At 44.4% G+C, this 72,089-nt stretch overlaps 1 protein-coding gene across 1 annotated transcript; it reads right to left on the bottom strand.

Annotated features, from left to right (window-relative positions):
- Positions 1 to 23,137: 23,137 nt before the first annotated feature.
- Positions 23,138 to 49,960, bottom strand: LOC311099345 (putative global transcription activator SNF2L2; the record flags this gene model as incomplete). The annotated part of the gene is made up of 6 exons (XM_084140063.1): positions 23,138 to 23,274; positions 23,607 to 23,718; positions 23,841 to 23,942; positions 26,925 to 27,030; positions 29,630 to 29,865; positions 49,838 to 49,960. 6 exons carry the CDS (start codon positions 49,958 to 49,960, stop codon positions 23,138 to 23,140), a joined length of 816 nt encoding a protein of 271 aa, XP_083996189.1.
- Positions 49,961 to 72,089: the final 22,129 nt, after the last annotated feature.

Genomic DNA, 72,089 nt, shown 5'->3' with positions numbered 1-72,089 from the left:
GGCGGATAAATGAGGTATCGTACCGGCTGCTCATTCCCCCTCACTTTTCATGTGTCTGTCCTCAGGCTGGTGGTTCCTGGTCCTCTGGCGGATGCCGTCCCCTGGGGTATGCCCCCTCCGCCCCTGGACATTGACAGGAGTGCGGCGTATGCGGTGAGGGACCTGCTGGACTCCAGGTTCCGTGGGGGACGGCTCCGTTACCTGGTGGACTGGGAGGGGTATGGTCCTGAGGAGAGCAGCTGGGTTCCGACTGGGGACGTTCTGGACCCCAACCTAATTTTGGACTTCCACCATCGCCGCCCTGACCGGCCCGCTCCTCGTCCTCGGGGTCATCCTCCTGGCCGGCGACGTCCTGCGGCGGGAGGGTACTGTCATGTCTCCTCCCGTTGCTCCCCTCCGGCGCTCTGATTTGCCGGTCTACTGAGCCACCGGTCTGAGCGCACCACCTCGGCAACACCGGAATGGAAACCCAATGCACCCTAATCACCTCCAGCGCACCTGGACCTCATCATCTCATCACAACCCCTATATAGCCCTGGACTGTTCAGTGTTGTGTTGTGTTTGATTGTTAGTGTCTTGTCGTGTACTCAATCTTTGTTGTTCTCTTGCTCAGTGTTAGGTAAACCTTTACATTGTTGATTCCTGCGTCTGCGTCCTTTCTCTTCGTATCCTCAGTACTCTTCACAATATGGAATCATGTAGTAACCAAAAAACGGTTAAACAAATCAGAATATATTTGATATTTGAGATTCTTCAAATAGCCACCCTTTGCCTTGATGACAGCTTTGCACACTGTTGGCATCCTCTTAACCAGCTTCATGAGATTGTCACCTAGAATGCATTTCAATTATCAGGTGTGCCTTCTTAAAAGTTAATTTGTGGATTTTCTTTCCTTCTTAATGCATTTGAGCCAATCAGTTGTGTTGTGACAAGGTAGAGGGGCATACAGAAGATAGCCCTGTTTGGTAAAATACCAAATCAAATTTTATTTTTTCACATGCGCCGAATACAACAGGTGTAGACCTTACAGTGAAAAGCTTTGTCGTGACGTGACTTTCATTATTGTGATGACTATAATTTTTCGAATAATTGCGTACTATGTTTAATTGTTACTAGATTAAATTAATCATGTAACAATTAACTCATTTGGAATTTGGGGCACCACGGGAATAGTTGTTTAGTAAGTTATTATTTCCCGAATTAACTCTAAAGATATCTAGATATCTCTAATCATTTAACAGTCATTTATTAATAATTTACCTCATATCAGTCTCATTCTGAAAGTCGTAGGCTTTTTAAGTCTGCACGAACCCGGGTCTTATTGATCATTCCATACCACACAAATTGATTTAATGATTTATTTACTAGCTAATTAAAATGATAACACAAGATACAAACATATAGACGTATAGGTTAAGGATTAGAACTTAATACAATGAAAACGGGTCCCTAACGGACTAACACAATATGACACTTGCTACAACAGATGTCGAGTTAAAGAGAGAGCGAGAGAGAGAGAGAAAACACTTGGACACACATGGAACTACTCTCACAGTAATCCTAATACCTTGCCCCGAACTGGCGCCCATTTGGTAAGAAGTAATGCATGTATTTACGTGTTGGAGGTCTTCGTAGTGTATCTCTGTTGGACCCAGGCCTTCGTGGAAAGGGGTCGATTGGGCCTTCTCTTTCGGATGGGCCTTAGATGTGAGGCTCTGATTGTCCACAAGAGGTCACAATGTCCTTCTTCTTAGTTGTCTGTTTACTTTCACTCGTTCTGGAAGTGGTCTTCTGAGGACGGCTAATCAGCCGTGTCGATGATCCCCTGTTGGGTGATGAGAGTTAACTCATCAGAGTTAGATTGTAGTTAGGTATTGTAGGTAGTTATCGTGGGTTATTGTATGTAATTATTGTAGGTAAGTATTGTATTCGGCTGAGCCCGGTGAAGCACGAGGCTAGCTAACCCACTACCTGGACTAGCTAGCGTGTAGCTACTGGTAACTATTAGCAACTGTGGATAGTTGTTTCACGCTTGAGAGTGCCTGTAATTACGCCAGCCAGCTGCCTACAATAATTACATACAATAATGCCTACCATTCAGCTGTTTTTCTAACCTCATTGTCTGAAGTGTTAACGTTAGGTAGTAAGTAGCTACTGTGCTCGAAATGTAGCTAGCTTGTTACTACCTGGATAGCTAACTAAACAATAGCTGGAACGACCTAGCGAACAGAAGCGAACTGGCTGAGTCGATTCAGTGGCTAGCTTTGCACTTGGCTAGCTAACAGTAGCTGCTAGGGGTAAGTTATAACCTACATTTGTGTTTTGTTTTTACATACTGGTAGCCAGAGTCGTTCAAGGGAATTCGGGACATGGGTGACTAGTTAACGTTAGCTTGGCTCTCTCTGTGTGTTCGTGCCGTGGGAGGAGGGTTTTTTTCGTTGGCAGAAAGCAATGGCTAGCTAGTATGCTAACAATTCTAGCTAACTAACTGGCTGAATAAGTTGACGACGGACTCGCTCAAGCTGTCGGGACTAACCCACAACGTTAGACAAGGACACGTACGATCTGCTTGGCGTGTTGACACACTGGTGGTTTGTTGTGGCCGAGTATTGGTGTTAAACCGTGTTGTTGGAGGCTGGCATGCTAGTTGGCTGTGGCGTCATAGGACTAGGTGCCCTGGACGGTTTTCATGGAAGAATACTGTACCAAGTTAGCTAGCTGAATAAACTAAGTTAGTCTATTCCTAGAAAACATTGAACCGCTGTAGTTTACAACAATTATAGTTTCTGAGGTGGAAGTTGGGAGAGTTATATTTGGGTGTTTCAGTGAAACGTAAGTGAGGGAGGCCCCGCTCTCTCGCTTTCCCAAATGTTTAGTTCATTTCATTCCGATCTCCTTTGCTTTATTGTAGCCATTTTCTGTAGCCTGTCAACTATGCGTCTGTCTATCCCTGTTCTCTCCTCTCCACACAGGCTATACAAACGCCTCACACCGCGTGGCTGCTGCCACTCTAACTTGGTGGTCCCTGCGCGCACAACCCATGTGGAGTTCCAGGTCTCCGGCAGCCTCTGGGACTGCCGTTCTGCGGCCAACAAGGCAGAGTTCATCTCAGCCTATGCTACCCTCAAGTCCCTCGACTTCTTGGCGCTGACGGAAACATGGATTACCACTGAAAACACTGCTACTCCTACTGCTCTCTCCTCGTCTGACCATGTGTTCTCGCATACCCCGAGAGCATCTGGTCAGCAGGGTGGTGGCACAGGAATCCTCATCTCTCCCAAGTGGACATTCTCTCTTTTTCCCCTGACCCATCTGTCTATCTCCTCATTTGAATTCCATGCTGTCACAGTCACTAGCCCATTCAAGCTTAACATCCTTATCATTTATCGCCCTCCAGGTTCCCTTGGAGAGTTCATCAATGAGCTTGACACCTTGATAAGTTCCTTTCCTGAGGATGGCTCACCCCTCACAGTTCTGGGTGACGTTAACCTCCCTACGTCTACCTTTGACTCATTTCTCTCTGTCTCCTTCTTTCCACTCCTCTCCTCTTTTGACCTCACCCTCTCACCGTCCCCCGTCCCCCCCCCCCTACTCACAAGGCAGGCAATACGCTTGACCTCATCTTTACTAGATGCTGTTCTTCTACTAATCTCACTGCAACTCCCCTCCATGTCTCCGACCACTACTTTGTATCCTTTTCTCTCTCGCTCTCCTCCAACACTACTCACTCTGCCCCTACTTAGATGGTAATGCGCCATCGCAACCTTCGCTCTCTCTCTCCTGCTACTCTCTCCTCTTCCATCCTATAATCTCTTCCCTCTGCTAAATCCTTCTCCCTCCAATCTCCTGATTCTGCCTCCTCAACCCTCCTCTCCTCCCTTTCTGCATCCTTTGACTCTCTATGTCCCCTATCCTCCCGGCCGGCTTGGTCCTCCCCTCCTTCTCCGTGGCTTGACGACTCATTGCGAGCTCACAGAACAGGGCTCCGGGCAGCCGAGCGAAAATGGAGGAAAACTAGTCTCCCTGCGGTCCTGACATCTTTTCACTCCCTCCTCTCTAAATTTTCTTCCTCTGTTTCTGCTGCTAAAGCCACTTTCTACCACTCTAAATTCCAAGCATCTGCCTCTAACCCTAAGAAGCTCTTTGCCACCTTCTCCTCCCTGCTGAATCCTCCTTCCCTCCCCCCCCTCCCTCTCTGTGGATGACTTCGTCAACCATTTTGAAAAGAAGGTTGATGACATCCGATCCTCGTTTGTTAAGTCAAATGACACTGCTGGTCCTGCTCACACTGCCCTACCCTATGCTTTGACTTCTTTCTCCCCTCTCTCTCCAGATGAAATCTTGCGACTTGTGACGGCCGGCCGCCCAACAATCTGCCCGCTTGACCCTATCCCCTCCTCTCTTCTCTAGACCATCTCCGGTGACCTTCTCCCATACCTCACCTCGCTCATCAACTCATCCTTGACCGCTGGCTATGTCCCTTCCGTCTTCAAGAGAGCGAGAGTTGCACCCCTTCTCAAAAACCTACACTCGATCCCTCCGATGTCAACAACTACAGACCAGTATCCCTTCTTTCTTTTCCCTCCAAAACTCTTGAGCGTGGCGTCTTTAGCCAGCTCTCTTGCTATCTCTCTCAGAATTACCTTCTTCATCCAAACCAGTCAGGTTTCAAGACTGGTCATTCAACTGAGACTGCTCTTCTCTGTGTCACGGAGGCTCTCCGCACTGCTAAAGCTAACTCTCTCTCCTCTGCTCTTGTCCTTCTAGACCTGTCTGTTGCCTTTGATACTGTGAACCATCAGATCCTCCTCTCCACCCTCTCTGAATTGGGCATCTCCGGCGCGGCTCACTCTTGGATTGCGTCCTACCTGACCGGTCGCTCCTACCAAGTGGCGTGGCGAGAATCTGTCTCCGCACCACGTGCTCTCACCACTGGTGTCCCCCAGGGCTCAGTTCTAGGCCCTCTCCTATTCTCGCTATACACCAAGTCACTTGGCTCTGTCATATCCTCACATGGCCTCTCCTATCATTGCTACGCTGACAACACACAACTAATCTTCTCCTTTCCCCCTTCTGATAACCAGGTGGCGAATCGCATCTCTGCATGTCTGGCAGACATATCAGTGTGGATGACGGATCGCCACCTCAAGCTGAACCTCGGCAAGACGGACTGCCCGTTCCATGATCTCGCCATCACAGTTGACAACTCCATTGTGTCCTCCTCCCAGAGTGCAAAGAGCCTTGGCGTGACCCTGGACAACACCCTGTCGTTCTCTGCTAACATCAAGGCGTGAACCGATCCTGTAGGTTCATGCTCTACAACATTCGGAGAGTACGACCCTGCCTTACACAGGAAGCGGCACAGGTCCTAATCCAGGCACTTGTCATCTCCCGTCTGGATTACTGCAACTCGCTGTTGGCTGGGCTCCCTGCCTGTGCCATTAAACCCCTACAACTCATCCAGAATGCCGCAGCCCGTCTGGTGTTCAACCTTCCCAAGTTCTCTCACGTCACCCGGCTCCTCCGCACACTCCAATGGCTTCCAGTTGAAGATCGCATCTGCTACAAGACCATGGTGCTTGCCTACGGAGCTGTGAGGGGAACGGCACCTCCATACCTTCAGGCTCTGATCAGTTCCTACACCCAAACGAGGGCATTGCGTTCATCCACCTCTGGCCTGCTGGCCCCCCTACCTCTGCGGAAGCACAGTTCCCGCTCAGCCCAGTCAAAACTGTTCAGCCCAGTCAATCCTGGACTTCCTGACGGGCCGCCCCCACGTGTTGAGGATGAGCGTGGAGGATGTGTTCTTACCCAGTGGCGGCTCCTGAAAAAATTCTCAGGAGGGGCAATTTTTCTGATGATTTAGGTGACCTACACACATTTAAAAAAAGATATGTCCAGCAACAACATGAAGACAGGGGCAGCATATAAGTCAATACCAGAAGCATTTATTGACTGATCTGGGGAGATGGATTCCAGTTTCTGTGACAGATTATAAATAATCTCTGATGCCTTTGTTATATTAGCTTTTGGTTGAATGTACTGTCATAGTAAATATATAATGTTATAGCTTGGTCTGACTAAAATCTTGTGCATGACCCATTTTGTGTTGGGCCTTTGTATTCAATACAATGAACAAGAGTCCTATCTTGTCAGCCTTGTCAGCAGGTGGCTAAGGATAACACCCACGCCATAGGTCTCTCAGTTCTTCCAACTCACGAGTTCTTGCCCTGAGGACACACACACACACACCCACACACACACACACACACACACACACACACACACACACACATCATCACTGATAAACACACACACACACACACACACACACACACACACACACATCATCACTGATAACAAACACACACACACACACACACACACACACACTGATAACAAACACACACACACACACACACACACAAATCCTCTTCTCTTAGGCTGAACATCTGAAGACAGAGAACCCGACTCAGAGCCAATGCAACAGTGACACTAGCCTGGAGGTGACCTCGCCCAACTCATCAGGACCAATCAGAAGATCAGAACTACTAGATTCAACCTACTTCATTTTATTGTATAAAATGTCAGCACACAATGTTTAGGGGCTCTTCTGATAAACTCCCTACGAGTTTGACGAACGGGTCCGTGCACGCGATTCCAGATATCTTTACCTCTGAATAAACTGCCTTATATTATACAATTATCCACCTTGTCCAAAAGTCTCTACTTGGTCTCCGTTCTCCAGTAAACTTGTTTTATCAACAATAGTAAGGTTCAATGACACAGAAAGCAGTTCAATGTCGGGGTACAGAGTCGCTCTCTTACCAGGATCGCGGTCCGCTCTGACCAGGGTGAAGCCGGCCGGCTCCACCTCTCTGTCCGGGACTCTGTCATCCAGCCAAGTCTCCCAGCTGTATTGGGATTCCGCTGCCAGCAGCGTTTTCATTATTTAGTCCGTTCGTAGCGGGTATGTACACGATCAACAAGATCAGTCCAAAACCGAAGATCAGTCCAAAGCAGAATGTTTGCAGAATGTTTGTAAACTAAGTCTACAAATTAAAAACATAAAATAACGCCACACTGCAGGTCGCAACATAGACGCTGCTAGCCGCCATTGTCTTAGTTACGTTCAACGTTACGTCACGTATGACGAAAGCGCGTAAGTGCATGCCCACAGACACCCATAGAGAATGTATTGAAAGCTTTGAAATGTGAAAAAAATAGATTTTACATGACAGGCTATGAGAGACTTCTGGGCGATTTTCAACCTGACTGAAATCGCCCAAAAAACGGGCGGGCCATTTGAAGCACGACTTTAGCCTGATTTGACATTTAGTGGCTGGCAGATCAGACGTGAACACTGATAACTGCTGTTGCCGTGATATAATTGATTAGGAAAAAAATCCCTTCCTTTTCCCGTTTGGCAGTGCGTCGCCCATATCGCCCTATTGAACAAGCCGTCCCTGTTCTTACCTACCCTTACCACCTGGGGGCGGCCCGTCAGGAAGTCCAGGATCCAGTTATAGAGGGAGGTGTTTTATTCCCAGGGTCCTTAGTGATGAGTTTTGAGGGCACTATGGTGTTGAACGCTGAGCTGTAGTCAATGAATAGCATTCTCACATAGGTGTTCCTTTTGTCCAGGTGTGAAAGGGCAGTGTGGAGCGCTATAGAGATTGCAACATCTGTGGATCTGTTGGGGCGGTATGCAAATGGAGTAGGTCTAGGGTTTCTGGGATAATGGTGTTGATGTGAGCCATGACCAGCCTTTCAAAGCACTTCATGGCTACAGACGTGAGTGCTACGGGTCGGTAGTCATTTAGGCAGGTTACCTTAGTGTTCTTGGGCACAGGGACTATGGTGGTCTGCTTGAAACATGTTGGTATTACAGACTCGGACAGGGACATGTTGAAAATGTCAGTGAGGACACTTGCCAGTTGGTCAGCGCATGCTCTGAATACATGTCCTGGTAATCCGTCTGGCCCTGTGGCCTTGTGAATGTTGACCTGTTTATAAAGGTCTTACTCACATTGGCAACGGAGAGCATGATCACACAGTCGTCTGGAACAGCTGATGCTCTCATGCTTGTTTCAGTGTTACTTGCCTCGAAGCAAGCATAGGAATGATTTAGCTCATCTGGTAGGCTCGTGCCACTGGGCAGCTCACAGCTGTGCTTCCCTTTGTAGCCTGTAGTAGTTTACAAGCCCTGCCACATCTGACGAGGGTCGGAGCCGGTGTAGTATATTTTCGATCTTAGTCCTTTATTGACGATTTGCCTGTTCGATGGTACGTCGGAGGGCATAGCGGGATTTCTTATAAGCTTCCGGGTTAGAGTCCCGCTGCTTGAAAGCGGCAACTCTACCCTTTAGCTCAGTGTGGATGTTGCCTGTAATCCATGGGTTCTGGTTGGGGTATGTACGTACAGTCACTGTTGGGACAATGTCATCGATGCACTTATTGATGAAGTGACTGATGTGGTGTACTCTTCAATGCCATTGGAAGAATCACGGAACATATTCCAATCTATGCTAGCAAAACAGTTCTGTAGTTTAGCATCTGCTTCATCTGACCACTTTTCTATTGACCAAGTCACTGGTGCTTCCTGCTTTAGTTTTTGCTTGTAAGCAGGAATCAGGAGGATAGAATTATGGTCAGATTTGCCAAATGGAGGACGAGGGAGAGCTTTGTACGTGTCTGTGTGTGGAGTAAAGGTGGTCTAGAGTTTTTTTTCCCCTCTGGTTGCACATGTAATATGCTGGTAGACATGAGGTCAAACAGATTTAAGTTTCCCTGCATTAAAGTCCCCGGCCACTAGGAGCGCTGCCTCAGGATGAGCATTTTCCTGTTTGCTTATGGCCGTATACAGTTCATTGAGTGCGATCTTAGTGCCAGCATCGATTTGTGTTGGTAAATGGACAGCTACGGAGAATATAGATGAAAACTCTCTTGGAAGATAGTGTGGTCTACAGCTTATCATAAGATACTCTACTTTAGGCGAGCAAACCCTTGAGACTTCCTTAGATATAATGCACCAGCTGTTGTTTACAAATATAGAAAGAAAGAATGCCATTTAGCAGACGCTTTTATCCAAAGCGACTTACAGTCATGCGTGCATACATTTTTGTGTATGGGTGGTCCATGGGATCGAACCCACTACCTTGGCGTTACAAGCGCCGTGCTCTACCAGCTGAGCTACAGAGGACCACGACCATATACATAGACTGCCACCCCTTGTCTTACCAGAGGCTGCTGTTCTATCCTGCCGATACAGTCTATAACCCGCCAGCTGTATGTTATTAATGTCGTCGTTCAGTCACGACTCTGTGAAACATAAGATATTACCGTTTTTAATGTCCCGTTGGTAGGATATTCGGGCCTGTAGGTGCGTAATCCCTGTTTTGATGTCCAGAAGCTCTTTTCAGTCATAAGAGACAGTAGCAGCAACATTATGTACAAAATAAATTACAAACAATGCGAAAAATTTACATGTACTCCGAGCATGTGCTGACCAACTGGCAAGTGTCTTCACTGACATTTTCAACATGTCCCTGACTGAGTCTGTAATACCAACATGTTTCAAGCAGACCACCATAGTCCCCGTGCCCAAGAACTCTAAGATAACCTGCCTAAATGACTACCGACCCGTAGCACTGACATCTGTAGCCATGAAGTGCTTTGAAAGACTGGTCATGGCTCACATCAACAGCATAATCCCAGAAACCCTAGACCCACTCCAATTTGCATACCGCCCCAACAGATCCACAGATGATGCAATCTCTATCGCACTCCACACTGCCCTTTCCCACCTGGACAAGAGGAACACCTACGTGAGAATGCTATTCATTGACTACAGCTCAGCATTCAACACCATAGTGCCCTCTAAGCTCATCACTAAGCTAAGGATCCTGGGACTAAACACCTCCCTCTGCAACTGGATCCTGGACTTCCTGACGGGCCGCCCCCAGGTGGTAAGGGTAGGTAACAACACATCTGCCACACTGATCCTCAACACGGGGGCCCCTCGGGGGTGCATGCTCAGTCCCCTCCTGTACTCTCTGTTCACCCATGACTGCATGGCCAGGCACGACTCCAACACCATCATTAAGTTTGCCGACGACACAACAGTGGTAGGCCTGATCACCGACAACGATGAGACAGCCTATAGGGAGGAGGTCAGAGATCTGGCCGTGTGGTGCCAGGACAACAACCTCTCCCTCAACGTGACCAAGACAAAGGAGATGATTGTGGACTACAGGAAAAAAAGAGGACTGAGCACGCCCCCATTCTCATCGACGGGGCTGTAGTGGAACAGGTTGAGAGCTTCAAGTTCCTTGGTGTCCACATCACCAACGAACTATCATGGTCCAAACACACCAAGACAGTCGTGAAGAGGGCACGACAAAGCCTATTCCCCCTCAGGAGACTAAAAAGATTTGGCATGGGTCCTCAGATCCTCAAAAAATTCTACAGCTGCACCATCGAGAGCATCCTGACTGGTTACATCACCGCCTGGTATGGCAGCCCAGTACATCACTGGGGCAAAGCTTCCTGCCATCCAGGACCTCTATACCAGGCGGTGTCAGAGGAAGGCCCTCAAAATTGTCAAAGACTCCAGCCACCCTAGTCATAGACTGTTCTCTCTGCTACCGCACGGCAAGCGGTACCGGAGTGCCAAGTCTAGGTCCAAAAGACTTCTCAACAGCTTCTACCCCCAAGCCATAAGACTCCTGAACAGCTAATCATGGCTACCCGGACTATTTGCACTGCCCCCCCACCCCATCCTTTTTACGCTGCTGCTACTCTGTTAAGTATTTATGCATAGTCACTTTAACTCTACCCACATGTACATATTACCTCAACTACCTCAACTAGCCGGTGCCCCCGCACATTGACTCTGCAACGGTACCCCCCTGTATATATAGCCTCCCTACTGTCACTTTATTTTACTTCTGCTCTTTTTTTCTCAACACTTTTTTTGTTGTTGTTTTATTCTTACTTTTTTGTTTAAAATAAATGCACTGTTGGTTAAGGGCTGTAAGTAAGCATTTCACTGTAATGTCTGCACCTGTTGTATTCGGCGCATGTGACCAATAAAATTTGATTTGATTTGATTTGATTTGAAAAAACAAACAAAATAGCACGGATGGTTAAGAGCCCATAAAATGGCAGCCATCCCCTCCGGCGCCATTATCACAATACCAAGTCCATATTATGGCATGAACAGCTCAAATAAGCAAAGAGAAACAACAGTCCATCATTACTTTATGACATGAAGGTCAGTCAATACGGAACATTTCAAGAACTTTAAAAGTTTCTTCAAGTGTAGTCGCAAAAACCATCAAGCGCTATGATGAAACTGGCTCTCATGAGGACCGCCACAGAAAAGGATGACCCAGAGTTACCTCTGCTGCAGAGGATAAGTTTATTAGAGTTACCAGCCTCAGAAATTGCACTCCAAATGAATGCTTCACAGAGTTCAAGTAACAGACACATCTCAACATCAACTGTTCAGAGGAGACTGTTTGAATCAGGCCTCCATGGTCGAATTGCTGCAAAGAAACCACTACTAAAGGACACCAATAAGAAGAAGACACTTGCTTGGGTCAAGAAACACAAGCAATGGACATTAGACCGGTGGAAATGTGTCTTTGGTCTGGAGTCCAAATTGGAGAATTTTGGTTCCAACCGCCGTGTCTTTGTGAGACGCGGTTTGGATGAACGGATGATCTCCGCATGTATATTTCACCCCCCTCTAGGGGCATCACCTGGCGTCCTACCTGGGTGCATACCTGGTTGACCGGGGTGCCAGCGTTGAAACTCAGCGATGAGGCCTGGGTCCAAGATGTCCCTAGTGCAGACCCAGCACCTCTCCTCCGGGCCATAACCCTCCCAGTCAACCAGGTACTGGAATCCCCTGCCCAGAGGTTGAACCTTCAGGAGACGCCTCACCGTGTATGCTGGTTGGCCGTTGATGAAACGGGGGAGAGTGGAGGGCCTGGAAACAGGAGACAAAGGGCTGTGACATGGGTTTGATCCTAGACACATGAAAAATGGGATGTAAGGGTATGGAGGGTACGGGGCAACAGAAGACGAACAGCAGAGGGCTAATGATCTTGGAGATGGGGAAAGGGCCGATAAACTGGTGGGAAAGTTTTCGGGACTCCACCCGGAGGGGCAGATCTCGGGTGGACAGCCATAACTTCTGCCCAAGGCGATACCGGGGAGCCGGGGTCCGGTGGCGGTCCGCTTGTCGTCGATACCTGGAAGTGGTCTTGAGAAGAGCCGACCGGGCTCTCCTCCAGGTACGACGACAGCGGCGGACAAACATCTGGCCCGAGGGTATGTTGACCTCTTCCTCTTGCTCTGGGAAGAGCGGGGGCTGATAACCCAGGGAACACTCAAAGGGCGAAAGACCCGTGGCAGAGCAGGGAAGGGTGTTGCGGGCGTATTCGACCAACACTAGTTGCTGGCTCCAGGTGGTGGGGTTGGCGGAGACCAAGCCGTTGGACTGAGGGTGGAAACTGGAGGACAGACTGGCCGATGACCCAATGAGCGTGCAGAACGCCTTCCAGAACCGGGACGAGAACTGACGACCCCGGTCGGAGACCATGTCCACTGGGAGTCTGTGGATCCAGAAGACATGCTGCACCATGAGCTGGGCCGTCTCTTTGGCGGAGGGTAGCTTGGGGAGAGGAATGAAGTGGGCGGCTTTGGAAAACCGATCCACAACTGTCAGGATGGCGGTGTTGCCATCAGATGGGGGAAGACCCGTGACAAAGTCCAGGGATATGTCAGACCAGGGACGGTGAGGAACAGGCACAGGTTGGAGGAGACCAGCTGGAGCTTGCCGAAAAGTTTTGTTCCGTACACAGATCGTGCAGGCGGCAACAAACGCGGAGACATCAGGAACCATGGTAGGCCACCAAAAGCATTGTCGCACAAAGGCCAGGGTCTGACGGGAGCCCGGGTGGCAGGCAAGCCTGGAGGAGTGGGCCCACTTCAGGACCGAGGAGCGGACAGCGTCAGGAACAGACCTCCTGTTATCTGGGGTCCCCCCGGGGTTCAGCTGGGAATACTGCGCCTCCCGGACCTGCTTCCCTATACCCCAACTGTGTTCCGTCGCCAAGCACGAGGTGGGAAGGATGGTCTCGGATTCCGGGGGTGTAGCCGCGGGGCTATAGCGGCATGACTTGACATTCTTGGATCCCGGTCGGTATGAGAGGGAGAAGTTGAACCGGGTGAAAAGCAGAGCCCACCTAGCTTGCCTGGAATTGAGACGCTTGTCGGTGCAGAGATATTCCAAGTTCTTGTGGTCTGTCCACACAATCAACGGATGTTCTGCCCCCTCCAGTCAGTTCCTCCACTCCTCCAATGCCATCTTCACCGCGAGAAGCTCACGATTCCCTACATCGTAATTCCTCTCCGTGGTGTTGAGGCGATGGGAGAAGAAGGCGCAGGGATGTAACTTGAGGTCCAGGGTCGAACGCTGGGACAGGACCGCCCCCACTCGGACATCCGAAGCGTCGGCCTCCACCACGAACTGGCGGGACGGGTCAGGATGAACCAAGATGGGAGCAGTGGTGAAATGGTGTTTGAGGTCCTGGAATGCCGGTCAGCAACTGGGGACCATGTGAACGAACCTTGGGAGAGGTGAGTGAAGACAGGGGGGAAGCCAGGGTGCTGCACCCCGGATAAAGCGGCGATAAAAGTTGGCGAATCCCAGGAAACGGTGCAGCTGCCCTCTGGACGTAGGCTGGGGACAATCCACCACCGCTCTCACCTTCCCGGGATCCATCTGTACACCTGCCGCGATGATGTAGCCCAGGAAGGGGATGGTGAAGCGATGGAATTCGCATCTCCCGCTATCACAAAAAGAGGCGTTGGAGGACCTCTCGGACGTGGAGCATGTGTTCTTGGGCGGAGCGGGAGAAGATGAGGATGTCGTCGAGGTAGACGAAGACGTACCGGTTCAACATGTTGGGGAGAACATCATTAACCAGGGCCTGGAACACAGCTGGAACATTGGTAAGGCCAAATGGCATGACCAGATACTCATCGTGACCGCTGGCCGTGTTGAAGGCAGTCTTCCACTCATCCCCCTCCTATATCTGCACCAGGGGGTAGGCGTTCCATAGGTCCAGCTTCGAGAACACGTTGGCCCCCTGGAGCGCCTCGAAGGCCGAGGAGATGAGTGGTAGCGGGTAGCGGTAGTCGATGCACGGGTGCAGGGTTTTGTCCTTCTTCTCCACCAAGAAGAACCCTGCGGGGGAGGCAGAAGGACGGATGAACCCAGCAGCTAGGGAGTCCTCAATGTAGGTCTCCATAGCCATGGTCTCCGGACCAGACAGTGAGTACAGTCATCCCCGGGGCGGAGTGGTGCCTGAGAGAAGGTCAATTTCGCAGTCATAGGATCGGTGCGACGGAAGCGAAGTGGCCTGGGCCTTACTGAACACCTCCTGGAGGCTGTGGTACTCCGCGGGAATGGCGGAGAGGTCCGAGGCAACTTCCAAGCCCCTTGGAAGACGTCCCTGGGCAGGCTGCGCTGACTTCAGGCAATGAGCATGGCAGAATGGGCTCCAGCCCATGATGGCACCAGTAGACCAGTCAATGAAAGGGTTTTGTCACTGGAGCCAAGAGAAACCCAATACCACAGGAACCTGAGGAGACTTAATTAGCAGGAATTGGATCGTCTCGCTGTGGTTCCCTGATACTCGTAAGTTGATGGGGTGGTATTGTGGGTGACACGGCCTTTAGACCGCCCTTCCAGCGCACTAACGTCCATGGGAATGGAGAGGGGCTGAGTGGGGATGCGTCCATAAAGCTATCATCGGCCCCAGAGTCGCTGAGTACCCGGAGAGATTTCGACTGTAAGGGGAGAGGAAAAGTTATCCGTATGGCCCACCAGAGTACTCGCTCCTACCGGTGAGCCTGGTCTTTTAGTGGACATGTGGACACAAAATGACCAGTAGTCCAGCAATACAGGCAACTCTTCGTGTGAAGCCTGTATTGCCGTTCGGCTGGAGACAGCCTAGCTCTGCCTAGTTGCATCGGCTCAGGAAGCGGTGGATCGGCAGACTTTGGAGACTCTCGGGGGAACTCGGGTAGCCTTGGGTTCTCTCGGCAACGGAGCTGTCGGGGACTTCCAGGATGCCTCTGAGATGAGGTGGAATCCTTGGGCGGGCAAGAGGTATCGAACTTCCTCTCACCCATCGATCCGAATGGTCAAGGCGATGAGCGAGTCGATATCCGTCGGTAGTTCCTGGGCTGCAAGCTCGTCCTTTACTTCCTCCGGAACTCCATGCAGGAACGTGTCGAACAGTGCTTCTGGGTTCCAGGCACACTCAGCTGCCAACTTGCGGAAATCCACTGCATAGTCTGCCACACTGCGGGATTCATGCCGAAGCTGGAGTAACTTCCGGGCAGCCTGTCTCCCAGACAATGGAGCATCAACAACCTTCTTTACCTCCTGCATGAACTCCTCCAGACTGAAGCATACGGCCAACAGTTGTTCCCACACTGCCATAGCCCAGATGAGAGCCCTCCCGGACATCAGTGTGATGAGGTACGCTATCTTAGAGCAGTCCGAGGGGAAGAGGAGGGCTGCAGGTCGATGATGAGGGAACACTGAGCGAGTAATGCCCGACAGATTCCCGACTCTCCAGCGAAGCGTTCCGGGGGAGGTAAGCGGGGTTCTCGGGAATCCGGGGTGGCTGGGGAGGCCGCGTTGCTAACAGCCGGGTTACTGGGGGTCTGGGAGTTTAACGTCGTGGTAGGCTGCCTAACAGACAACCCGCGGAATTGCTCCAGCAATGTGTTAAATGCTCGGTCATGTCATTCGACCAAGGTCTGGAACCAAGGTAATGGCGTAAATGTAATGGACATGAGGTTATTCTGTGACTTCTACAACACTGTCACCGAGAGGGTCACCCTGAAGGACAGATGAATGGAATTAATTTACAAGTGAAGGTAGGCCTAAATGCATTTCCCTTTACAACTGTAAGTAATGTACTGTTAAACCAAAGTTTCTTAAGAATTTATGGTTACATACTATACCTTTTTTTATCAGTAATTTACAGGTAACAGGCTGCCAGTAAGTTACCATAAAAACAACAGGACTTTTTTTATAGTGTACTGTTGAATTAAAATGAGAATTACGTGTGTGTGTGTGTGTGTGTGTGTGTGATTGTGTGTGTGTGTGTGTGTGTGTGTGTGTGTGTGTGTTTGTGCGCACCGTGTACGGTGCATTGGAAGAATTGTAAATCCATTGTGAAAGACTATTGAGTTTGCATTGCAAACTATTCAGATGAAATGTGTAAATATTTAGGTATTTTAGTCAAATCAAATCAAATGTTATTTGTCAAATGTTTACTTACGGGTCCATTTTCAACAATACAGAGTTAAAGATAGAATAAAAAATATATGAAGATTATTGAAATAGTGACACAATAAATAAATACACAGTGAATAACTAATACAAATAATGAGTAAAAATAACATGGCTATGTATATATATAAGGAGTAGAAAACAACATGGCTATATACAGGGAGTACCAGTACAGAGTCGATGTGCAGGGGTATGAGGTAATTAAGGTAGCTATGTACTATATATATACAGTAGGTAAGGGGAAAGTGACTAGGCAACAGGATAGATAATAGACAGTAGCAGCAGCGTATGTGGTGAGTTTGAAAATGTGTGTGTGTGTGTGTGTGTGTGTGTGTGTGTGTGTGTGTGTGTTGGGGTGTCAGTGTAAGTATGTGTGAGTGTGTCGGTATAGTCCAGTGTGTGTGCATAGAGTCCGTTGAAAGAGAGGTAGTGCAAAAAAGGGTAAATGCAGGTAGTCCAGGTAGCCATTTTATTAGCTATTTAGCAGTCTTGTTTAGAAGTCTTATGGCTAGGGGGTAGAAGCTGTTCAGGGTCTTGTTGGTGCATTGGTACCGCTTGCCGTGTGGTAGCAGAGAGAACAGTCTGTGGCTTGTTTGGCTGGTATAGCCTGGTATAGAGGTCCTGGGCCGTACTCACTACCCTCTGTAGTGTCTTGCGGTCGGATGCCAAGCAGTTGCCATACCAAGCGGTGATGCAGCCAGTCAAGATGCTCTCGATGGTGCAGCTGTATAACTTTTTGAGGATCTGAGGGCCCATGCCAAATCTTTTCAGCTTCCTGAGGAAGAAGAGGCATTGTCGTGCCCTCTTCACAACTGTGTTGGTGTGTTTGGACACCAAGGAACCTGAAGCTCTCGACCCACTCCACTACAGCCCTGTCGATGTGAATGGGGAGTGCTCGGCCCTCCGTTTCCTGTAGTCCACGATCAGTTCCTTTGTAATACTGATGTTGAGGGAGAGGTTGTTGTACTGGCACCACATTGCCAGGTCTCTGACCTCCCTATAGGCTGTCTCATTGTCATTGGTGATCAAGTCTAGCACCATCGTGTCATCTGCAAACTTAATGATGGTGTTGGAGTCGTGCGCGGCCACGCAGTCGTGGGTGTTCAGTCCCAGGGACCTTAGCTTAGTGATGAGATTCAAGGGCACTATGCCACCTATTGGTTGTAACTGTGAATGCGACATTGGTCTATGGCTGAGCGGAGTTGTGCAGTGTGTCATTGTGTCGTATGATATGAAATATGCCGCCATAGGAGTATCTTTGCAACATTGGTATTTACATTTGGTGAAAACCTTTGTCAATTTCGGTTAATATCCTTTGTCACTCTGGTGTTGTTGAAGCTATGGTGAACTTGGGCTTGATCAAGGTTTATTTATGAGTAAATCTGGCTTTGATAATAGACTGTGCCTACCCAGCTACTGACTTTGTTGCAAATCATTTTAGCATATTGAAACAAAAACACTATCTCAAATGAAATGGATTTCGAATAAATACATTTTTGAATGAATATGTTCTAGTTTGCTTCTGATTGATTTCATGTGTATTGAGTTCTGCATGAAAGAGGAAGGGTGGGTCGTAAGCAAACCATACCATGTCAAAATCTACTCCTTGCATAATGCATTCAACGTTGTTTCAATGTTGACAGAGAGAAAGAGAGATGCAAGAGATTCAGACACATTTTACATATAATATAAATCACATCATATACTTGCCTCAGAGAGAGTGACATATAATAGCCCAAATACAGTTTATTTGCCTTTCTCACCTCTCCTGGCTGAGACAATACAAGTTTAGCGGATGGCTAAGTGCATTGCTACAGCATAATCCGACATACAAAAAGAGTGATAAGCATAAGATGGGTACAATGCTGTCTTTCACATTGTGTCTCAGCAAACCTTACCTGCATTTTAAACAATATAAACATATTAATATAATCAGTCCTTGGGCTATAGAATATGTTTCTGCTGGCTCCACTGATGTCCGCTCAGCCCAGTCAAAGCTATTCGCTGCTCTGGCACCCCAATGGTGGAACAAGCTCCCCCACGCTCCCCCACGACGCCAGGACAGCGGAGTCACTGACCACCTTCCGGAGACACTTGAAACCCTACCTCTTTAAGGAATACCTGGAATAGTATAAAAGTAATCCTTCTACCCCCCCCCCCCCCCCCCCCCCGATTTGTAAGTCGCTCTGGATAAGAGCGTCTGCTAAATGACGTAAATGTAATGTCTTGCCTTTCTTTTTACACAAAGCAGGATTAGTACAGAAGAACTGTAGCAACTGGTACACAAACTTCTTCTTGCCAGAATCGGGGTCCAAGTGGGTTGTTCTGTCTTGACAAAAAAAGAGAGAGAAACAAAAAAAGACAACACAAATCCCTACTGTCTCCTGCTGGGAAATCTATTTGTTCTCTTTCTTGTTTGTCACCTGGGACTTGTTAGTTGCCACTCTAAATCCAACTCAAAAAGAAGCAAAATAACACAAAAAGCCTATGAGTATACAGTATAAAAAGTACACCTGAAGCGATACAACTTTATCTGTTTATAACTGCTAATGAAGTATGAAATCAATGTTGGTGGTCAGGTCGTTCAGAATACACAATATTGTTCAAATACACTTCTCCTATTTGGAGTTTTATTACAGAATCATTTTCATTTTAAATCCACACATTTTGAGATTTGAAACAATCCAGTAAAGTCCATCCTGGTCATACTGAGGAACTGATCAACCATGTTCTGCCATCTCCAATACAGTGAGTGAAAAAAGTATTTGATCCCCTGCTGATTTTGTACGTTTGCCCACTGACAAAGAAATGATCAGTCTATAATTTTAATGGTAGGTTTATTTACAGTTTACAGTTTAGTCATTTAGCAGAAGCTCTTATCCAGAGCGACTTCCAATTAGTGAGTGCATACATTTTTCATACTGCCCCCCGTGAACAGTGAGAGACAGAATAACAACAAAAAAATCCAGAAAAACACGTGTCAAAAATGTTATAAATTGATTTGTATTTTAATGAGGGAAATATGTATTTGACCCCCTCTCAATCAGAAAGATTTCTGGCTCCCGGGTGTCTTTTATACAGGTAACGAGCTGAGATTAGGAGCACACTCTTAAAGGGAGTGCTCCTAATCTCAGCTTGTTACCTGTAAAAAAGACACCTGTCCACAGAAGCAATCAATCAATCAATTTCCAAACTCTCCACCATGGCCAAGACCAAAGAGCTCTCCAAGGATGTCAGGGACAAGATTATAGACCTACACAAGGCTGGAATGGGCTACAAGACCATCGCCAAGCAGCTTGGTGAGAAGGTGACAACAGTTGGTGCGATTATTCGCAAATGGAAGAAACACAAAAGAACTGTCAAGCTCGAGCTCTTTGGCATCAACTCAACTCGCCGTGTTTGGAGGAGGAGGAATGCTGCCTATGACCCAAAGAACCTCATCCCCACCGTCAAACATGGAGGTGGAAACATTATGCTTTGGGGGTGTTTTTCTGCTAAGGGGACAGGACAACTTCACCACATCAAAGGGACGATGGATGGGGCCATGTACTGTCAAATCTTGGGTGAGAACCTCCTTCCCTCAGCCAGGGCATTGAAAATGGGTCGTGGATGGGTATTCTAGCATGACAATTACCCAAAATACACGGCCAAGGCAACAAAGGAGTGGCTCAAGAAGAAGCACATTAAGGTCCTGGAGTGGCCTAGCCAGTCTCCAGACCTTAATCCCATAGAAAATCTGTGGAGGGAGCTGAAGGTTCGAGTTGCCAAACGTCAGCCTCGAAACCTTAACGACTTGGAGAAGATCTGCAAAGAGGAGTGGGACAAAATCGCTCCTGAGATGTGTGCAAACCTGGTGGCCAACTACAAGAAACGTCTGACCTCGGTGATTGCCAACAAGGGTTTTGCCACCAAGTACTAAGTAATGTTTTGCAGAGGGGTCAAATACTTATTTTCCTCATTAAAATGCAAATCAATTTATAACATATTTGACATGTGTTTTTCTGGATTTTTTTGTTGTTGTTCTGTCTCTCACTGTTCAAATAAACCTACCATTAAAATTATAGACTTAGAGTGGGGAAAACAAGTATTTAGTCAGCCACCAATTGTGCAAGTTCTCCCACTTAAAAAGATGAGAGAGGCCTGTAATATTCATCATAGGTACACGTCAACTATGACAGACAAATTAAGAAAAAAAATCCAGAAAATCACATTTTAGGATTTTTAATGATTTTATTTGCAAATTATGGTGGAAAATAAGTATTTGGTCACCTACAAACAAGCAAGATTTCTGGCTCTCACAGACCTGTAACTTCTTCTTTAAGAGGCTCCTCTGTCCTCCACTCGTTACCTGTATTAATGGCACCTGTTTGAACTTGGACCTCTATACCAGGCGGTGTCAGAGGAAGGCCCTCAAAATTGTCAAAGACTCCAGCCACCCTAGTCATAGACTGTTCTCTCTGCTACCGCACGGCAAGCGGTACCGGAGTGCCAAGTCTAGGTCCAAAAGACTTCTCAACAGCTTCTACCCCCAAGCCATAAGACTCCTGAACAGCTAATCATGGCTACCCGGACTATTTGCACTGCCCCCCCACCCCATCCTTTTTACGCTGCTGCTACTCTGTTAATTATTTATGCATAGTCACTTTAACTCTACCCACATGTACATATTACCTCAACTACCTCAACTAGCCGGTGCCCCCGCACATTGACTCTGCAACGGTACCCCCCTGTATATATAGCCTCCCTACTGTCACTTTATTTTACTTCTGCTCTTTTTTCTCTCAACACTTTTTTTGTTGTTGTTTTATTTTTACTTTTTTTTTGTTAAAAATAAATGCACTGTTGGTTAAGGGCTGTAAGTAAGCATTTCACTGTAATGTCTGCACCTGTTGTATTCTGCGCATGTGACCAATAAAATTTGATTTGATTTGTTATCAGTATAAAAGACACCTGTACACAACCTCAAACAGTCACACTCCAAACTCCACTATGGCCAAGACCAAAGAGCTGTCAAAGGACACCAGAAACAAAATTGTAGACCTGCACCAGGCTGGGAAGACTGAATTTGCAATAGGTAAGCAGCTTGGTTTGAAGAAATCAACTGTGGGAGCAATTATTAGGAAATGGAAGACATACAAGACCACTGATAATCTCCCTCGATCTGGGGCTCCACGCAAGATCTCACCCCGTGGGGTCAAAATGATCACAAGAACGGTGAGCAAAAATCCCAGAACCACACGGGGGGACCTAGTGAATGACCTGCAGAGAGCTGGGACCAAAGTAACAAAGCCTACCATAAGTAACACACTATGCCGCCAGGGACTCAAATCCTGCAGTGCCAGACGTGTCCCCCTGCTTAAGCCAGTACATGTCCAGGCCCGTCTGAAGTTTGCTAGAGTGCATTTGGATAATCCAGAAGAGGATTGGGAGAATGTCATATGGTCAGATGAAACCAAAATAGAACTTTTGGGTAAAAACTCAACTCGTCGTGTTTGGAGGACAAAGAATGCAGAGTTGCATCCAAAGAACACCATACCTACTGTGAAGCATGGGGGTGGAAACATCATGCTTTGGGGCTGTTTTTCTGCAAAGGGACCAGGACGACTGATCCATGTAAAGGAAAGAATAAATGGGGCCATGTATCGTGAGATTTTGAGTGAAAACCTCCTTCCATCAGCAAGGGCATTGAAGATGAAACGTGGCTGGGTCTTTCAGCATGTCAATGATCCCAAATACACCGCCCAGGCAACGAAGGAGTGGCTTCGTAAGAAGCATTTCAAGGTCCTGGAGTGGCCTAGCCAGTCTCCAGATCTCAACCCCATAGAAAATCTTTGGAGGGAGTTGAAAGTCTGTGTTGCCCAGCGACAGCCCCAAAACATCACTGCTCTAGAGGAGATCTGCATGGAGGAATGGGCCAAAATACCAGCAACAGTGTGTGAAAACCTTGTGAAGACTTACAGAAAACGTTTGACCTGTGTCATTGCCAACAAAGGGTATATAACAAAGTATTGAGAAACTTTTGTTATTGACCAAATACTTATTTTCCACCATAATTTGCAAATAAATTCATAAAAAATCCTACAATGTGATTTTCTGGATTAATTTTTTTCATTTTGTCTGTCATAGTTGACGTGTACCTATGATGAATATTACAGGCCTCTCTCATCTTTTTAAGTGGGAGAACTTGCACAATTGGTGGCTGACTAAGTACTTGTTTTCCCCACTGTATCATTTATTTGTCAGTGGGCAAACATACAAAATCAGCAGGGGATCAAATACTTTTTTCCCTCACTGTACCTATACACAACATATAGGGATGTTATCAACAGGCGCCACTCTCTGAGGGTGGTCTCCGTCTTAGCAGAAATACATAATTTCACACATAAAGTAATAACACTTTCAAATAAAAAAACAACTCATGGAAAAAGAGTGGAGAGATATCCTCTGGTAAAGCATTAAGGATACACACAGCAGCTTTCATATGAAGACCGAGGGAAGAACATCATTAAAAAACGTTTAAAAAACGTAAAGGCAAAATAATAGTAAAAAGACATGAACGTTTAAGGCTGCATGAATTACTTGAGGACCAACATCATTAAGTACGTACATTCCTTTGAGTAGCTTTCTTGACTTGAGATGAGACAAACCTTTTTGCAAGGTGAGCAAATTAATAAGCTGCAATGCAAAAACAGTGATAGTGGAGAGAAAGAAAGAGGATAAGGAGGGTAATTGAACTAGCGTTGGTCCTCCAGGTCAACCCTCATCTTTAGCTGTATTGTCCTCCAGATCCTCATCGCTGTCTACATCACTGTTGACGGTCTTCTTGACCTTCATCTTTCTGCTCCTCTCCTCCTTCATCCTCTGTGTCGCCTGCGTTGCCGCCGTTTTCACTGAAAAGAGAGGATTAAGAAAGGAACAAAAGAGAGTTGAAGGCACTAGTTTTCATTTACTCTATATAATGACAACCAGATATTAGTTTGTCCTGTCATTGATCTTTGAGAAAATAAATCATTTCAAGCTATTCAAAATCTAAATAATAATGCTTGATAACTCACAATCGTTCGGGTGAGTGAAAGTGAAAATGTGCTTCTCATTGTCAACTGAACTGCGTGATCTTGATTTTCCCATTCTGTTTTTAAAAGAAGGTAATCTTCACAGAGTTTGTTTTGAGATCACAACGGCCGGGTCTCACCTGCTCATGAAACCAACTGATTGTCTCGACCTCCATCATCATTACGGATGGCAGTGCTGTCCTGTTTCTCCTCATCATCACTGACAATCCTCTGTCGTGCACTCTCAAACACAGACTTGAGAACAATCGAGTCCTCAAATATCTATGGCAAACACACACATAACATAAACCAAATTAGCCTCTCACAGTCATGAGCTGGGGGCATCATGGTATGTGGATTTCATGTAGAACCGGAGGCAGTGGTATGAATTCCAGCAGCCACACCTGAGATCCCTCCAGGTTGAAGGTCTGTGCGTTGTGACACAGCAGTATGATGTCTTTCTCCAGATCCCCCACACTCCTGTACTTGTGATTGCGCACACGCTCCTACAAAAAAACAACACATGGTCAGAAAACATGTACGCTCACATAAATACAGTGCATATTACTACCTGAATCCAACATCATAGAAAAGTTGGCTCGGATGATGATGGAATATGCTGAAAGGATAGCACTGCATCTGTGACTTTGTTAACATGCCTATGGCCAGTTGGTATGTGGGACGATTTGTGGGTAGATCTGGTGGGTCAGTGTTGAGATTTGGTGAGTTAGTGTTGAGATTTGGTTCTGCGCTGAATTGGTGTGGGGAAGATTTGGGTGGGTTGGTGCTGTGCTGAGTCTATAGATTGCAGTGTAGAGCAGGGATTCCCAATCTAGGGGGTGCGCCCCCGGCGCCAATGTTTCCTGTTGTGGCGTGAGGCCTGACTTAATTTCAGGGGGATGGGGGGCGCACAAAAGAGCCCCTTTTCTTTCCAACTGGATGAAACCACCGTAGTGGAAGGCGAGGCTGCGCTCATTGTGTATGTGCAGTACATTGATGAAACAGACTTCTGTAACTCTGACCACAACCACACGAGGAGAAGATATTTGTTGTGCAGTTGATAGGCTATGTACTTTACAAAACACAACCTTTCCTATGAGAATTGAGTTGCATGCTGTACTGATGGGGCTGCATCACTAATGGGAAAGACCAAGGGCCTCAAAAGCTGCTTGAAGGAAAAGGCTCCCAATTGTGCATTGTTTCACTGCATGATACACAGACAAGTCCTGACGAGCAAACACCTGTCCAAGGAGCTCAACGAAACACTGAAGACTGTAGTTATAATAGTTAACCCCTGTAGGTCTAAGCCCATATTTGGCACTATCTACTAAGCTAAAATATGGAATTGTTTTAAGATGGTCATAAAATGGATCATTTAGCTATTTGAGTTGGAATTTTAGGACCCCTGTAGGTATAAAACATGTATGTATTTAAAAATGATTTGATAAAATATTGAGTTTGGCATGTACTGCTATAGACCATAGATACACATTGAATAACACATTTGTACAGTACATGGCAAAACAGACAGTCCAAAAATGTATAATATGGAATAAGCTTTTGAAGTGTATGTCCTATATCTCTGAAAGATATCAGAAAACTCAGAAGATAAAACATTTCACCCATGTTAGGTCACTTTACTCATTGCACTTTTTACCCCCATTCGCTTTATTTATGTAACTTTAGTTGTGATACAAATTGTGATACAAATGTTGGGCTATATGTTTAGATTTTTTAGATATTCTAAGGCTGTATCTTCTAATGAGGATTTGAAAAAAGTCACATGAAAGGCATGAGCTCTGGTTTGTTTTTTTGCGCAGGCTGTACACAGTTCATCAGTCTCTCATTCACAATTTGACAAGCAATTGGATAATGGCTTGAATTTCCAGGCTGCATCCCCTTTGTGTGGCCATAATGCTCCCTAAAGAAATCCATGCCTTTTGCGGCCAGTGGCCATTGTGCCCTTAGGCTGAATATAATAATTATAATTTCCTTCTCCCGACTGCAGGGCCGAAGCACCTCTCACGGGTCTTTCTCACAGGCTACAAGTGAAGACAAACACAACAGGGACGCTTCCTTATCCAATTCCGAGGAAGCATATTGAAGATATTGGAAGAACTGTCCACAGCCAACCAGATGAGTAGGCCTACCAAACAACAAAAGCACTAGCCTATGTCAATCTACTATTCCCCATTGTACAAAAGTTGACCTATTCTATTCTGTGTGAGAAATAAAAATTCCAAACATAGTCTGGGACATTTGTGGAATGATAGATCCCAAATTAATACAACCACTAGCATAAAAAAAACTGTTTTAGGCAATGAGCCTGATGCAACAGATAATAAGGTTTAGTTTAAAATGTTGATCGACTATTAGACTATTTCTTCACATTATAAGCGCAATTGCATAGCCTATAGAAATGTTGTGCAACATGAGCTCATGGGCTCTCATTAAGTGTTTGATTCAATTTTCGATACATTTGCATTGATGTCAGAGTGATTAGAGGGACAATATAGAGCTGAGTACCAGGCAGTTAGCAAGTTTGGTAGGCTACTAATGACCATCAGCAGCATCAGAGCTTGGAGAAGCCTAAATAACTAAATGGTCACGTGGAATTTGACTGCCGTCATGACTCGTGACAGCCTGTGTGGCGGTAATATGGTCACCGTAACAGCCCTACGTGTGACGCGCGTCAATCAACTCCAGGGTTAAAAGCTCGCCCAACGAACAAATGACTCTTTGCGGAGTTATGTGAAGATGAGGCGCACCAAACTCTCCCGCTGCACACAGTCACAGAGGTGTTCTACCTCTCACACGGCCAAGTGCTGGTGCATTTCATACCTGTCAGAGACTGCATTCAGCGCGCTGGTTACAATCAAAACAAAAGCACGCAAAAAGTTGAAAGTGCACAATGACTTTCGTCTGGCTGTCACCAGCATCACACCTGACATCCTATCCCTGGCTTTGCAAATACGGGCCCAGGGCCCCAATTAAAGATGAAACGGCAGGTAATAAATTATTGTGTGTGACTCTGTCACCAATCGACCACTTGTAATAAATATACAGTATGATAAATAAATAATTAAATAGATACATGTATGTACAAATATAAATTCAGGTGCATAATAATAAATAATAATTTATTGTGATGCTGATATAGGTTATATAAAATGCAATATGAACAGAAAATGGTGTGTTCCCAAATCCCTGCATATAATTGAAAAGCCTTTTTAAGATGGCCACCTGTTTTACACAAACAGTCAGTTAGGCTATTTGCAGTAAAATAGCCTACTGTTTTTGTGGAGGCCTACAAGTGCACTGTATTGCAATTCATTGTGATGCTGTTATGAACTATGAAATGTTATATAAAATGCAATTTGAAAATGTAAAATGCCATGTATTTGTGTCTAAATGTATCAAATGTAAAATAGGGGACCCTGTGGGAAAAGGGTTGGGAATCCCTGGTGTAGAGGGTCCACTGAGCCTACCCTGATCCTCCTGAAGTCCACAGGCTTTCGGATCAACTCGTAGTACTCTGGCACCTCCTTCCTAGAAGGCAGCTGGATGAAGCCTTTGCTGATCTGACGGCCCAACCTGGAAGAATTTAGCACAGGCTCTGTTACGGACCAAGAAGACACAGACCTCTCCAGACAATAGTATGTGTTTTGTTTCAAATACTTTAAGCATTTGTTTGAGCCTGCTTGGAGTTGAAGATTGGCCAGATTTAGTTCCATTGTGCCAGGCAAGGCCAATCAAGTGCAGCTGAAGTATTTGAAAGAAAACCTTCTATTTGATGTCAGGTCCAATCATAGAAATAGATAGAGGACTCTAATGCCCAAAAGCTTGTTTTAGCATGGGCAGCACCATTGAGGACTTTCACCATTTTGAATTAGTCAACTGGGTGGGACTTCCTATGGGTTAAGGAAGGATCACATAATTCCATCCAGGTCACCAGGAGGGCTCAGCCAATGAATTATACTTGTGAGGAAACATTCCATAAATGAAGGTGGCAGTAAATCGCCAACCTTGGCGTCATACCTGTTCAAACAACACACTCTAGGTGGCAGTGTACACCCTTTCAGTTTGTTTGCCAACTCATAGAAGTAGTAGAAGAAGGTATATATACACTACCAGTCAAAAGTTTGGACACACCTATTCATTCAAATTTTTTTCTTTTTTTCTTTATTTTTTACATTGTAGAATAATAGTGAAGACAACAAAACTATGAAATAACACATATGGAATCATGTAGTAACCAAAAAAGTGTTAAACAAATCAAAATATATGTTATATTTGAGATTCTTCAAATAGCCACCCTTTGACTTGATGACAGCTTTGCACACTCTTGGCATTCTCTCAACCAGCTTCATGAGATAGTCACCTGGAATGCATTTCAATTAACAGGTGTGCCTTCTTAAAAGTGAATTTGTGGAATTTCTTTCCTTCTTAATGCGTTTGAGCCAATCAGTTGTGTTGTGACAAGGTATACAGAAGATAGCCCTATTTGGTAAAAGACCAAGTCCATATTATGGCAAGAACAGCTCAAATAAGCAAAGAGAAAAGACAGTCCATCATTACTTTAAGACCTGACGGTAAGTCAATACGGAACATTTTAAAGAACTGAAAGTTTCTTCAAGTGCAGTCCCAAAAACCATAGAGTGCTATGATGAAACTGGCTCTCATGAGGAACGCCACAGGAAAGGAAGACCCAGAGTTACCTCTGCTGCAGAGGATAAGTTCATTAGAGTTACCAGCCTCAGAAATTGCAGCCTAAGTAAATGCTTAACAGAGTTCAAGTAACAGACACATCTCAACATCAACTGTTCAGAGGGGACTGTGTGAATCAAGCCTTCATGGTCAAATTGCTGCAAAGAAACCACTACTAAAGGACACCAATAATAAGAAGAGACCTGCTTGGGCCAAGAAACACGAGAAATGGACATTAGACCGGTGGAAGTTTGTCCTTTGGTCTGGAGTCCAAATTGGAGATTATTGGTTCCAACCGCTGTGTTTTTGTGAGACGCGGTGCGGGTGAACGGACGATCTCTGCATGTGTATTTCCCACCGTAAAGCATGGAGGAGGAGGTGTTATGGTGTGGGGGTGCTTTGCTGGTGACACTGTCTGTAATTCATTTGGAATTCAAGGCACACTTAACCAGCATGGCTACCACAGCATTCTGCTGCGATACGCCATCCCATCTGGTTTGGGCTTAGTGGGACTATAATTTGTTTTTCAACAGGACAATGACCCAACACACCTCCAGGCTGTGTAAGGGCTATTTTACCAAGATGAAGAGTGATGGAGTGCTGCATCAGATGACCTGGCCTCCACAATCCCCCGACCTCAACCTAATTGAGATGGTTTGGGATGAGTCGGACGGCAGAGTGAAGGAAAAGCAGCCAACAAGTGCTGAGCATATGTGGGAACTCCTTCAAGACTTTTGGAAAAGTATTCCAGGTGAAGCTGGTTGAGAGAATGCCAAGAGTGTGCAAAGCTGTCATCAAGGCAAAGGGTGGCTATTTGAAAAATCTAAAATCTAAAATATATTTTGATTTGTTTAACACTTTTTTGGTTACTACATGATTCTATAAGTGTTATTTCATAGTTTTGATGTCTTCACTATTATTCTACAATGTAAAAACTAGAAAAAATTAAGACAAACCCTTGAATGAGTAGGTGTGTCCAAACATTTGACTGGTACCGTATATATATATATATATATATATATATATATATATATATATATATATATATATATATATATTCAGTCATTTAGCAGAGGGTCTTAGAGGAGCAATTAGGGTTAAGTGCCTTGTTGAAGAGCACATTGACAGATCTTTCACCTAGTCATGTCAGAGATTCAAACCAGCGACCTTTCGGTTACTGGCCCAAAGCGCTTAACTGCTAGGCTACCTGCTGCCCCTGCTCTCACAGATGCCATAATGGGACTGATACAATCTAAATCCTCTCTATCTGATCATTTCTGCAACACACTGCTCACACTGTGAAATGGTGGGAAACAAAATAAGTAATTAATGTCGAACCAGTCCCTGCATGGTCTAACATCAAACATCACTGCCCTTCTTATCCACACATTGCTAATTATTAGTTAATTAATAAGTGTGGACATAATTGCATCATAATGACATAATTAACACAGTGCTCATCCCCAATTCTCCCTGCTAATCTCACCCATCTTTGTAGTTGATGACCATATCCACCAGTGTGTTCAGCTGCTTGGTGAGCTCGGGGGGGTTGGGGGGCAGTTTCTCCACTGGAGGTCGTCCCCGGCGCTTCTTGACCTTTTCACCTTCAGCTTCCTGGCCAGAGTCTCGGGGCTCTGAGTCTTTGTCGCCGTGGGGATCACCTTTCCGTTTCTTTAGGCTGATGTCCTCTTCCATGTCCTCCAAGACCCCGTTCTCCTCCACCTTAAGAATAAGAAGAAGAAGAAGAAGAAGAAGAAGAAGAAGAAGAAGAAGAAGAAGAAGAAGAAGAAGAAGAAGAAGAAGAAGAAGATTGGTTCATCTGGATCCCAATTAGCAGGTGCAGGAAGATAACCTTGACAATGTTAGTGTCAGTTCATTGCACATATTCTTCCAAGAAGAAGAAGATGAAACCTAACAGGGATTTGGGAATGATTTAGGGATGGGATAATAACCACTTCTGTGCTCTTGACAGTGATTTGACCTCTGTTACTCCTGTCAGCTACTTTTTTTTTCACCTCTATTTACCCAGGTAAACCAGTTGAGAACAAGTTCTCATTTACAACTGCGACCTGGCCAAGATAAAGCAAAGCAGTGCGATAAAAACAACAAAACAGAGTTACATATGGGGTAAAACAAAACATAAAGTCAAAAATACAACAGAAAATATATATACAGTGTGTGCAAATGTAGCAAGTTATGGAGGTAAGGCAATACATAGGCCATAGTGCAAAATAATTACAATTAGTATTAACACTGGAATGATAGATGTGCAAGAGACGATGTGCAAATAGAGATACTGGGGTGCAAAAGAGCAAAATAAATAAAAATATGGGGATGAGTTAGTTGGGTGGGCTAATTTCAGATGGGCTGTGTACAGGTGCAGTGATCGGTAAGGTGCTCTGACAACTGATGTGTCACAACGGCTGATGTAGATGTGGTGAAGGAGTCAAACGCAGACACAGAAGCTAAGTCCAATACTTTACTGAACACGACCAAAAATATACAAAACACTGGCCTCAAAACAAACAAGAGGCGGACGATGTGCAACAATGCGCAAAAGGCTAGTATACCAAGGCGCACGAAAACAGTGCAGTGCGACGACAGGGAAAACAACAAACAAACAACGAGCCGACCTGATGACAGGCGAACAATAACACACAACACAAGACTAACCAAACGAGAAACTTATAGGAGACATAATCAACCAAACAGGAAACAGGTGTACACAATCAGACAAAACCAACAGACATCGAAAACATCAAACGGTGATAGCTAGTACTCCGGGGACGACGACCGCCGAAGCCTGCCCGAACAAGGAGGAGGAGCAGCCTCGGCCGAAACCGTGACATGATGCTTAAAGTTAGTGAGGGAGATAAGAGTCTCCAGCTTCAGAGATTTTTGCAATTCGTTCCAGTCATTGGCAGCAGAGAACTGGAAGGAATGGTGGCCAAAGGAGGTGTTGGCTTTGGGGATGACCAGTGAGATATACCTGCTGGAGCGCATACTACGGGTGAGTGTTGCTATGGTGACCAATGAGCTAAGATAAGGCGGGGATTTGCCTAGCAGTGATTTATAGATGGCCTGGAGCCAGTGGGTTTGGCGACGAATATGTAGTGAGGACCAGCCAACAAGAGCGTACAGGTCACAGTGGTGGGTGGTATATGGGGCTTTGGTGACAAAACGGATGGCACTGTGATAGACTACATCCAGTTTGCTGAGCAGAGTGTTGGAGGCTATTTTGTAAATGACATCGCCGAAGTCAAGGATCGGTAGGATAGTCAGTTTTATGAGGGCATGTTTGGCAGCATGAGTGAAGGAGGCTTTGTTGCGAAATAGGAAGCCGATTCTAGATTTAACTTTGGATTGGAGATGCTTAATGTGAGTCTGGAAGGAGAGTTTACAGTCTAACCAGACACCTAGGTATTTGTAGTTGTCCACATACTCTAGGTCAGACCCGTCGAGAGTAGTGATTCTAGTCGGGTGGGCGGGTGCCAGCAGCGTTCGATTGAAGAGCATGCATTTAGTTTTACTAGTGTTTAAGAGCAGTTGGAGGCTACTGAAGGAGTGTTGTATGGCATTGAAGCTCGTTTGGAGGTTTGTTAACACAGTGTCCAATGAAGGGCCAGATGTACAGTGAGGGAAAAAAGTATTTGATCCCCTGCTGATTTTGTACGTTTGCCCACTGACAAAGAAATGATCAGTCTATAATTTTAATGGTAGGTTTATTTGAACAGTGAGAGACAGAATAACAACAAAAAAATCCAGAAAAACGCATGTCAGAAATGTTATAAATTGATTTGCATTTTAATGAGGGAAATAAGTATTTGACCCCCTCTCAATCAGAAAGATTTCTGGCTCCCAGGTGTCTTTTATACAGGTAACGAACTGAGATTAGGAGCACACTCTTAAAGGGAGTGCTCCTAATCTCAGCTTGTTACCTGTATAAAAGACACCTGTCCACAGAAGCAATCAATCAATCAGATTCCAAACTCTCCACCATGGCCAAGACGAAAGAGCTCTCCAAGGATGTCAGGGACAAGATTGTAGACCTACACAAGATTGGAATGGGCTACAAGACCATCGCCAAGCAGCTTGGTGAGAAGGTGACAACAGTTGGTGCGATTATTCGCAAATGGAAGAAACACAAAATAACTGTCAATCTCCCTCGGCCTGGGGCTCCATACAAGATCTCACCTCGTGGAGTTGCAATGATCATGAGAACGGTGAGGAATCAGCCCAGAACTACACGGGAGGATCTTGTCAATGATCTCAATGCAGCTGGGACCATAGTCACCAAGAAAACAATTGGTAACACACTACGCCGTGAAGGACTGAAATCCTGCAGTGCCCGCAAGGTCCCCCTGCTCAAGAAAGCACATATACAGGGCCGTCTGAAGTTTGCCAATGAACATCTGAATGATTCAGAGGAGAACTGGGTGAAAGTGTTGTGGTCAGATGAGACCAAAATCGAGGTCTTTGGCATCAACTCAACTCGCTTTGTTTGGAGGAGGAGGAATACTGCCTATGACCCCAAGAACACCATCCCCACCGTCAAACATGGAGGTGGAAACATTATGCCTTGGGGGTGTTTTTCTGCTAAGGGGACAGGACAACTTCACCGCATCATAGGGACGATGGACGGGGCCATGTACCGTCAATTTTGGGTGAGGGCCTCCTTCCCTCAGCCAGGGCATTGAAAATGGGTTGTGGATGGGTATTCCAGTATGACAATGACCCAAAACCCACGGCCAAGGCAACAAAGGTGTGGCTCAAGAAGAAGCACATTAAGGTCCTGGAGTGGCCTAGCCAGTCTCCAGACCTTAATCCCATGGAAAATCTGCGGAGGGAGCTGAAGGTTTGAGTTGCCAAACGTCAGCCTCGAAACCTTAACGACTTGGAGAAGATCTTCAAAGAGGAGTGGAACAAAATCCCTCCTGAGATGTGTGCAAACCTGGTGGACAACTACAAGAAACGTCTGACCTCTGTGATTGCCAACAAGGAGTTTGCCACCAAGTACTAAGTCATGTTTTGCAGAGGGGTCAAATACTTATTTCCATCATTAAAATGCAAATCAATTTATAACATTTGTGACATGAGTTTTTCTGGATTTTTTGTTGTTGTTATTCTGTCTCTCACTGTTCAAATAAACCTACCATTAAAATTATAGACTGATCATGTCTTTGTCAGTGGGCAAATGTACAAAATCAGCAGGGGATCAAATACTTTTTTCCCTCACTGTATACAAAATGGTGTCTTCTGCGTAGAGGTGGATCTGAGAGTCACCAGCAGCAAGAGCGACATCATTGATATACACGGAGAAAAGAGTTTGCCCAAGAATTGAACCCTGTGGCACCCCCATAGAGACTGCCATAGGTCCAGACAACAGGCCATCCGATTTGACACATTGAACTCTATATGAGAAGTAGTTGGTGAACCAGGCGAGGCAGTCATTTGAGAAGCCAAGGCTACACTCCTCTGTGGTTCTTAAATGGCTGTCATCTCTGAGAAAAGACAAGCAGTTAGAAGACTTTACGTTTTAGACAGTCAGACAGACAAAGTCCACTCCAAAAACTACTTCAAAGAATGAACAAAATGTACATAGATTATTGATTTCAATATACAATCATTAAGGTGAATTGTATTCAGAGTTGAATTATTTATATAGCTCAATATTAACCATAAACAAATAACTTTATGGTAATATTATGCTAAAAGCTAAATAAAATGTTACATTCTTACTATAGATGTCTCTATTATTATACTAACACATTTTGATCATGTGCTGTCATAAAGAGCACATGTTCAACTTAATAAAAACACATGTTCCCATCTCAAGAGGTTAAATAAAAAAAATACTATATTAAGTGCCTATTAAGTGCCAAATAAAGTAACAGGGTTGACGATTTCATCTTAAATCAGGCATAAATCCTATTGTGACAGGGGGAATGGAAGCTTGTTGTGTGCAACAGGGAGTGGCAATTGACTGCAAGCGTAACAAAAAAAAGTATAATTGTTAAAACATTTCTAGCCTGTCTATCTATGGGTAACAGAATTGATGTGTTATGCTAAACCCGCTCAGTTTTCCACCACAAAAAAAAACAGCAAATGGCCAAAAAGATTAGAACTGTAAGGGATCGGGGGTTGGCTGGGTCTAGACAGAGTCTGACACTTCCCCGATCTACAGAGAGGGGGAGTCATCAGACTCGATCTGGTTCACCTGAGTTCTGAGCACACCTGTCAGTAATTAGTGTAGGATTTAAGGTGTGCTCAGAAGTTCAGTCGGTGCGAGGTATTGTTCCATTGTGACTTGCTAAGCGTTTTGTTCCGAGAGAGAGTTTATTGTTTTTGATTACCCGTGTATCCGACCTGTGCCTTGTTGTTTGACTCCCCGTATTGCTTAATCCTCTGCTTGTCTACCCCAGTGATTACCGTTCTCTGATCCTGTGCCTGTGCCCTCGACTACGACTAAGCCCGCTCCCTTGGTACCTCTGCCTGTCTATGCCTGGCCCGGTTTTGACCACAGCCCGCCCGACCACGATTAAGCTATTCCCTTGTCTGTCCTCTAATAAAGCATCGCTATTCTGCGATTGGATCTTACCACTCTGTCCGAGTATTCATTACAGAATACCTCACCTTTACCATGGATCCAGCGGAATTACCGAGGCGGTGGGAGATACAGGAGAAACAGATGGATAAACTCCTGCAGCTACTCAACGCTGGTGCGGCTGAGGGCACCACCACGAGCACAGTCAGTCCTCGTCCTACACCTCCGATTTCTCTACCGACAAGGTACGACGGGGAACCTGGCAAATGTCAGGGGTTTCTACTCCAGACGTCCCTGTATATGTTGTATAATCGTACGATGTTTTCCGATGACCGTAGCAGGGTGGATTTCATGATTTCTCTGCTAACGGGAAGAGCACTGGATTGGGCTACTGCGCTTTGGGCAGCTGAGGTCCCCGAGTTGAATGCGGAAGTTCAGTTCAAGAGACTGTTCCAAGAGGTGTTCGACCACCCAGTATCTGGGCGTAGTGTGGGAGACCAACTATGCGAACTTCAGCAGGGCCGTCGCACAGTAGCCGACTACGCTTTGGAGTTCCGTACGATAGCAGCCGGTAGCGGATGGACCGAGACTGCTTTGCTCACCGTTTTCCGAAGAGGGCTGCGCAAAGACGTACAGACTGAGTTGGCTTGTCGAGGAGATATCACTGCGCTACATGATTTTATCAAAATAGCCATCTCTATTGATAATCTGATAGTGCAACACAAGGTATCCACAGTCCGGGAGCCCTCGATCACTGGTCCTAAGGAATCTGAGGAGGAACCTATGCAACTGGGACGGTCACCTCTACAAGGTTCGGTGAGACAACAACGTCGGCAAGACGGACTATGCCTGTATTGTGGTCAGTCGGGTCATTCCGTTCGTCTATGTCCGGTACGACCAAACCGTACCCCAGGATATCGCCTCGGAACTGCCAAACCGGTGAGTGAGACTCAAGTTTTGAACATTACATCAAAACAAATGTATGTGCCAGTTACCTTATCTGTCGGAGAGAAAGTGCGCAGGTTGGAAGGACTTATTGATTCCGGAGCGGCTGCCAGCTTTCTGGATATGGGTCTTGCTGAGGAGTTGGGAGTTCAACTTATCCCAATTCAACCTCCCCTGCGAGTCAACGCGCTAGACGGTGAGCCCATGTGCACTGGGTTCATTACGCACCGTACAGAGGTAATCAAATTACAAGTGGGCTCCATACACCATGAGAACATCATTTTTTTCGTCATCTCCGCTCCACGGGAGCCGCTAGTTCTCGGCCACCCCTGGCTCGTCACCCATGATCCGGTCATCTCCTGGAAATCTGGCGATATCACGGCTTGGAGTGAGGTATGTAGGGCAGAGTGCCTCAATTTACCGTGCAAAATGTCTACTGTGGAGGATGCGCAGGGTGCGGTGTCTACTGTTGTCCATACAGAATACCAGGATTACGCGCAGGTGTTCTCCAAGGAGAGGGCCACCGTGTTACCACCTCATCGGGCCTGGGACTGCGGGATTGATCTGCTATCCGGGGCTACACCTCCTCGTGGAAGAATCTACCCGTTGTCACAGCCGGAACGAGAATCAATGAGCCAGTATATTGATGAGGCGCTACAGCAAGGGGCCATTCGTCCATCTACGTCTCCCGCCGCATCCAGTTTTTTCTTCGTGAAGAAAAAGGATGGCGGACTGCGTCCTTGTATAGACTATCGAGGGTTGAACGAGATTACCATCAAAAATCGTTACCCCCTTCCTTTGATTCCAGCAGCCCTCGAACAGGTGGGACAGGCCTCCATGTAGAGTAAACTGGACCTCAGGAGTGCGTACAATCTGGTGCGTATTAGAGAAGGGGATGAATGGAAGACCGCCTTCATCACACATCGAGGACACTACGAATATTGTGTCATGCCCTATGGACTTACCAACGCGCCCTCAGTATTCCAGGCGTTCATGAATGACATTTTCAGGGACATGATTGATCGCTTTGTTATCGTGTACATTGATGACATCCTAATCTATTCTAACTCTCTGAGTGAACATGTGTCCCATGTACGACAGGTGCTGGATTGGCTCCTACAACATTCTCTGTTCGTGAAGGCAGAAAAGAGTGAATTCCATGTCACTACGATTTCCTTCCTTGGGGCCATACTCACTCCCGAAGGGGTTAAACTGGATGAATCCAAGGTGCAAGCGGTACAAGACTGGCCTCAACCCCAGACGGTGAAAGAGCTCCAGAGATTCTTAGGGTTTGCCAATTACTATAGACGGTTCGTGCGTAATTTCAGCACAACCGCAGCGCCCCTGTCGGCGATGACCAGTTACAAGGGTCGCAGTCTGAACTGGACGGAGGGGGCAGTGCGTGCGTTTGAGACGTTGAAACAACACTTTACCACCGCTCCTATTCTATGTCAGCCGGACCCTACCTTACCGTTTATCGTGGAAGTGGACGCCTCGGAGGTTGGAGTTGGAGCCGTGTTATCCCAACGCCAAGGTGAGCCGCCTAAATCACGACCCTGTGCTTTCTTTTCAAGGAAGCTGAATTCTGCCGAGCAGAACTATGACGTGGGTAATCGGGAATTACTGGCGGTGAAGTTAGCACTGGAGGAGTGGAGACATTGGTTGGAGGGAGCAGAGCATCCGTTCCAAGTGCTCACGGACCACCGCAACCTGGAGTATCTTCACAGTGCCAAACGACTGAACTCCCGACAGGCAAGGTGGTCTTTATTCTTCAACCGTTTCCGATTCACTGTTTCTTATATCCCCGGGTCCAAGAATGGTAAGGCGGACGCGCTTTCCCGACGGTTCGAGCGCGCGGAAAGACCCATGGAGCCAGAACCTATTCTCCCCATGAGTTGCCGTGCTGGTCCTGTGAGGTGGGCTATTGATGACACTATTCAGGAGAGCTTACAAGCGGAACCAGCCCCTCCAGAAACCCCGGTGTCTAAGGTGTTTGTGCCAGCCCCACTTCGACCTCAACTGATGGAATGGTGCCACACGTCGCTGGGATCTGGTCATCCTGGGATCACTCGAACTACACGACTCATCAGCCGCAAATACTGGTGGGATTCCCTCACAGATGACGTCAGAGACTATGTCTTATCCTGTCCCGTATGTGCTCAGTCCAAGGTACCTCGTGCACTACCGGAGGGTAAGCTGATGCCATTGCCAACTCCTCAACGACCATGGTCGCACATTGCAATGGACTTTGTTACCGACCTACCAGAATCAGAGGGCCATACTGTAATTCTCGTGGTCATCGATCGTTTCTCCAAGATGTGCCGGTTAGTACCCATGACCCGTTTGCCTAACGCCACTCAGATGGCTGAGACTATGTTTACCCAGGTGTTCCGGCAGTTTGGTGTCCCGGAGGATATTGTTTCCGACCGGGGACCCCAGTTTGTATCTCGGGTATGGAAGGCCTTCTGCGAACGCTTGGGCATCTCGGTTAGCCTAACCTCCGGATATCATCCCCAGGCCAATGGGCAGACAGAACGGCTCAACCAGGAAATTGGGAAATATCTACGGCAACAATGTTCGCGGCAGCCGCAAGAGTGGAGCCGATTCCTTCCTTGGGTAGAGTATGCTCAGAACTCACTCGTTCACCCCCCCCTACGCCTAACGCCCTTCCAGTGTGTTCTAGGGTATCAACCACCCATGTTCCCGTGGGATACCGCATCAGGGATGGTACCGGCTGTGGACGAGTGGTTCCGTCGGAGTGCGCAGGTCTGGGAGACGGCCCATCAACATCTCCGTCAAGCCTCACAACAGCAAAAGACCTACGCCGACCGACGCTGGAGACCTACTCCCACTTATCAACCCGAGCAACGAGTGTGGCTGTCTACCCGAGACCTGCGGTTCCGACGGAGCTGCAAGAAGCTCCAACCCAGGTACATCGGTCCTTTCAAGGTACAGAGATGTATTAACCCTGTCACCTACCGTCTGTTACTCCCTCGACACTACAGGATAAACCCTACGTTCCACGTCTCCCTATTGAAACCTGTCCACTATAGCCCGATGTACCCCCCAATCGCTCAACAACCTACTACACCACCTTTGGAGGAGGAACAGGACACCACCTATACAGTCCACGAGATACTGGAGTCAAGACAGAGACGAGGGGGCATCGAATATCTCGTGGACTGGGAGGGATATGGACCTGAGGAACGGTCATGGGTCCCTGCTAAGGACATACTGGATCCCGCTCTCAAGGCCGCTTTCCACGCTGAACACCCAGATCATCCAGGACCCCGACCCAGAGGAAGACCACCCGATAGAGGTAGAAGGCCGTCAGGAGCCGGCCCTGGGGAGGGGGATACTCTAAGGGATCGGGGGTTGGCTGGGTCTAGACAGAGTCTGACACTTCCCCGATCTACAGAGAGGGGGAGTCATCAGACTCGATCTGGTTCACCTGAGTTCTGAGCACACCTGTCAGTAATTAGTGTAGGATTTAAGGTGTGCTCAGAAGTTCAGTCGGTGCGAGGTATTGTGACTTGCTAAGCGTTTTGTTCCGAGAGAGAGAGAGTTTATTGTTTTTGATTACCCGTGTATCCGACCTGTGCCTTGTTGTTTGACTCCCCGTATTGCTTAATCCTCTGCTTGTCTACCCCAGTGATTACCGTTCTCTGATCCTGTGCCTGTGCCCTCGACTACGACTAAGCCCGCTCCCTTGGTACCTCTGCCTGTCTATGCCTGGCCCGGTTTTGACCACAGCCCGCCCGACCACGATTAAGCTATTCCCTTGTCTGTCCTCTAATAAAGCATCGCTATTCTGCGATTGGATCTTACCACTCTGTCCGAGTATTCATTACAAGAACCAGCTCACCTGCTTTTACACTATGATTTGACTATTAGATGTTAAATGTTTCTTTTGAAAGAAAATTGAAAAGGGAATCATTTCATCATACAACGAGAATGCAGTTCACGTAACAGGGTGACCAGGTTTTTTTTTACCTTAAAATCAGGGGTGGAAAGTATTCTAAAATATCCTTCTCAAGTAGAAGTGCTGTTACTTTTAATGACAATTTACTCATGTAGAAGTAAAATTACTGTTGTAAAAATGTAAAGTAGTTAATTTAAAAAGTACTCAGAGTAAAAGTAATTAAGTTACTTTAAAAATAAAAACACTGACCTTGATAATTAGTTAATTTCGCTAAGGTTACCTGAACGTTGTTACACATTGTCTTTTGCATGCATTAAATTGTAAAAGGAAGAGAGGAAATACATGTACAGTAGGAACTAAGTTCATTTATTTGATGAGTTGCATTGAACGGGGTTCACAGGATGACAGAAAGTACACAAGATCATTTGGATAACAAAGCACGCACTCTATCATGTAGGAACTATCTTCCTTTATTTGCAATCAGTGAAAGCATCACCATGTTTATTTCTAAATACCACAAGGATGACACAAGTTAACTTTAGTTTAGCGCTGTAGGTTGGTTATCTTTGAAAGGCAGCAGGTAGTCATGCTTAAAGTCATTACTTAATGTATCAAGTTTATATACCAATTCTGGGGTCAATTTGACTAATGTGGAGTGTACCAACTGAGATGTTAATCGTTTACACAAACAGATTTCGACAAAATAATTTGTCAGATTTCGACATACTTATTTTCCACCATAATTTGCAAATAAATTCATTAAAAATCCTACAATGTGATTTTCTGGATTTTTTTTCTCATTTTGTCTGTCATAGTTGACGTGTACCTATGATGAAAATTACAGGCCTCTCTCATCTTTTTAAGTGGGAGAACTTGCACAATTGGTGGCTGACTAAATACTTTTTTCCCCCACTGTATATAGACACACTGGCTTTACTCAATGACTATGTCATTAGTAAAAACAGAAAAAATAAAGGTCCCAGACAACTGCCCTGAGGAATTCCTGATTCTACCTGGATTATGTTGGAAAGTCTTCCATTAAAAAGACCCTCTGTGTTCTGTTAGACAGGTAACTCTTTATCCACAATATACAAGGGGTATAGCCATAACACACGTTTTTCCAGCAGCAGCTTATGATCAATAGTGTCAAAAGCCACACTGAAGTCTAACAAAACAGCTCCCACAATCTTTTGATCATGCATTTCTCTCAGCCAATCATCAGTCATTTGTGTAAGTGCTGTGCTTGTTAAATGTCCTTCCCTATAAGCATGCTGAAAGTCTGTTGTCAATTTGTTTACAGTAAAATAGCATTTTATCTGGTCAAACATAATTTTTTCCAAACGTTTACTAAGGGTTATTAACAGGCTGATTGGTCGGCTATTTGAGCCAGTAAAGGCGGCTTTACTATTCTTGGGTAGCGGAATTACTTTTGCTTCCCTCCATGCTTGAGGGCACACACTTTTTAGTAGGCTTAGATTGAAGATATGGCAAATAGGAGTTGCAATATTGACCCCGGTGGCTTGTCATTGTTGATAGAAAACAATCATTGTTTCACCTCTTCCACACTCACTTTACGTAATTGAAATTTGATTAGTTTTAGTTGTATATGTAGTGTCAGCGTTTGTTGCTGGCATGTCATTCCTAAATTTGCTAATCTTGCCAATGAAAAAATCATTAAAGTAATTGGAAATATCAGTGGGTTTTGTGATGAATGAGCCATCTGATTCAATGAATGATGGAGCTGAGTTTGCCTTTTTGGCCAAAATTTAATTTAAGGTGCTCCAAAACGTTTTACTATCATTCTTTATATCATTTATTGTCACGCCCTAACTCTGGGGACTCTTATTTGTTGAGTCAGGGTGTGATTTTCTATGTTGTATTTTCTATGTTTGTGATCTAGGTTTTGTAGTTCTATGTTTGGCCGGGTGTGTTTCCCAATCAGAGGCAGCTGTCGCTCGTTGTTTCTGATTGGGAAGCATACTTAGGCAGCCTATTGGCAATTAGGTGTTGTGGGATCTTGTTCCGTGTGAGGTTTGTTGTGTGTTGCCTTTGGACGTCACATTTCGTTGGTTTATTGTTTTGTCGTTGTTTATTAAGTTTAAATAAACATGTATGCATATCACGCTGCGCCTTGGTCTGACCCGTCTATGAACGAACGTGACATTTATCTTTGTTTCATAGTATAGTTTCTTCTTCTTTTTATTCAGTTTAGTCACATGATTTCTCAATTTGCAGTACCTTTGCCAATCGGTTGTGCAGACAGACTAATTTGCCATTCCTTTTGCCTCATCCCTCTCAACCATACCATTTTTCAATCAATTTTACAGTCATTTTCTTAATGGGTGCATGCTTATTTGCAACTGGAATAAGCAATTTCATAAATGTGTCAAGTGAAGCGTCTGGCTGCTCCTCAATACACACCACAGGCCAACAAATATTATTTACATCAACAACATCGGAATCACTACAGAACTTCTTGTATGACCTCTTATACACTATATTAGGCCCAGCGTTTGGAACTTTGGTTTTCCTAGATATGGCTACAATATTGTGATCACTACAGCCGGTGGATTTGGATACTGCTTTAAAGCAGATTTCTGCAGCATTAGTAAAGATGTGATCAATACATGTTGATGATTTTATTCCTATGCTGTTTGTAACTACCCTGGTAGGTTGACTGATAACCTGAACCAGGTTGCAGGCACTGGTTACAGTTTGAAGCCTTTTCTTGAGTGGGCAGCTTGATGAAAGCCAGTCAATATTTAAATCATATATACCTCTCTGTTGATATCACATACATTATCAAGCATTTCACACATGTTATCCAGATACTGACTGTTATCACTTGGTGGTCTATAGCAGCTTCCCACAAGAAGGGGCTTTAGATGAGGCAGATGAACCTGTAGCCATATTACTTCAACAGTATTTAACATGATATCCTCTCTAAGCTTTACAGGAATGTAGTTCTGAATATGAACAGCGACACCTCCACCATTGGCATTTCTGTATTTTCTGTAGATGTTATAACCATGTATTGCTACCACTGTATCATCAAAAGTATTATCTAAGTAAGTTTCAGAGATAGTCAGAATATGAATGTCATCTGTTACTAGCAAGTTATTGATTTCATGAACCTTGTTTCTTAAGCTACACATGTTAACATGGGCTATTTTTAGCACTTTTCATTGCTTTACTAGGAAGCTTAGCAGAAGTAGACATGCTCATGTTATTTATGTTAGTGCAGGGTGAGCTGCACACAGTGGACTTCCTACTAGGGCACACCGCCTCAGTGCTAACAGTATAACTCTGGTTCATAGGCACATGATTACTGCATGCAATAGCTGTAGGGTCAGCAGATGCATTCAGGGCAGTTAGAGGGACATAAATTAGGTTAATTACATTGTGACTACCAACACCTCTGGTATAATGTACATTTGCTGAAGCATTATGACAATTCTCCAACACAATGGTAAAGATTAACTGAGCTGGGCTTGTCTCAACGCAGCCTTATAATGCTGTGAAAGGATCCAGGAACCCAAATTATTCAGGTGGATCCCATCCTCTCTATAAATGTGTTTTGTTTCCAAAAGGTATCAAAATTGTCAACTAAAGTTACACCCATTACATTAAGCTGCAATAATCACATAGCCAGTTGTGAAGAGAAAGAATCCTGCTAAAGCGTTGATAGAATAATTATTAATGACTAATTATTATACCCTGAAACTGTGTGAAATGTGTTAGAATGTGTGAGTGTAGGACAAGTAAAGATTATGACATTGAGCTACTATTTAGCAATGTGAGTAAGAGTTAGACCAGACAACAAAGGACAAGGAGAACTGTCTACAGACAACTGAGAAACCAAGATAAAGAGGCCTCCCAATTTAGGGAGGAGAGAAACTGTTAGGCTTTTTAAGGAGTATGAGGACGGCGATAACTAAGGAATGCATGTGTGTGTATGTATGTGTGTGTGTGTGTATGTATGTGTGTGTGTGTGTATGTGTGTGTGTGTGAACTGATGGTCAGGAGAGCAGTTTTAAAGTGGAAAACTACAGCCCACCTAAAGAGGGGAGGGATTTTTGTATGACGTATGAGTATAAAAGATGGACTTGTGATGGCAGAATTCTCAATGAATACATCTCTGACTATGCAGACCGGGACTCTGTCCGTTTCTTAAATCCAAAAGACTTACAACCTTTTGGGAGACGCACAGAGACACTGAAATAGTTTGTTAAATAATTCACATAACAAGCGTTCAATGCCACGATTCAGAGAGGGCACAGGGCCAGATATGATGGGTCTTTTATTAGTGTCTAGCAGAGAATCAATCACCTCTTTAAAACCCAGTTTCAACTCTTCAGAACTGCCCTTCATAAAAACCCACATTGACTACGATAGAATCAATTTCCATGTCCTGGCCTAGAACATTCGGGAGTAGCTTAGTAATGTAATTTACTCAAGCTCTGGGATTGGACATTGTTTTTGCACCAGGAACAGTGACATTTTTTCCATTGAGCTTACCCAAATCACGGCTGGTGAAAAGGACGCCATTCCCTTTCTGCTGCTTCTCTCACTCGAATCGGACCAGGTCTGGACAGAACGGGTCTAGTTGTCCTCGGGTCCATTTGGAACAGGTCTCTATATTACAATTTTTTATTTATGCATATCGGGTCCAGATGGGAAACCCCCAGGTCCAACTTTTTGGACCTGTGAAGGCCTCTACTTGAAACGTCATCGCTATAATGGACGTCTCTAAGATGAACCTCACTGAATTTGCTAGTGATAGCTAAAAAAACAAGGAAACTATTAAGAACTAATTCTTTGCATATGTAACGCTAATGCTGAAAATGAAAATAATAACAATTCAGACAATAACAATGGGTTTCACAGCTTCTCTGTGAACCCCTAATAAAGTGCATAAACAATGAAGTTGCCAGACTTCAATATTCTTCAGACTCCAGAAATTAACATGTCTAATTATTTCACCCATTCAATCCCTCATTCACCCCTCTGTTACTCGACCATGGGACCGGCTGACATTCACTCACCCATTCACACTCTTTCCCTCACTCACTCACGCACGCACCCACTCCATCACTCACAAACTCCCTCCCTCAGTCACTCACCAGGGGTGAGTACTATTACTTTAAAGGCCCAGTGGCCTAACTTGAAATTTGTCATCGTTTAATGGACGTCCATAAGATGAATCACACTGAATTTGGTATTGATATCTAAAAAGAAACAAGGAAAGTATTAACAACTAATTCTTGACATATGTAATGCTAATGCTCAAAATCATCTGCAATCATCTTCTCATCATCCATATGTCAGATGCACTCCAGATTTTGTATTTAGAACCCTTACATAAGTGGACTCATTAACACACTGTACCTATAGATGCAGGTTAGCACATACGCTAATGATAAAAGTGCTTTAAAAATCTTCTTCTCATGAACCATAAGTCTGATTGACTCCAGATGTGGTATATAGACTCAATGAATTAGCCTCTAATGAAATTGAGAATGATTAGTTGCTGCATTCAAATTCGGCCACGCTACACCACTCAATGGCACCATAGCACACCAGGGCTGTAAGAACTGAATCGATTGATATGGGGCCTTGAAATTTGTTATCCAAACAGCCTTGATGAATTATCAGGGCATGGACTCTACAAGGTGTCGAAAGTGTTCCACAGGGATGCTGGCCTATTTTGCCCTCAATGCTTCCCACTGTTGTGTCAAGTTGGCTGGATGTCCTTTGGGTTGTGGACCATTCTTGATACACATGGGAAACTGTTGAGTGTGAAAAACCCAGCAGCGTTACAGTTCTTGACACAAACCGGTGCGCCTGGCACCTACTACCATACCCCGTTCAAAGGCACTTAAATATTTTGTCTTGCCCATTCACCCTCTGAATGACACACATACACAATCCATGTCTCAATTGTCTCAAGGCTTAAAAATACTTTATTTAACCCCTTCATCTACACTGACTGAAGTGGATGTAACAAGTTACATCAATAAGGGATCATAGCTTTTACCTGGTCAGTCTATGTCATGGAAAGAGCAGGCGTTCTTAATGTTTTGTACACTAAGTGTATGTCCTTTGAAGCTGTGTGAATATAATGTGGCATATGATACTAGAGCAATAACTATCGCAACTAATACCTATTGAAAATAAAGATTGATCAAGTGGACTTTGTCTCATGCAAATGAATGATGGATTTAAATTATGCAGATGAACAATGTGACATATCGCTGAAAATATTTCAAAAATCTTAACATAAACCATTAGTCAAATTGACCCCATAATTGGTATATCAACTCAATACATTAAGTAATGACTTGAAGAGTGATTACCTGCTGCATTCAAAGGTAACCGACCTACAGTGCTAGATTAAAGTCATTCTTGTGGTATTGAGAGATAAACATGGTAATGATTTAACTGACTGCACATAAAGGAAGATAGTTCCTACATGATAGAGTGCTTGCTTTGTTATCCAACTGATCTTGTGTCCTTTCTCTCATCCTGTGAACCCCGTTCATTGCTGCTTCCAGCTAAATTATACAATTGTACAATTTCTACTTAAAATATCAAAGACACGCAAAAGGGACTCATTACCTGGAACGACCCAAATATCAATATCTGTAGAACAGAAAAGGTTAGAAAAGGTTCAAAAAGGTTAGAATGGGAAAATAAAAGAGTGTGAGAGTCTTAAGTGTATGAGTGTGTGAGCGCTCATATGCATGTGGTTTCTGTGCTGCAGGGTCCTGAATGCCTTAATGTCTGTATCTTATTTTTATCTCTCATAGCAGCAAATGTCTGCAGCAAGCAACTGCTGTATTTTACACAAAGGCAATTAAAGCCTAGAGGTATGCATGCAGCAGCAATTGTCTGGGCTGGAGGGGAGAGTGAGAGAGGAAGAGGGAGCGGGGACAAGAGAAAGGGGGAGTGAATATGTTTTCACATTGGGGGGAATTCAGACCCGAGTTACAAGTGCTTTATAATGGAACATTGTTCCCTTTTTTTGCACTTCTCCCTCTATGCGTATTCTGAACTTGACCTTAAGCATGAGGAAATGCATGTGACAGTCAGCTATTGGTTTGGGTTGGAGATCATAGAAATGGAGGTGTGGCAGAGGTGTGTCTACAGATATGCCGTATTCTGACCTTGACTTAATTACGTATTAAATCCACCACTTTTACACGCAAGGAAACCATGAATAAGGTCGAGCACCTGTTGGTTCCAAGGGGAAAACATCAACCATTTCCAATAGAAAAACACCATTCTCCATGCACTGTAATGTATAAGTTGATAAGAGTTACTTAAATTAGTAATCCGTTTGGAGAAGGGGATTGTAATTACAAATAGCAATTGTTTTAGCTGATTTTTCCTTATGATCATTGGAGACAAATGTGAAACTAGTCATGAACGTAAACTGAAAATCATATCAACATGACAAGTATTTCGGCCCCTTTCCACAATGAAGCAGTAGGTTATAAACAGCTGTGCCATTATTCAGAATTTATATTATATGACCTCAACATTTGCGGGGATGAAATTTGGAGATCTAAGCTATAGGCTTCTGTAGTGCCGAACCTACCAAGTTGATGTATGCGCTCTATAATGTTTTAATTCTATGCCCAGGCTTTTCTCTGTTTTTTAAAAACAATTTGTATCATGTTAAATATTAGCCACTATCGGTAGCCACCATCAGTAATTCCCACATACGCCAACTGTCACTTTAGTGTAAGTTTCCTTCACTTTGTAGCCTACATTTTGCATTATTCCAATACGTTCTGTTTACCTTTCTTTCCTTTCTCCATGTAGTTGTTCCTGAGGGTTGCTAGCAATAGTGGATCATATTAGGCTAACATTGTTTAATAATTTGGCACATTTAGCCTATTTGAATCATTATGGAACTCAGACCACACTTAGCAGTTTAAACTTGGAGCCTTGTTGCACAGTACACGACAACTGGACCGTTGTCCTTACAGTTCCGATTAGTAGGGTAGATTTATAAGACTATTGTTCAACCCTTATTGTACACTTTTCTCACCTTCCAATATTTAATGGAATGAACAATTGAATGTGGCAACTTTCAGGATGAATCAAACCACTGTAAACCAGTTTTTTTTTAAATGATTCACAAAGACTTTCCTAACCCTAAATTATCTACAAGATCATAGTATTTTTAAATCTATCAATTGGTGCTGAAACAGAGACGAATATGTATATATTTACATGGCTTTCTTTCATTGATCCCTAATATTCTGAACCCCATTCTCTTAATATATTATATTGAGTCTGTATTTAAAATGATGGCTAAATGTACTGAAATAAAGATGAATTAGATACATGTAAATGAGATAAATGTACTAAAAACCCCATTGAATGAAAACTCCATGAGGAAATCTGTTGGCCAGCAAGTGGGAGGGTTTTCAGCTGTTGAATTAAATGTATTCAGTGCACATAAGGGAGCCACTCCCAAAGAGCTCGTTGTGCATCTGCATAAGTTAAGTCTGAATACCAAATACTGAGAAGTGCTTAAATCAAAATGCATATGAAAGGCATACATTTTCTAAGTCTGAATCAGGCCCATTCAGCTGAGAATGAGGAATACATGCAGGCCAGAGGAGAAATACTGCCCCCTCTCATTGAAGCCACAAAGTCCAAGGCCGAATGCGGTACTGCAGGCATTGTTTGCAGATAACAGGATCCCCCATTATAATGAATGGGAAAATGGCAATCTTTGTCGTCAATCTTCATGTAAAATAAATACATAATCGAAGACAATGATGGTACCAATAATTGCTTCTATTACACCAAATGTATTTCCTTGAATTAATTAATTAAAAAATCTCACACATAATAAGTTATAAGGATAATTGAGTTGCTAATGGCAACCAGCAGTACCCAAGGTTGGCCTTCAACTTGAGAGAGGGCAGCACTGAGCTAGCCTGCAACGTAACTTCCTGGACTAGCTCAAACTGCACGTTATGTATCAATGAGAGTATCCATGAGACTTCCTTGGCTTCAAATGTGCTACTGAGTCTTCACATAGAAATGAATGGTGTCACGTGATCGATGGCTTTGTCCATACATATACACTGAGTGTACAAAACATTATGCTCTTTCCATGACATAGACTGACCAGGTGAATCCTATGATCCCTTATTGATGTCACTTGTTGAATCCACTTCAATCAGTGTAGATGAAGGGGTGGAGACAGGTTAAATAAGTATTTTTAAGCCATGGGACATGGATTGTGTATGTGTCATTTAGAGGGTGAATGGGCAAGACAAAATATTTAAGTGCCTTTGAACGGTATATGGTAGTAGGTGCCAGGCGCACCGGTTTGTGTCAAGAACTGCAACGCTGCTGGATTTTTCACTGTGTGTAACAAGAATGGTTTTGTACACTCAGTCGTTGATGCAGGCTGGCCAATCTGACGGATATATATTGATGTATGAAATGAGTCATACAGACACTCAGGCATGTAGACACATAGACATAGCACCCACCCACATTATATTATACTGTATTAGCACATATGAATATCTACAAAGACACAAAGATGAAAGCGCATGTAACTGTATATTCATGCAGATATGTCCTCTGTGCTTATGAATACACATTCGTAATTAGTCAACAGGCACAGACACACACACACACATCGAAAGTGGCTTAATAACCATTATCAATGGCGAAGAATCTGCATGACATTCCGACAGTGGAATATGCATGTACATACACTGATACACACACACACAGTAAAAGCGAGAAAAGCATGCATAAAACCGAAATGATCGAGAGTGTCAAGAACAGTACAAAAGACAAGAAAAGACATCATGATGGTAATCGGTCAGCTTTAAAGGTAATCTTTATAAAGCCCTGCAAACATTTCTACTGGGCTACAGTGGAATACAGAATAATCCTGAAAGAAGGGTAAAACAGCTAAACGCTGCCTTTGTATGTAAGTGTGAGTGTGTGAGTGTGTGCACAGTAGTTGTTGCTCCATGCCTGTACCATCATCACCAAACAAGCCTGCTTCTTCCTTCCCATCCTCAACTGGCAAACGATACCCACACCTACACACCCACACCCTCTACCTCTCACACACTCACACACCGTGCACAACTACACAGACGGACAGACACACACACGCTCTCTCTCTCTCGTCTCCCTCTGTGCCGATCTGTGCGATGCAGCCTGGCTGAATACTATCCTGAGAATAAAGAGAGGGAGAGTGAAGATAGAAAGTGAAAGAAGGAATAAATATTTACCTGGCTGCAGTCTGCAGTCTGGCTCTGTGGATCAGGATGGGTTGTAGCTGGATCGGCTGCAGCTGCAGCTGGAGGGGAGAGAATTAGCAAGCCAGCATAGCGGCGAGCTGCTAGCCTCTTCATCAGCTGATCACTCAAAGAGCAGGAAACAAGAAGGGGGGCAAGCATACAGAAGAAAAAGAAAAGCACTAGGTTTTCATGCACAAATCAATGAGCAGGGGAAAATAACAATGGAATTATAATAGTGGTCATCTCTCTCTGGCTCTGTGTGGCGGGCTGCAGTAGGCATATCTCTCCCTGTCCTCTCGCCTCTGCTGCAGTCTCATTCCTCTCAGTAAGGCCCCAAGCTCATCTGCCTCTCTGCATGTTTTAATATCGACTGTCGCCATACGCCTTTTTTTCCCTGATCCTGATGAAGTTATCGGGTCCAGTTTTTTATGAATTATTTTTGCATTGCGTTTCAGCGTGGGGATAAGACTCTGTGAAGGGGGGAGGGGATCTATATGGCTCAGTCTGCACACAAATTATTCAAGCTCAGTGCTGCCACGATGATGTCATGCTAGTGGTCATTTAGGTTTTTGGTCGTGTGTGTGCCCACGCGTGTGTAGACACAATTCATTCTGTAGCTTTAATTCCTCTGTGGGACTCCACTGAGAAACCTGATGCCAGTGTAGCTACGGAAAAATAAAAACAACTGCTGGTGACCATTTACATAAAACTGACATTACCTTGTGGCAATGAAAAAGGTAGTAGTCCAAGGGCTGTCCGAACAGAGGGACCTGTTGATGTGAATTCAGCAAAGAAGGTCAGACATGGAAAGATTTTGATTTTGATTGGACTTCATCATAATCATTGTCCTCACATTCAACGGCATGTGTCCTGTATAAGTATAGGCTGCTATTCCAGACATGTTCAGACATACTGTCTGTGTCTGTGCTTCATAGAACATTACATCATTTGGCCAATACGCCACTTCAGGCTGCTGGTCTTATTATTGCTCCATCTTGAAATGAGTTGTGTGGTAATAGTCCCCTTACATGGTCCTGTCCTCACCATGGCGACAGGGGCGATTAAATAGGAAGAAATTAATTTGATGTGAGCGAGACGAGAGTTGGTTTTATGATCAAATATTGATTTTGGTGTATGAGTAATGGTGTCTAGACGTGTTCAATCCCTGAGATCAAGACTTGCTCAAAATAACATTTTGCAGTGCTGCTTGTTACCATAGTAACATCACATTTTGATGATGGACCTCATAGGCACTAATGCTTCTGTATTCCATCACTGAGCTGGTGAATCACACACATTGAATCACACACATGCTCAAGGAGGCCTGAAGACAAACACAAAGAGCCGAATGTACATATGAGACACACAGGCAACGATAATATTACATGGTTCACTCACATTCGGGATCTGAGAAGATAGAATTGAGGGACACACACAAGCACTCACACACAAACACACACACACACACACACACACAAAAGCGCTCTCACACACAAACACCTCACACACATGCACACACACACATACAAGTCAATCACAGCCAATTACAGATCTTCTCTCACCACACTCCCTAGAACCCCTCAAACAACTCACCCTAAAGAGTTCAAAATGAACACAAGAAAGCTCAGAGGAAGTTCACGTGAAAGTTTTAGAGAGAGAGTTTTTATCTGAAGGACATCTAGACAGACAGAAGTGGATGGAGTGGGGGTCTGGATCTCGGGGAGGACAGGGGGAGGATTGGGGAGCATGTAGAGTATTAGGCGGAGATGTAGGGCTAAATCCTGAATGGTATGCCTCCCTATGTAGTGCACTTCTTTTGATCAGATCCGTATGGGGTATATAGTTTTGTACTACAATGCCTTGCAAACGTATTCATCCCCCTTGGCATTTTTCCTATTTTGTTGCATTACAACCTGTAATTTAAACGGATTTTTATTTGGATTTCATGTAATGGACATACACAAAATAGTCCAAATTGGTGAAGTGAAATGAAAAAAATAAGTTATTTTTTTCATTTCACTACACCAATTTGGACTATTTTGTTTCAAAGAATTCTAAAAAATAAATAACGGAAAAGTGGTGCGTGCATATGTATTTACCCCCTTTGCTATGAAGCCCCTAAATAGGATCTTCAGACGTCACATAATTAGTTAAATAAAGTCCACCTTGTGTGCAATCTAAGTGTCACATGACCTGTCACATGATCTCAGTATATATACACCTGTTCTGAAAGGCAGGGGCACCACCAAGCAAGCGGCACCATGAAGACCAAGGAGCTCGCCAAACAGGTCAGGGACAAAGTTGTGGAGAAGTACAGATCAGGGTTGGGTTATAAAAAATTATCTGAAACTTTGAACATGAGCACCATTAAATCCATTATTAAAAAATGGAAAGAATATGGCACCACAACAAACCTGCCAAGAAAGGGCCACCCACCAAAACTCACGGACCAGGCAAGGAGGGCATTAATCAGAGAGGCAACAAAGTGTCACGATCGTCCAGAACAGATGAGGACCAAGGCGCAGCGTTGCAGGCAAACATACTCTTTATTACGAGACACGATCAAAACAACAAACGATACGTGACAGTTCACGGTCTACCATAAACAGACTAGAAACAAAATCCCACAAACACGAATGAAAAACAGACTGTTTAAATATGGCTCCCAATCAGAGACAACCAGAAACACCTGACACTCGTTGCCTCTGATTGGGAGCCACTCTGGCCAACATAGAAATAGCACCCATAGAAACAAAACACATGATCTACACACCCTGGCTCAACATAACAGTGTCCCCAGAGCCAGGGCGTGACACAAAGAGACCAAAGATAACCCTGAAGGAGCTGCAAAGCTCCACAGCGGAGATTGGAGTATCTGTCCATAGGACCACTTTAAGCCGTACACTCCACAGAGCTGGGTTTAACAGAAGAGTGGCCAGAAAAAAGCCATTGCTTACAGAAAAGAATAAGAAAACATGTTTGGTGTTTGCCAAAAGGCATGTGGGAGACTCCCCTAACATATGGAAGAAGGTACTCTGGTCAGATTAGACTAAAATTAAGGTTTTTGGCCATCAAGGAAAACGCTATGTCTGGCGCAAACCCAACACCTCTCATCACCCCGAGAACACCATCCCATGGTGGCAGCATCATGCTGTGGGGATGTTTTTCATCTGCAGGGACTGGGAAACTGGTCAGAATTGAAGGAATGATGGATGGCGCTAAATACAGGGAAATTCTTGAGGGAAACCTGTTTCAGTCTCCCAGAGGTTTGAGACTGGGACGAAGGTTCACCTTCCAGCAGGGCAATGACCCTAAGCATACTGCTAAAGCAACACTTGAGTGGTTTAAGGGGAAACATTTAAATGTCTTGGAATGGCCTAGTCAAAGCCCAGACCTCAATCCAATTGAGAATCTGTGGCATGACTTAAAGATTGCTGTACACCAGCGGAACCCATCCAACTTGAAGGAGCTGGAGCAGTTTTGCCTTGAAGAATGGGCAAAAATCCGAGTGGCTAGATGTGCCAAGCTTATACAGATATACCCCAAGAGACATGCAGCTGTAATTGCTGCAAAAGGTGGCTCTACAAAGTGTTGACTTTGGGGGGGTGAATAGTTATGCACGCTCAAGTTCTGTCTTTTTGTCTTATTTCTTATTTGTTTCACAATAAAAAATATTTTGCATCTCACCACCACCTAGGATGGAGATGAATGAGGAGTGTAAGTATCTGCTTCATCTAATTTAATCCCTCAGTTTTAACAATGGGAAACTGTATATCACCCTCACTTACTTCCAAATGTTCAGACACATTTCACTGTTAGGGTGACACATTTCTCAGCATTCTGGAGAACAGTGGAAGGGATGGGCTATGAATAAGTCCTAGTGGGGGGTCAGGCTGTCAGTTCTGGAGGAGGGATGGTGGGGCTTGAGCTCACAGGTATGAGAAGAGAACGTTTTGGAGCGGAAAGTAGTCCCCGAAAATTGCGTACTACGTCACATATGTGCAGATATGTGCACCACGTCACCGCTCTCTCTCGCTCTGCTGTGTGTGCATGATGTGCCTCTTGCTAGCTGTCACTCAACTGAAGAGGGACTGAAGCTCATTGGTTGAATTTGAATCGCTAGGGGGCTGGCCCAAGTGAGGGAAAATAGAGAGAAAATGGAGCAGCGCAGCTTCCAAAAAAACCAGTTGCTTTTAAACTAGGGATTTTGTGGCAAATTGAGTGAGGTAATACAGTAATTCTGCTTATAGATTATGCATGTATGAACTACATAGTAACACATCCAGCCCAAAGCGGGAGGTTTAGAAAATACTTAGTAGTCACCAAAGTTTCGGAGCATGTCTTTAAGAAATGCTAGAGGACATGACTGAATTCATGTAGCTCAGCTGGTAGAGCATGGCGCTTGTAACGCCAGGGTAGTGGGTTCGATCCCCGGGACCACCCATACACAAAAATGTATGCACGCATGACTGTAAGTCGCTTTGGATAAAAGCGTCTGCTAAATGGCATATTATTATTATTAACTGAACTGATCCCAGCGGCTGACCAAAAACGTCGCCGGCGGAGGAGAGGCACTCGGAGCGGCCTGCTGGTTCGACTTAGGAGGCGCGCACACCACCCACCGCTTCCAAGTATACTACTCGCTAATGTTCAGTCTCTGGTTAACAAGGTCGACGAGCTCCGGGCAAGGATTTCTTTCGAGAGAGACATCAAGGCCTGTAACATACGTTGTTTCACGGAAACATGGCTCTCTTGGGATATTCTGTCGAAATCGGTCAAGCCAGATGGGTTCTCAGTTCATCGCGCAGACAGGAATAAATATCTCTCCGGGAAGCAGAAGGGCGGAGGTATGTGTTTCATGATTAACGACTCATGGTGTAATTGTAGTAACATACAGGAACTCGAGTCCTATTGTTCACCCAACCTAGAATACCTCACAATCAAATGCCGACCGTATTATCTCCCCAAAAAAAATTTTTCCGTTATAGTCATGGCCGTGTATATCCCCCCTCAAGCCGATTGTCACGAGGTGTGAATGAAGGAGTCAGGCGCAGGAGGTAAAACACCGAAGTCCAGAGTTTATTCCGTTTACATAAATCAAACGCTCCCAGTGTGAAAACGAAACTAATACAAGGGAAAAATATTCCACCTTGGCAAGTACAAATAGAAGAGTAGCTCAACCAAGCTACTCACTCTCACAATAAACAATCACCCACAAAGACAAGGGGAACAGAGGGAACACTTATATACATACTAATTAGGGGAATAAGCACCAGGTGTGTGCGATTGACAAGACAATATAATAATAATAATAATAATATAATAATAATAATAATAATATTATTATAATAATATAATTATAATAATAATAATTGGTCATTTAGCAGACGCTCTTATCCAGAGCGACTTACAGACAAGACATGACAAGTGGAGTGATGAGAATGGGATCGGCAGTAGCTAGTAAGCCGGTGACGACGAACGCTGCCCGAACAAGGAGGGGAGGCAGCCTCGGCGGAAGTCGTGACAGTACCCCCCCCCCTTGACGCGCGGCTCCAGCAGTGCGCTGACCCCAGCCTCAGGGACGGCCAGGAGGACGCGGAGCAGGGCGAGTCGGATGGCGACGGTGGAAATCCCTCAACAGGGAGGGATCGAGGATGTCCCTCCTTGGGACCCAGCACCGTTCCTCCGGACCGTACCCCTCCCACTCCACGAGATACTGAAGGCCCCCCACCCGACGCCTCAAATCCAGTATGGAACAGACCGAGTACGCCGGGGCCCCCTCGATGTCCAGAGAAGGTGGAGGAACCTCCCGCACCTCAGACTCCTGGAGTGGACCAGCTACCACCGGCCTGAGGAGAGACACATGAAACGAGGGGTTTATACGGTAATCAGGGGGGAGTAACAACCTGTAAGCAACCTCGTTTATCCTCCTCAGGACTTTAAACGGCCCCACAAACTGCGGACTCAGCTTCCGGCAGGGCAGGTGGAGGGGTAGATTCCAGGTCGAGAGCCAGAACCGATCCCCCGGTACGAAAACCGGGGCCCCCCTGCCGTGGCGGTCAGCGTTCGCCTTCTGACGACGCACGGCGCGCTGGAGGCGAACGTGGGCAGCGTCCCAAGTCTCCTCCGCGCGCCGAAACCAGTCATGTACCGCAGGAGCCTCGGTCTGGCTCTGGTGCCACGGTGCCAGGACCGGTTGGTAACCCAAAACACATTGGAAGGGTGTTAGGTTAGTGGAGGAGTGGCAGAGAGAGTTCTGAGCGTATTCTGCCCATGGCAGGAACACTGACCACTCCCCCGGCCGGTCCTGACAGTAGGTCCGCAGGAACCTACCCACATCTTGATTCACCCTTTCCACCTGCCCATTACTCTCGGGGTGAAATCAACACTGGGGCCCCACAAGGGTGCGTGCTCAGCCCCCTCCTGAACTCCCTGTTCACCCATGACTGCATGGCCAAGCACGCCTCCAACTCAATCATCAAATTTGCAGACGACACAACAGTAGTAGGCTTGATTACCAACAATGACGAGACCGCCTACAGGGAGGAGGTGAGGGCTCTGGGAGTGTGGTGCCAGGAAAATAACCTCTCACTCAACGTCAACAAAACAAAGGAGATGATCGTGGACTTCAGGAAACAGCAGAGGGTGCACCCCCCTATCCACATCGACGGGACCGCAGTGGAGAAGGTGGAAAGCTTCAATTTCCTTGGCGTACACAGCACCGACAAACTGAAAATGTCCACCCACGCAGACAGTGTGGTGAATAAGGCGCAACAGAGCCTCTTCAACCTCAGGAGGCTGAAGAAATTCATCTTGGCATCTAAAACCCTCACAAACTTTTACAGATGCACAATTGAAAGCATCCTGTCGGGCTGTATCACCGCCTGGTACGGCAACTGCACCGCCCGCAACCGCAGGGCTCTCCAGAGGGTGGTGCGGGCTGCCGAACGCATTTCCGGGGGCAAACTACCCGCCCTCCAAGACACACACAGCACCCAATGTCACAGGAAGGCCAAAACGATCATCAAGGACATTAACCACCCGAGCCACTGCCTGTTCACCCCGTTATCATCCAGAAGGTGACGTCAGTACAGGTGCATCAAAGCTGGGACCGAGAGAATGAAAAAAAGCTTCTATCTCAAGGCCATCAGACTGTTAAATAGCCATCACTAGCACATTAGAGGCTGCTGCTGCCTATTGAAATCACTGGCCACTTTAAGAAATGGAACACTAGTCACTTTAATAATGTTTACATATCTTGCACTACTCATCTCATATGTACAGTATATACTGTATTCTATTCTATAATATTCTACTGTATCTTAGTCCATGCCGCTCTGTCATTGCTTGTCCATATATGTATATATTCTTAATATCTTAGATATTACTTGTTAGATATTACTGCACTGTCCAAACTAAAAGCACAAGTATTTCGCTACACCCGCTATAACATCTGCTAAACACGTGTATGTGACAAATAATATTTGATTTGATTTGAATTGTTTAACTATGTTTTGAGGCTATACAGCGTTTGTTTACATTTACATTGTTTACAAATATTGGAGTAAAACAAGCTTGTATTTTGGGTTCTGATGGAGTATGAAAGTTGAACTAAGCTCATGAGGCATTTATAAGTTATATTCTTCAAGAATCAATGGGTATACAGTATATCATTAATTTATGACTCCAAAAATGTATGTAGCAACTAAGGATTCCAGATTACATTTTATTTGAAAGGGGTATGATAGGTTAACAAGGTACTGTAGTCTAATCGGCACCACTCTGTTAACCGTGACTTGAGGGCTCCCGAGTGGCGCAGCGGTCTAAGGCACTGCATCTCAGTGCTTGAGGCGTCACTACAGACCCCCTGGTTCAATTCCAGGCTGTATCACAACCGGCCGTGATTGGGAGTCCCATAGGGCGGCGCACAATTGGCCCAGCGTCGTCCGGTGTAGGCCGTCACTGTAAATAAGAATTTGTTCTTAACTGACTTGCCTAGTAAAATAAAAAAATGTCAATGGGAGGTTTGCTTAAAAGTTAGTGTTGCATTCTCTTACTTGAAGTTACATTGCTACAGAGTTGCCCTCAATCTCTATTAGATTCTGAAGGAGAGAAAATGATTTAGACAACAACTATTAGGTGAGGGCCCCAGATGAATTGTTTATATCGGAAAACTTCTGTGAGGCCCTACAACTGAGAGAAATGCTATGAGGAACATTCACAAAATAACATTGTTCGCTACAACTACTTCCTCGCCTTCGAACCTAGGTGCATGAACAGAAGAGCAAACGGAAAAGAAGAAAATATTCAGCCTTTCTAGGAGGATGAATGAATGGAATTCAGAAATGTTTCTTTATTTAAAACCAATACGACTTGTACCTTTCAGCTGATTCATGACGAAATATGTTGGTTTTAACAATAGAGAACACGTTTTGAATTCCACTGCCGTTGTCCTCCGAAGGCTGGCTGCTCACATCAGGACAACTCACCATTCACCAGCAGGAGAAAACATTAGTTTTTTTTCTCACACGTGTTCCTCTGAAGATGTTCAACCAGAAAGCTCCAGCTGGTGGCGCCAGGTACAAATATATCAACTTTATCCAGACCTGTCGGTCTGTTGTACTACAGTATACAGCGCATTCGGAAAGTATTAAGACCCGTTGACTTTTTCCACATTTTGTTATGTTACAGCCTTATTCTAAAATGGATTACATCGTTTTTTCCCTCATCAATCTACACACAACACCCCATAATAACAAAAGAAAAAAACAGGTTTTTAGAAATCTTTGCAGATTTATATATATATAAAAAAGAGGAAATATCATTTTTACATAAGTATTCAGACTCTTAACTCGGACATTAATGTAGTTTTAAGCAGTTTTTTCGGACATGACTGTAGTATACAGTAGTATTCACTGTAGAGTTTTTGTGGACATGAATGTAGTCTCTGTAGTGTTTTTGCAGACTACTGTAGTATTCACTGTAGTGTTTTTGCGGACATGACTAGAATACTATAGTATTCACTTTACAGTTTTTGTGGAAATGACTGTAGTATAACTTTGGTATTCACTGTAGTGTTTCTGCAGACTTTACTGTCGTTTTCACTGGTGTTTTTGTGGACATGACTGTAGTATACTATAGTATTCACTGTAATGTTTTTGCAGACATTAATGTAGTATACTCTAGTATTTACTGTACCGTTTTGTCAGCCATGACTGTAGTATACTAAAGTATTCACTGTACTGTTTTGCAAACTTTACTCTAGAATACTATAGTACTCACTGTAGTGTTCTTGCGGACATGACTGTAGTATAGTATTCACTATAGAGTTCTTGCGCACATGAATGTAGTATACAGTAGTATTTACTGTAGTGTTTTTGCAGACATGACTGTAGTATACTATAGTATTCACTGTAGTGTTTTTGCGGACATGACTATAGTATCCACTGCAGTGTTTTTACAAACATGACTGTAGTATACAGTAGTATTCACTGTAGAGTTTTCGTGGACATGACTGTAGTCTCTGTAGTGTTTTTGCAGACTACTGTAGTATTCACTGTAGTTTTTTTGCGGACATGATGTAGCATACAGTAGTATTCACTGTAGTGTTTTTACGGACATGACTAGAATACTATAGTATTCACTGTAGAGTTTTTGCGGAAATGACTGTAGTATAACTGTAGTATTCGCTGTAGTGTTTGGGCGGACATGACTGTAGTATACTATAGTATTCACTGTATTGTATTTGCAGACGTGACTGTAGAATACTATAGTATTTACTGTACCGTTTTTTCGGCCATGACTGTAGTATACTATAGTATTCACTGTAGTGTTTTGCAAACTTTACTCTAGAATACTATAGTACTTACTGTAGTGTTCTTGCAGACATGACTGTAGTATAGTATTCACTATAGTGTTTTTGCGCACATTAATGTCGTATACAATGGTATTCACTGTAGAGTTGTTGTGGACAGGACTGTAGTTTCTGTAGTGTTTTTACAGACTACTGTAGTATTCACTGTAGTGTTCTTTTGCGGACATGACTGTAGTATAATATTCACTATAGTGTTTTTGCGGACATGACTGTAGTATACTATCAAATTCACTGCAGTGTTTTTACGGAAATGACTGTTTTATATTATAGTGTTCACTGTAGTGTTTTTGCTGAAATTACTGTAGGATTCACTGTAGTGTTTTCGCGAACATGACGACCTGACTGTAGTATTCTATAGTGTTTTTGCGGACTTGACTGTAGAATACTATAGTTTTCAATGTAGTGTTCCTGCGGACATGACTGTAGTATAATATTCACTGTAGTGTTTTTGCAGACATGACTGTAGTATTCACTGTGGTGTTTTTGCGGACCCGACTGTGGTATTATATAGTATTCACTCTAGTGTTCTTGCTGACATGACTGTTTTATAGTATTCACTCTAGTGTTTTTGCGGAGATGACTGTAGAATACTATAGTTTTCAATGTAGTGTTCCTGCGGACATGACTATAGTATCCACTGCAGTGTTTTTACAAACATGACTGTAGTATACAGTAGTATTCACTGTAGTGTTTTTGCAGAAATGACTGTAGTATACTGTATTATTCAGTGTAGTCTTTTAGCGGCAATGCCTCTAGTATAGTATAGTATTCACTGTAGTGTTTTAGCGGACATGACTGTAATATACTATAGTATTCACTGTAGTGTTTTTGCAGACATGAGTGTAGTATAATATTCACTGTAGTGTTTTTGCGGACATGACTGTAGTATACTATCGTATTCACTGCAGTGTTTTTACGGAAATGACTAGAATACTATAGTACAGTGAGGGAAAAAAGTATTTGATCCCCTGCTGATTTTGTACGTTTGCCCACTGACAAAGACATGATCAGTCTATAATTTTAATGGTAGGTTTATTTGAACAGTGAGAGAAAGAATAACAACAACAAAAATCCTTATTTCCCTCATTAAAATGCTAATCAATTTATAACATTTTTGACATGCATCTTTCTGGATTTTGTTGTTGTTGTTCTGTCTCTCACTGTTCAAATAAACCTACCATTAAAATTATAGACTGATCATGTCTTTGTCAGTCGGCAAATGTACAAAATAAGCAGGGGATCAAATACTTTTTCCCTCACTGTATTCACTGTAGTGTTTTTGCGGACATGACTATTTTATATTATAGAGTTCACTGTAGTGTTTTAGCGGACATTACTGTAGTATACTATAGTATTCACAGTAGTATTTATGCAGACTATACCAATTACTGTTTAAGGAGTAGAACACTTTAACCAAAACATAAGACACACTGGTTCGTGACAGGCCACCTATTGAGTTGGGTCAACAGTTCTGAGCAATGCAACGGACCAGACAACACCTTACCAAAAATTGACCATTGATATTGCAATTGTAACATCTAAACATCAGAGGCAGATAAAGAACATGCTAAATGTATTAAAGCATAGAGGATTAGGTTTGCTTGTTTGACACAGATAAATAACACACATTAACAAGAGTAAACTAAAATGTCTTCTTATATCTGTTACTTCCACTAGATAGCTTTCTGAAATACAACAGTGCTTTCACAGAGGTTCAGCTGACCAAGTTCACAAGATGACCAAAAACAGTAACAAACAATACTGTACTTCTGATGGTAGAAAAAATAGTTAACCACTACATTTACCAAAACAATAGATATTTTAGAAATGCAATAACATCTGCTAAATATGTGTATGTGACCAATACAATTTGATTTGATTTGAAATGACTTTACTTATAAACAGTCACCTTACAGGTGGGCATTGCCAATAAACTGCCTGGACCTCAAACCAGCAAAGCCTGATGCAGTTCAGTTTAAGAGTCTTTATATATTTAGGTAATGGAGATGATACATGTCAGGGAAGTTACATTTTTTGACATTAGACTCTTGTCTTGAATTGAGACTTGGTTGGCTTTTTATGGAGTATGTTTTATCTAAAATCAAATAACATTTTATTTGCCACATGCGGCGAATACAACAGGTGTAGACATAACAGTGAAATGCTTACTTACAAGCCCTTAACCAACAATGCAGTTTTTTAAGAAAATAAAAGTAAAAAATAGATAAGTAAAAAATAAAATAAAATAATTAAAGAGCAGCAGTAAATAAAATAACAGTAGGGAGGCTATATACAGGGGTACCGGTACAGAGTCAATGTGCGGGGGCACCAGTTAGTCGAGGTAATTGAGGTAATATGTACATGTGGGTAGCGTTAAAGTGACTATGCATAAATAATAAACAGAGTAGCAGCAGCGTAAAAGAGGGGGATGGGGTGGGGTGGGGTGGGTGGGCAATGCAAATAGTCCGGGTAGCCATGAATAGCTGTTCAGGAGTCTTATGGAAGCTGTTAAGAAGCCTTTTGGACCTAGACTTGGCGCTCTGGTACCGCTTGCCGTGCGGTAGCAGAGAGAACAGTCTATGACTAGGGTGGCTGGAGTTTTTGACAATTTTTAGCGCCTTCCTCTGACACCGCCTGGTATAGAGGTCCTGGATGGCAGAAAACTTGGCCCCAGTGATGTACTGGGCTGTACGCACTACCCTCTGTAGTACCTTGCGGTCGGAGGCCGAGCAGTTGCCATACCAGGCGGTGATGCAACCAGTCAGGATAATCTTGATGGTGCAGCTGTAGAAATCTTTGAGGATCGAGGACCCATGCCAAATCTTTTCAGTCTCCTGATGGGGAATAGGCTATGTCATGCCCTCTTCACGACTGTCTTGGTGTGTTTGGACCATGATAGTTTGTTGGTGATGTGGACACCAAGGAACTTGAAGCTCTCAACCTGTTCCAGTACAGCCCCGTCGATGAGAATGGGGGCGTGCTCAGTCCTCTTTTTTTTCCTGTAGTCCACAATCATCTCCTTTGTCTTGATCACGTTGAGGGAGGGGTTGTTATCCTGGCACTACACGGCCAGGTCTCTGACCTCCTCCCTATAGGCGGTCTCATCGTTGTCGGTGATCAGGCCTACCACTGTTGTGTCGTCGGCAAACTTAATGATGGTGTTGGAGTCATGCCTGGCCATGCAGTTATGGGTGAACAGGGATTACAGGAGGGGACTGAGCACGCACCCCTGAGGGGCCACCGTGTTGAGGATCAGTGTGGCAGATGTGTTGTTACCTACCCTTACCTGGGGGCGGCCTGTCAGGAAGTCCAGGATCCAGTTGCAGAGGGAGGTGTTTAGTCCCAGGATTCTTAGCTTAGTGATGAGCTTTGAGGGCACTATGGTGTTGAATGCTGAGCTGTAGTCAATTAATAGCATTCTCACTTAGGTGTTCCTCTTGTCCAGGTGGGAAAGGGTAGTGTGGAGTGCAATAGAGATTGCATCATCTGTGGATCTGTTGGAGCGGTATGCAAATTGGAGTGGGTCTAGGGTTTCTGGGATAATGGTGTTGATGTGAGCCATGACCAGCCTTTCAAAGCACTTCATGGCTACAGACGTGAGTGCTACAGGTAGGTAGTCATTTAGGCAGGTTATCTTAGTGTTCTTGGGCACAGGGACTATAGTGGTCTGCTTGAAACATGTTGGAATTACAGACTCAGTCAGGGACATGTTGAAAATGTCAGTGAAGACACTTGCCAGTTGGTCAGCGCATGCTCAGGGTACACGTCCTTGTAATCCGTCTGGCCCTGCGGCCTTGTGAATGTTGACCTGCCTAAAAGTCTTACTCACATCGGCTACGGAGAGCGTGATCACATTGTCATTCGGAACAGCTGATGCTCCCATGCATGCTTCAGTGTTGCTTGCCTGGAAGCGAGCATAGAAGTGATTTAGCTTGTCTGGTAGGCTTGTGTCACTGGGCAGCTTGCGGCTGTGCTTCTCTTTGTAGTCTGTAATAGTTTTCAAGCCCTGCCACATCCGACGAGCGTCAGAGCCGGTGTAGTACGAGTCAATCTTAGTCCTGTATTGACTCTTTGCCTGTTTGATGGTTCGTCGGAGGGCATAGCGGGATTTCTTATAAGCGTGCGGGTTAGAGTCCCGCTCTTTGAAAGCGGCAGCTCTACCCTTTAGCTCAGTGCGGATGTTGCCTGTAATCCATGGCTTCTGGTTGGGGTATGTACGTACGGTCACTGTGGGGAAGACGTCATCGATGCACTTATTGATGAAGCCAGTGACTGATGTGGTGTACTCCTCAATGCAATCGAAGAATCCCGGAATGTTTTCCAGTCTGTGCTAGCAAAACAGTCCTGTAGCTTAGCATCTGCGTCATCTGACCACTTTTTTTATTAACCGAGTCACTGGTGCTTCCTGCTTTAGTTTTTGCTTATAAGCAGGAATCAGGAGGATAAAGTTATGGTCAGATTTGCCAAATGGAGGGTGAGGAAGAGCTTTGTACGCGTCTCTGTGTGTGGAGTAAAGGTGGTCTAGAGTTTTATTTTCCCTCTGGTTGCACATTTAACATGCTGGTAGATATGAGGGAGAACGGATTTAAGTTTCCCTGCATTAAAGTCCCCGGCCACTAGGAGCGCTGCCTATGGATGACTGTTTTCCTGTTTACTTATGGCCTTATACAGCTCATTGGGTGCAATCTTAGTGCCAGCATCGATTTGTGGTGGTAAATAGACAGCTACGAAAAATAAAGATGAAAACTCTCTTGGTAAATAGTGTGGTCTACAGCTTATCATGAGATACTCCACCTCAGGCGAGCAAAACCTCGAGACTTCCTTAGTATTAGATGTTATGCACCAGCTGTTGTTTAGAAATATACACAGACCGCCACCCCTTGTCTTACTGGAGTCAGCTGAGGTGAGTAATCGCTGTCCTGATATCCAGAAGCTCTTTTTGGTCATAAGAGACGGTGGCAGAAGCATTATGTACAGAATAAATTACAAATAACGCGAAAAAAGACACATATTAGTACAATTGATTAGAGGGCTGTAAAACTGCAGCCATCTTCTCTGGCGCCATTCTATTCCAAATGAAGGAGACACAGAAAGGTACAAATAATAATGGCCAATAACATAAATAAATAAACATACATAATGAATCGTCTTTCAATGGCAATCAATGACAATATGCAAATGCTTAAGCATATAAATGGGTAAATATATGCATAAATATAGAAGCAGTTAGCAATGAATGGCCAGAAAGGGGGTGCAATAGCAGGGAATTTTGTACAAAGATGAAAAACCAACTGGCAGTTCCTTTTGGCTTTACCAGTATAAATCATCAACAATCAGACAACCAATACTACATAGTGGCTTGCTCTACTCAGACAATCATAAACATGCTAGGTATTCCAAATGGTCCTCTTCATATGGTATGTGACTTGAAGCAGGTGTGCCCTCTATGACAAGGTATTTATACGGGCAGGTCCTTTTAATCCAGGTCCTTCACCCAGACAGAGCTGAGTAGTTGAGCACGACAAACAACAACCAGAATGCATCATTGTAAAGTGAGTACTAGCCTTTTATCTTATAGAAGAGGATATTGTTTGTTTTGTATAGTTGATATTGGCAGCTAAAGGCTGCGAAAGGCTAACGGCTCAGTCGAACAGCCATTCTGAGTATATATTTTCTCCTTGGTACTTGTAGTGTTAATTAGTGATGGAAACTGAGGCTTTCTGAAGCCTAAGTTTGGCGCTTTCACCAGATTGTGCAGAAAAACGGTTCTTTAGTCTGAGCTTTTAACACAATGCACATTAGTGACATCTGCTGGTCAGCAATGAAAAGAAGCAGTTGATGTTTATATATACATTTTTTACACACTTCATCGAATCTCCATGGCGCAGCGATTAGTCTTCAGTTACCATTGAAGGTCTGCATTATGCTTCTTTTTTTGCTGTGAATAAATGTTTTTTGCTGTCAGAAACTGAATCTATGGCATTATTTGGGATGCTTAAGACAGAAGCTTATCCTGTACTCAATAAAGCTAATTGTTTAAACAACAATGTGCAGAAAGTGTGGCCTCACATAAAACCATTTTCTAAATAATATATGCCTTCACCAGGATTCAACCCCATTCCCTGTCGTCTGAGTGTTCTGGTCCCCAAAAGTCCGACTCTGCCTTCTGAGCTACTGTTCAGGTGAAGCTACATGAAAAAAATCCTACCTATGTTATAAGTACGGGGTCCAGTGGAAGTCGGTGTTTAAAAGTAGCTTGGAATCGAAGAAAGCACCAGAACCACGGTGAAATCAGTGGGATCTCGCATTTTGCAACACATGGTTTGAAAAACCACGTGATCCAACGAAGCTTCGGACGTCATTGATCAAGTGATAATGTTACTTTGAAAAGAGCATCCGTATATTTGAAAACTGCATCGGAGCACCGGTATCAATCGTCCCATCACTATTGTTAATTGATACATGTTAATAATTGTTGCCATTTTTGTGCATTGCCTTTGTTATGCTAACTAGGCCTGCTTTATGGCCTGCTTTATGGCTATTTATGGCTATGTCCAAACCCAATAGGAAGACCCATCTCTAAGTGATCACAACTACAGCTCAGGTGATCATGTAAAGCCCACTACCTGTGAGGCAGGGACACAGTGCCCAGGAGCACCTCTCTACAAAACCCTGCTGTGGATCGAAGCACTTAATACACTGCATACAGGCTTGTCTCTTGCTGCCTTTTCTACCCTGGTGGAACATCTTCTACCCCTCTACAAAGGCAGCTTTCAGTTAGAGCTGACAGAGCAACTCCTGATGACACTGATGAAGCTCAACTTGCTGCAGCCGTACCTAGCAGAAAGGTTTGGTGTTTCCCAGAGTTATTGTCAGTTATTGGATTGACATGATGGAAGAGAATCTGAGGGAGTACATTCCATGGCTGCCAAGGGAGACCATCCGTGCTACAATGCCACAATGTTTTAAGGACCACTACCCAGGAACATTATTGACTGCTCAGAAACTGCTTTACAGAAGTGCAAGAATCTGGATTCAAGTGGGGAGTCGTTCAGCCATTACTACGCCCAGAACACTATCAAGTACCTGGTGGCCATTGCACCTTGTGGTCTAGTGATGTTCATCTCCTCAGGATATGGAGGTAGATGTAGCGACAAATATATAACATCAGATTCTGGGTTCCTGGAGTACCTCTGTCCAGGTGATGAGGTCATGGTTGACCAGGGCTTCACAATCCGTGATCTGCTACACGAGAGGAAGGTCAAATTAACAATTCCAGCCTTCATATAAAAGGCACACAGCTGTCAGAGGAGGACACCACATGTACAAGACGGATAGCTAACGTGAGGGTTCATGTGGAACGCGTAATTCAAAGGCTCAAACGGTTTAGAATCATCTCACAGACAGTGCCAATCAACCTCTCATCTAAAATGGACAAAATACTTTGAATCTGTGCTGCCCTGTGTAACCTGCGTGGTGATATCATTCATGAAGATGCTGAATGAACTGACCAGTCAAATGCCATTCACAGGGTCGATTTCCCAATATGAACGAAAGTTACGTTAAATACATTTCAATTCATTCTATAACAACAATTATTTGTATGGAGTTAGAAAGCATTGAACAGAAGAGACACACCAGTTCAATACATTAAAATGGTACAGCCACAAATAGATATTCCTTTCAGTCTAATTTTACCTGGGATGCTACTGGCTGTGATATTATTGTCGGTTCAGCATTAACACACGTATAGAGCAGACTCCCCACAGGCAGATTCAGGTGTCTCAGGCTCCTATTAAATTCCTCCTGTGAGTGGAATGCAGGAGTGGGAGGCAGGGGTGGACATTCTGGATGCTTTTCTACATATTGGTAACTGGCCTTATGGTGTGTGAGAGGAGGTGGTGTTGAAGGAGTCAGGCGCAGGAGGGTAAATCACAGAATAACAGTCTTTAATCTGCAAAATACAGGTTTACGCAGAAATGCGTCAAACACACTCCAGGGCATAAAACAGGCGCACTGGAAAATACAAGGCACACAGGAAATTCTCCAGTCGATACAAAATACACGAGCTCCACCGAGCTTCACTAACCTCCACATGGGGAAGGACAAGGGGGCAGAGGGAACACTTATACACAGACTAATTAGGGGATTAGAACCAGGTGTGTGTGATAACGAGACAAGACAATTGTGATGATGATTGGGGCGGCAGTGGTTAGTACTCCGGTGACGACGAACGCCGAAGCCTGCCCGAACAAGGAGGGGAGGCAGCCTCGGCCGAAGTCGTGACAGTGTATGAAGTCAATGCTGTTTAATCGCTTTGGCTCAAGGTTCCTCCGAGTCCCTGCATTCCATTGTCGCTGCTCATCTGTGCAAGCTATGCCATTTAGCCCACTGGACTGCATTCTGCACCTGTGATAGAATGTTTGTTACAAAAAAAGACATTCAGAGGACTATGTGCTCAACTTTATCAAAACACATGCAAGTTTCATCATAAACTTACCTTGCTATTGTTCCCAATGAGATGAGACCACTTATACATACCATACTTTAGGCATTACCCCCACCCACAAGGATATTTTACAAACCTTATTCACCCAGAAAAACAATAACACTAAAGAAAAACATGTGATGCTGACATGTTTAAATACATTTTATACCCTACTCACCTGTACTCCATAAACCTACTGTACCTTGCTTCACCAACATGAGATTTGACAGGATACTTACAGATTCCCCACATTAATACAGCAGTTCTGTTGATTCACAAATACATGTTAACATAACCAAGAAATCATGACATTCTCAATTCAGCTTTCATCCAACAAAACGTTTGGTCTAACTGCTATGTTAAGCCGGACTATTGTATCATTCTGTGTCTAGATAAGGCAGTATTGTGCACTTTCATCTATAAAAGGAATGAAGAAAATAGGCTATAAACATCAATTACAAGACCAAGTAATGCGGAGATTGATCATAGATATAATCTGAGAACTCTATCATAACGTTAGCCTATGGATTATAGTAACTGTCACCACAACGCATGTAGGTTGCTTGTATGCTGTAATTGCTTATGTTAAGTAATGTTAGACATAGAAATGCAAGTGACTTTGCTTATTAAAGCCTATTCCCCCTCAGGAGACTGAAAAGATTTGGCATGGGTCCTCAGATCCTCAAAAAATTATACAGCTGCACCATCGAGAGCATCCTGACTGATTGCATCACCGCCTGGTATGGCAACTGCTTGGCCTCCGACCGCAAGGCACTAGTGCGTACGGCCCAGTACATCACTGGGGCCAAGCTTCCTGCCATCCAGGACCTATATACCAGGTGGTGTCAGAGGAAGGCCCTCAAAATTGTCAAAGACTCCAGCCACCCTAGTTATAGACTGTTCTCTCTGCTACCACACGGCAAGCGGTACCGGAGTGCCAAGTCTAGGTCCAAAAGACTTCTCAACAGCTTCTACCCCCAAGCCATAAGACTCCTGAACAGCTAACCCGGACTATTTGCACTGCCCCCCCACCCCATCCTTTTTACGCTGCTGCTACATTATTTATGCATAGTCACTTTAACTCTACCCACATGTACATATTACCTCAACTACCTCAACTAGCCGGTGCCCCCGCACATTGACTCTGCAACGGTACCCCCCTGTATATATAGCCTCCCTACTGTTATTTTATTTTACTTCTGCTCTTTTTTTTCTCAACACTTTTTTAGTTGTCGTTTTATTTTTATTTATTTTTTTAAATAAATGCACTGTTGGTTAAGGGCTGTAAGTAAGCATTTCACTGTAATGTCTGCACCTGTTGTATTCGGCGCATGTGACCAATAAAATGTGATTTGATTTGATTTGATTAGCCTACCAAAATTGAGGCTGCATGACTTTCCAAGGCCAGCGATGCAAGCGCATCCAGCCATCTCTACTGATCCGTTGTTGGATACAAGTACCCAAGCAGAGTGGTAAGAGCTGCTTGATTGGCTGGGCTGAACATCGGCCTTCATAAATACCAATCCTTTTCCCTCCTCCTGGTGAAGAAGAACTCGGCCCACCTTACCACTGTGGAGGTACTGATAGGCCTCTGTACTCTTGTAATTTTTCATAGTGGAACTATCCACTCCCAAGGAGAGCACGAAGTAATTAAAAATGTCCCTATACGTAATTTCAGCCCATTTTATCATGTCATCCACCCAATTATTAATCATGGACGGATGGTGATACCATCCGACCTCCGAAGAGCATTTGTGTGTGTTCCCAAATGTGAGCCATGTTTGTTTTTGTTTATTTGTTAAGATGTGTTATTGATGCACATTTTTTATTATTAGCTAGCCACCGCCCTGAGGTAATTCGCTAGCGTTGACGGAAGTTGTGAAACGGAAACACAAACACAATCGCGTTAGAGTGGAACTGGGTCAAGTGGGCGGGGCTACATAAGGCGAATAGCTTCGGGCTACCATGCCGCATGCTATGGCACCCCCTTTCTGGACATTCATTAACTGCTATATTTATGCATAGCTTTGTCCATTTATATGTTTATGGCATTTGCATATTGTCATTGATTATTGCCATTAACAGCCAATTAATTATTGCTGTTATTGCCCGTTTATCTAATCCTTTTAGATAAACCATACTCCATACAAAGCCAACCAAGTCTCGTGTCAACATCTGTCAAATCATTCCCTGCCATGTATCATCTCCATTACCTGAATCTACACTGTGTACAAAACATTAGGAACACCTGCTCTTTCCATGACATAGACCAACCAGGTGAATACAGGTGAAAGCTATGATCCCTTATTGATGTCACTTGTTAAATCCATTTCGATCAGTGTAGATGAAGGGGTGGAAACAGGTTAAAGAAGGATTTTTAAGCCTTGAAACAATCAAGACATGTGTATGTGTGCCATTCAGAGGGTGAATGGGCAAGACAAAATGTAAGTGCCTTTGAACAGGGTATGGTAGTATGTGCCAGGTGCACCGGTTTGTGTCAAGAACTGTAACACTGCTGGGTTTTTCACGTCAACAGTTTCGCTTGTGTATCAAGAATGGCCCACCACACAAAGGACATCCAGCCAAAATGACACAACTGTGTGAAGCATTGGAGTCAACAAAATGGAAAGGTCAAATGCTTTATTATCTAAATGTTGAAAGTGCGTGGGCGACGGAGAGAAACAAAATGGTGCAGTTTGAGGCATTGTGGCGGAGAGTGATGCAGCCGCTGGAGATGGGGGTATGAGCAGTTGGGTCTGGGCAGGAGTGATGTCGTTGACGTTTGTGTGCATCTGTATGCTGTTGTTTGTGTGTATGTTTTGTATTGTTTGAAAATATATATATAAAATGGTACAATTTTGGGGGGAATTTGACTCACACACTTACATAAAACGTACACACCTCCAAATCTCCTAATATCCCCCGTTTCTGCTATCCCCAGGTGCTAATCCAGCCAAAATCCTCCCTTCATCTAAACACCACCTTGGCAGAACCAAGCATACCTCAGGTAAGATGGCACCATCTACGTTTCTTAACCTCTCCAACATATTCTAGATGATTTTCACACTTCAACAACTAAGAAACAAACAAAGAGTTCAAACATAATCCTTACGGATATAGTACAAAAAATGGATTTTCTGTGAAATGGTTTCACTGAACTGTCCAAGAGCAGGAAATTAGATTTATAATAAGAGTTTATTGAATGGATGTAGAATTATGATAGCTAGTGATGATAACCTAGCCTGGTAGCCAGACCTGGTTCTGTTTTAACAAACAATGTGGCCATGTTTGGGCGGCAGGTAGCTTAGTGGGTAAGAGCGTTGTGCCAGTAACCGAAAGGTCGCTGGTTCTAATCCCCGAGCCGACTAGGTGAAAAATCTGTCGATGTGCCCTTAAGCAAGGCACTTAACCCTAATTGCTCATGTAAGTCGCTCTGGATAAGAGCGTCTGCTAAATGACTAAAATGTAAATGTAATGTTTGGCATGACAACAAACTCACCACAGCTGAATTGGCTGGAATTGAAAGTAGATCTGCCATCCAGGCTAGGGATGACCATGAGGTAGAAGTTAACATCATAACATTTTGCATACATCTGGCCCTTCATTGGACACTGTGTTAACGAACCTCCAAACGAGCTTCAATGACATACAACACTCCTTCCGTAGCCTCCAACTGCTCTTAAACACTAGTAAAACTAAATGCATGCTCTTCAATCGAATGCTGCTTGCACCCGCCAACCCGACTAGAATCACTACTCTCGACGGGTCTGACCTTGAGTATATGGACAACTACAAATACCTAGGTGTCTGGTTAGACTGTAAACTCTCCTTCCAGACTCACATTAAGCATCTCCAATCAAAAGTTAGATCTAGAATCGGCT

Source organism: Coregonus lavaretus, assembly GCF_964263955.1.
Source record: "Coregonus lavaretus genome assembly, chromosome: 24".
NCBI lineage: Eukaryota > Metazoa > Chordata > Actinopteri > Salmoniformes > Salmonidae > Coregonus > Coregonus lavaretus.
The sequence above is the reverse complement of the archived record's forward strand: the minus strand, read 5'-3'. Positions and strand labels throughout refer to the sequence as shown.